Genomic DNA, 70,551 nt, shown 5'->3' with positions numbered 1-70,551 from the left:
ACGCTTGCGCATCAGACGATAATTAGAGTGGGAGTCCCTGTGGTTTTAAGCAAGAGTACAGGTTTTGAGGGGTTTGGGGTAAAAATCACAGAGTTTAGTTACAGCGCAGGGAGGTGAATGGGAGAGAGGAAAGAGAAAGGAAATCACCACCACCAGCTTGAAAAATCTCCACTGATTACTGACTCGGGGATCTGGGGATAGGCCTGGGGTCTGCGTCCTCCCCGAGGAGATTCACACACAGGCGGTCCAGGAACCATACGTGAGAAGCATCAAGCTAGGATATGAAAACCTGCCTCGCTGCCTTGGGAGTTTTCTTTCCCTCCCCTTTATGAAACCCCATAGAACCAAGTATCTTCTTGAATAATATAGCTGCGATTAGAATTATGGTAGTCCTCCTGTTCTTCAAGCTACGTTCCCACAAATATAAAATCACTTTAGTTCTACAATTTGCAAACCTCAACTTTACCAGTATTATAACTGGTAGTCCACAAAAGTTGGGTATGCAGACATATATGAAACTGATATTTCTCTATAATTGAATACAACTCAGTTCACAAGCTCCAGTTTCTACCAGTACTGGAAAATGTAACCCAATCACCGAATCACGGTGATTCGGACATTTCCAGTTTCAAGCTGCCTTATGGGGGGACTTCCCTGGTGGTCCAGTGGGTAAGACTCTGAGCTCCCAATGCAGGGGGCCCGGGTTCGATCCCTGGTCGGGCATCTAGATCCCACACGCATGCCGCAACTAAGAAGTCCGCATACCGCAACCAGAGATCCCACATGCCACAACTAAAGATCCCGTATGCCACAACTATAAGACCCAGCACAGCCAAAATAAATAAATATTTGAAAAAAAAAAAAAAGCTGCCTTTTTGGAGCTCCCTGTCAAACAGGACAGGACGGTCTGACCCGGAGTGGGGCGGCTCAGCTGCCCGCTGTGCTCAGTCCCAGTGGGCCCCACGGGGTGCAGCGTACGCGCCCTGCTCACTGGCAGCGGCTGCGTCTGTGCGGCCACTGTGTCTGGCCATCGCTGGCCCACCGGCGCATGCGTGGTCTCTTCACCTCCCCTTCCCCTCGGCGGCCACTGGACACCGTGCTGCGCGAGCAGGACGGGGCTGAACCGTCCACCCACGCTGGAGGCTCCCCCATCGGCTGTCGCTCCTCTGCTCTCGGGGCCTGTGCTGGGCTTGGGACTTCTCCATGGGGCTGGCTGCCATCTTCCCCGGGGGAGGGCCCTTTGGAGCTAACACATCTTGAGCACTTACTATGACTGGCATATTTCTAAGTAAGCACCAGTGTTAGCTCTACTTCGATGGCTCAGATGGGGGAGTGACTTGCCCGTCACAGCTCTTGAATTTTGCCCGAGTGCCTGCCACTGAGTAAGCAAGCACTTACTTGGGGGGGCGGGGCAGTGGGGATGGGCTCCGGTACCCTTGGCCTTAACCCCTGAATATATGTCCGCTTACTAAGTCAATCAGATAAAAATGGAGTTACAGTATGATACATCAGTCCCACTCCTGGGCGTATATCTGGAAAAGACAGAAACTCTAATTCAAAAAGATACATGCACCCCAGTGTTCACAGCAGCACTAGTTACAATGGCCAAGAAATGGAAGCAACCTAAATGTCCATCAACAGATGAATGGATAAAGAAGATGTGGCATGTATATACAATGGAATATTAGCCATAGAAAAGAATGAAATAATGCCATTTGCAGCACCACAGATGGACCTACAGATGATCATACTAAGTAAAATACTTAGAGAAAGGCAAATATCATAGGATCACATATATGGAATCTAAAATATGACACAAATGAACTTATTTACAAAACAAAAACAGAATCACAGACATAGAAAACAAATTTATGGTTACCACAGGGGAAAGTGGAGGGAGGGACAAATTAGGAATTTGGGATTAACAGATACACACTACTATATATAAAATAGATAAACAACAAGGACCTACTGTATAGCACAGGGAACTGTATTCAATATCTTGTAATAACCTATAATCAAAAAGAATCTGAAAAAGGACATATGTGTGTGTGTGTGTAGCTGAATCACTTTGCTGTACACCTGAAACACTAAATCAACTCTGCTTCAATTTTTAAAAAACTATTAAAAGGAAATAAAATGTGAAAATTACCATGTTTCATTGAAAAATAAAACTGCCTTGAGCACAGCAGGCCCAGGATTGAATCCCCCCTGGGATTTGACCTGGGCGGACTAAGGAAGGAAGGAAGGAATGAAGGAAGGAAGGGACGGAGGGAGGGAGGCAGGAAGGAAAAAAGCTGTAAAGTGCACTGACTGCTTCCCGCCATATACCAGGTAGAAATGCCACCATGTTTTTAGAGGATCTCCCAGAGGTCATCCATTGGGGGACCATATGGATTGGCTTGTAATTTAATGCAACTCTAGAGATTGCCTAAGAATGAACACATTTGTTAAGGCTTATAATCTCAACTAAGACTAACAATTGTCACTGGCTAGCATCAAAATTTAAAATAATACATCTCTGACCAAAAATAGATTCTGAATCAATGAATCTTTCAGTTAGTAAGCTTAGTAGGTCTAGAACAATTTTTACATGCAAATTAAGTCCTAAATTACCATTGTTGTGTAAAAGTCACTCCTGAAGTGAATATAGCATCTTCTGCTTCAGGTAAATATGTGTATGTTAACTATCCATCCCATTTCACAAAGGTTTAAAGTAATGCATAAAAATACATGCAATACAGAAGAATAGTACAAGGGGAGAACCAACAAACCATTAAAATACACACTTCAGGGCTTCCCTGGTGGCGCCCTGGTTAAGAATCCGCCTGCCAGTGCAGGGGACACAGGTTCGATCTCTGGTCCGGGAAGATCCCACATGCTGCAGAGCAACTAAGCCTGTGTGCTACAACTACTGAGCCCGTGCGCCACGGGCCCGTGAGCCATGGCCGCTGAGCCTGTGCATCCAGAGCCTGCGCTCCGCAACGGGAGAGGCCACAACCGTGAGAGGCCCGCGTACCGCAAAAAAAAAAAAAAAAAAAAGAGAAAAATTGAAATACACCCCGTTTTAAGGTACATGCCTTTCAATGCGTCCAGCAGTTTAGAATGTAAAGGGTTCTCAGATTATCTGGTTGAGCTCTTGCAATTTGTAACGGAAGAAACTGGGACATGAAGAGGTGAGTTTCCCAAGTTACACAGGGAGGGCTGACAGGGCTATAAAGGGCACCATCGCTGATTCTACTGCACAAAGCCTCTGACCACTCCCCACTATGGGCCTTCTCCTCTTCAGGCTAAATAGCCCCTTACATTGCTCTTCTCCCTTCCTCTTTAAACTTATACCTCCTCTTCTTACTTCTTAAAATGAAACATTTATAAAAATAACAGTCCAGCTATGGTCTGGCCAGCACAGTGTGTAAAGGACCTATCTTTTTCTTTTAAAAAATCTTTTTGTTGAAGTACAACATAATACGAAAAATGCACGTATGTGTTCACATCGATGAATTGTCACAAACCCAACACACCTTTGTAACCAGCATCTAGATGAAGAAACAGAACATTACCTGAAGCCCAGGAATTTATATATGTATATATGCATGGCAAATATATGTCATAAATTTTATATAAATATAACAAAGACTGCAGTAATTCTGTGAGGCAGTTAATCACACTACTGACCTAAGTCAACCAAAAACCCCTAACCTAACTCTTTCCTAGCTGTGACTATGTTTGTTTAATAAAGCTTTACCATTTGATCTTTTAATCTCCATCAAGGACAATCTTATCAGTATGGATCCATGCTTTCTTATACCTGTTTTCTTTTTTTCACTTCATTACAAAATCTAGTTGTCATTCAATACATAACCTGCCCTTTTAGTTTTGTGTCAGCAATAATTGACTTCCTTTCTTTTTTTTTTAGTGTGTTCACAATGTTTTATTTGTATATGATTTCATCAGCTAATGGATGAGGCAAAATGTACCACTGCAAACCCTGCCCCCTTCACTGCTTTCCAGCAGTTTCTCTCCAGTATGTAATGACACGTATTGAGGGAAAGGAATTCCCACTCTTATATTTTTACCCAGTATAAGCTCACTGATGACCTATGGTGATCGCTGATGATAGGGTCTATCTTCCAAAACACAGCTTTCCTAACCCCTGCATTCATAGGCTTTCTGGTTATACATAAGCATATAATCAGCTATACATTACTGCTCAAGGCTTTTCCACATAGAATGTACTAGGTTTTCCCTATGTGTTTTTTGTGCCATAAAATAAGATGTAATTGGCCACTGCAGGCATAACCACATTCAGTGCATTCATGAGGTTTCTCTCCTGCACAAACTTTGTTACGTCCTGAGGTTGCACTTCTGGCATCTGACTGTTCCATAAGGACTACATTCCTACCTGTGAGGAGCCCACTGATGTGTAATGATGAGTGAGGGGTCGCAGAAGGCATCTGCACAGTTACCATATTAACAGGGCTTTTCCCCTGCAGGAGTTCACTAGTATCTAATAAGCTGTGACCCTTTATGGAAGGATATTCCACCTTCACTGAATCTACTTCTTTCTCTCTTGTGTATGTCCCCTTGTGTTTAACCAGGCATGGTATGTGGGAGAAAGCTTTCCCACACTCGTTGCATCCATAGAGCCTCTCTCCCGTGTGAGTTCTTTGATGGACAATGAGCATTGTCTTTGTAGTGAAGGCTTTCCCACAGTCACTGTATCCATAGGGGTTCTCTCGTGTGAATTCTCTGATGTTTAATGAGTCCTGATTTCTGTGAACAAGATTTTCCAGAGTCAGTACCTATATACAGGGAGTCTTTCCTGTATGAAATCGCTGATGCGTTATGAGGCATGCCTTCTGGCTGAAGGCTTTACCACATTCAGTGCATCCATAGTGTTTCTATCCAGTGTGAGTTTGTTAGTGTATAATAAGACTGCCCTTCTGTATGAAACTTTTTCCATTCACTACATATATGAGATTTCTCTCCTGTATGAACTTTCTGATGCAAAATGAGCTGTGATTTTCTGGAGAAACCTTTCCCACACTCATTGCATACATGGGGTTTTTCTCCTCTTTTGTTTCTCTGATGTATAATGAGCTCTGCCTTCCTGCAGAAGGCTTTGCCACATTCAGTACATTCATAGGGGTTCACTTCTGTACGAGTTCTCCGGTGTTCAGTTAGCTTGAACTTTCTGTAGAATGCTTTCCCACATATACTGCATACATGGGGTTTATTTCCCATATGAGTCTTCTGATGTTCAGTAAGCTGAAATTTCCTGAGGAAGGCTTTTCTGCACTCACTGGACACATAGGGTTTCTCTCCTGGTGTGAGTTCGCTGATGTTCAATGAGCTTGAACTTGTTGGAGAAAGTTTTCCCACACACACTACATCCATGGGGTTTCTTTCCTGTATGAATTCTCTTACGTTCGTTGAGCCAAGACTTCTTGAGGAAGGCTTTCCCACATTCAGTACATTCGTGGGCATTCTCTATTTTGTGTATTTGCTGATGTTTAATTTCAGTATAAGTTTGCTCATGATTAGCATGGAGAAAGGATCTCCCATCTCCATTAAACTCAGCAGGCTCCTTTTTAATCACAGCTTCTACTCTGGTTGATTACATCTGAATATGATTTCAAAGTTTTCCTGTGTAAATCAAATACATCATGATTTGGTCTTAAAGGAAAACAACTTTTGCTCTGACAAATAATATTCCCAAATGCATTCTGTTCATAACACGGTTCCATCCTCTTCAGCATATTTTGGTTTTGCCAGCACGGCTGCACATGATCATCCACTTTCTCAATTTCTGGAAGGGGGTGACTATGAACTTAATCTTCTAAGGTCTGTGGTGGTTCTCTTTGTTCCAGGTTTGCTAACTTGATACCCCACTGACACAGGTGGTTCTCCAGCATCATGTCTCAGTACAGGTCCTTCTGAGCAGGGGTCAGGAGCTCCCACTCCTCCCAGGTGACGTCAACAGCCACATCCTCCAGTGTCAGTGATCCCTGAATTGCTCTTGATCCCACTCCGATCTCCTAGTGGCTATACTTAATTTGTGAATTCTTTCATTTCAGGTCCTCTCAATAAGCAATTTCTTATTAGGATTAATCCAATGAGAAAAACTATATAATATCTCAAGCTTATTCCAGACTTTATGCCTCCAATTTTTTAAAAAAATTCTATCATTATATAATTGGTATTATATGTCTGTTTGTGATTTTAAAACTCTTTGGTCTATGAACATTTGCATCTTAAGAGCCTTTATTGACTAATAAAGTCTTGACTTCTGCAATGCATTCAGTATCAAGAACACCTTCATTAAAATAGTCTTCACCTATCCCCATGTTCTTAACCCCTCTTCTCTCGCTTTCTATATCTCCTTCCTCTCCATCTTTGGATCAACTAAACTATACCCTAATATTGGTGATGCACTTGAGTGGTAGCTGAACACACTGGTTCAGCCTGAGCAGTCCCAAGCTTCCCAATACTCTGGTGGCACAGGATGAAACCAGAAAGTATTGAGATTACACACTGCTACATTTCTCCTAAAATTTTTTGAACACCCACGCATGTGTCATAATGATTAAACTCAGTTGTTTGGGACTTCCCTGGTGGTACAGTGATTAAGAATCTGCCCGCCAATACACGGGACACGGGTTCAATCCCTGGTCTGGGAAGATCCCACATGCCGCGGAGCAACTAAGCCCGTGCGCCACAGCTACTGAAGCCCGCGTGCCTAGATCCCGTGCTCTGCAACAAGAGAAGCCACTGCAATGAGAAGCGCGCGCACCGCAACGAAGAGCAGCCCCCGCTCGCCGCAACTAGGGAAAGCCCATGCACATCAACGAAGACCCAATGCAGCCAGAAATAAATAAAAGTTTTTAAAAACTTATAACTTAAAAAAAACCTCAGGTGTCTTTGGTATTTTGCCAACCTTGGAACATATAAAACCTGTACCCTTACACATATTTTTCCTTTTCTGTTGTTATTATGAAATGTACCAAGATAGGAGGACATAACATATTCTATTTGACAATGGGTTTACAACCTCCAAATATTTAGGCATATGAAATGTGGGCTTCCGTCTCTAGTCTTGCTTCAGGCCCTCAGGATGTTAGGGCCGGGCTGGAAGGTGGCAGTCCCGTGTCTGCTCCTGCTGCTGTCTGCAGACCCTCGGTCCCCATGTGGTAGGCTCAGGGCTACCACAGGACTAGGCTTTGGTCCAGGACCCAAAGACAGGCCATCAGCCTCAGTCCTAGTTCCAGGGTGGTCTCAGGGAAAGGACTCTCATGGGCCAGCTGAGGTCAGGTGACCATTGATGGCGGAAGAACCATCAGCTGTGGCCGTAGGGTAGGGTCCTGTGATGACCTTGTAGTGACGATGAAAAGGGGATGGGCATTGCTGGGCTGACAATCCCCACCTTGTCCAATATGCTTTGATAGAATGTAGTTGTTTTATTTTGTTCAGCAGACCTTTCTTAGCGGTTTCAAGTCGTACATTTACCTGTATTTAGAATAATGTATCTTTTCTAACTGAGCATGATTTCCAGAGGAGAAACTTCCCAAACCTAAGTTACAAGATGGGTGGCCATACAGCCCAGTTTGCTCAGAACAGTCTTGATTTATGCCTGTGTCCCACTGTAATTATTAATAGTGCCCCTTTTCATTCAAAGGTATTCTGGTTTAGATGAGCATTCATACAGTGCCTCTGATTATAAGTGGCCTTTTGTTCGGCGAGCATGAACGTTAACCTATATTCCTAATTGGTCCACGTGGCGCCTTCCTCCCAGACACACTTTGCCATCATTTGGTCCCAGCAACTACTAGAGGCCAAGCAGTGTCCTAGATAATGGAGTTGGAGTTGAGTAAGAAACCCTGTCCCGAAGGAGCCCATGGCCCTCCTAGGAGAGAGAACACAAATTAGGTCGGTATAATACAGCCTACGAAATCTGGTGTGAACAGAGCAGGGAAGAAACTCTGCTGAGGAAACTGGGAAAGACCCAGAAAGGATGAAACATAACCCCATAAAGGATGGACCAGGGGACATGAACCTCAGAATTGCTGACTCTGGCATATTGGCTTGTGCCTCTTCCTTCTATCAGCTGCATAATCCAAAGCTGAGAAGTTCATCATCACACAGATGACTGCTGACAAGAAAGTCACATCAGGATGCCTTTCTGACAGTGAATTTGGGCCACCTCATCCAAGGTCAGTCCTGCGCTGGGTGTCTCAGCGCCTGCAGTTAGAGGAGCAGACCGGGGTGTGCGGTGCCATGTGTGAGGACACCAGCATGTCCTCACGTCCCTGTGAGATTTCACAGTCGGGAATCCCCCCGAGGCTGCTCTAGAACCAAGGCAGCCACATGAGCTGTGCACGGCATCCAGTCAGGAGACCTGGGTTCCAGAACCAGCCCTGCCGCCTACCACCAAGCAAATCACTTAATCCTTCCAGCCTTAATTTATAGGGCAAATGAAAGTGTGAACCTAAACAATCCACAGTGTTTCTTCTGGCCCTAAAACTTTTGTTTGGTGTATGGTCATCCAACTACGAATTCTTAAATCAAATGATCTCTAATTAGCTAATTTGAGAAGATTCTTTCAGAAAAGTCAGAGCTACTTTAAAATAGTTTCTCCTTTTTATATGCATTTGGTGTAACCGCAAAGACTTTTATACCGATAAAACCTCTACCCAAGGCCTCTGCATTTTGAATCCTTCGTGGCAGACGTGGGGGAAACCAACCACCGTTGTAGTTTGTACCGCTTTGTAGACCAGTACAGTTCTGGCTCTCACTGTCCTTAAACCACCCTGTGTGGGGCATGAGGGCCATAGATAGTTTCCTAGTCTAAACTTTGAGTTTTTTCTGCCTCCTCAGACTCACGCTCAGGAAAGCCTTTCAAATCCCTCACTCTGCCCGAATGTCAAGAGTTGGATGGGACTTCCCTGGTGGTCCAGTGGTTAAGAATCCGCCTTCCAATGCGGGGGACACGGGTTCAATCCCTGATCGGGGAGCTAAGATTTCACATGCCGTGCTTCAACTAAGCCGGCGTGCCGCAACTACTGAGCCCACGCCCCGCAACTACTGAGCCTGCCTGCTGCAACTAAGACCCGATGCAGCCAAATAAATAAATAAATATTTTTTAAAAAGAGTAGGAGGCAGAGTGTGTGAGTGCGACTCACTGCCTGTCCTCCTTCACCCTCTCGTTACACAGCTGCTTCTTTCCTCCTCTTGGTAGAGCCTTCTCTGCTCTGTCAGCTAGGCTTTCTTTCTTGATCTCTCTCCCCACTCCCCTCTCTCCCTCCTTCACTCCCTCTCTCTCTGTCTCTGTCTCAATCTCTCTCTCCCTCTCCAGCCCCCAAATTTAACAGCTTTTCTTGTGTTTATTGGCCACTTGTATTTCCTTTTTGAACTGTCTTCATGATCTTTGGCTATTGCTTTCAACTTATTAAACAATAAACACAAGGAGTATAAAAAATGATACACAAACACCTAGGTGCTCACCACCTGGCTTAAGAAAACAGTTGAAGCCCTCCATGTACTCTCCCCCCAGTCTCATCAGCAGCCCTTGTCATCCCTAAGAGGTAACTGTGACCCTGAATTGTGAGATCATATGGTCCATGTATCTCTTCATATTTTATTACACATATATGTTTCTCTTTTTTATAATTAATTAATTAATTTTATTTTATTTATTTTTGGCTGCATTGGGTCTTCGTTGCTGCGCGCAGCCTTTCTCTAGTTGTGGCTCGCGGGGGCTACTCTTCATTGCAGTGCGCAGGCTTATTGTGCTGGCTTCTCTTTTTGCAGAACACCGGCTCTAGGCGCACGGGCTTCAGTAGTTCTGGCACACAGGCTCAGTAGTTGTGGCTCACAGGCTCTAGAGCTCAGGCTCAGTAGTTGTGGCACATGGGCTTAGTTGCTCCGCGGCATGTGGGATCCTCCCGGACCAGGGCTTGAACCCATGTTCCCTGCATTGGCAGGCGGATTCTTAACCACTGCGCCGCCAGAGAAGCCCCTCTGCTATTTCTTTTTGCTTGTGGCTATATCTGCAGCAATTTGCATCATGAGAAAACAGATTCTGTAGAACCATGCTTTTGTTGAGATAGCTAAACCCATCGCTCTTACCTAGTCTACCTTCTTGGTCGTAAGTGTAGGTAGGTAGTTTTTGTCTGGGGAAAAACGTTGGTGACTATAGTGAAAAGATAGGTCTCAGACCATGACACAGTAGACAAGGGACACGATGTCCACCTAACAGGGATGCGGAGGAGCACGTGCTATGAAACCTCTCCCTACACTGATCTCAGCGTTACACGAGTCTTTCCAATGCAAGAAAAGAGAACAAGATGGGACACAGGATGCTGCTTACACTGAACTGTCTGTCTCCAGTTCATACATTCTTTCATTCATCCGTCCAACCAACAGATGTTTACTGAGAACGCACCATAAGTGCTAGGCACTGAGCTAAGTAAGCACTGGGGAACAGAAACGAAAAAGACATGCTCGCTGCCGGCTCACAGTTGAGTTACGGAAAGAGACAAGCAATCATAATAGTCACAGCTGAGAGCTGCTGAGCATTTACTATTTGCCAGGCGCTGTGCTAAGCACTCACTTGCCTCATTTAGTCCTCCTGTGAGACACGTAGAAGCGGAACTAAGATAGCACCCGTGTAAAAATGGAAGAGGAGAAAAAGCAAGTCACTTAAGATCACACGGCCAGCAGATGGTGGAGCTGAGATTTGAGCCTTGGCCATGTGACCCAGAGCCTACATCTTTACCATCTTCGGCAGGTGTCTCTGGAGGACATCAGTAATGACGGCTAAATGAGAGAAGGGCTACGACAGAGGAGTGAGAGGTGGCCTGAGACACTGACATCTGCAACGCAAAATCGAAAAGGGCTTGGGCGTGAGGCCCAGCGAGGCCTCTGTGGGGCAGAGGGCAGCTCTTCTCTCTGCGCAGACCCGCGATTCCGTCCTCCCCCGACAGGCGCTTCAGGTTTCACTTTACTTTCATTAGTTTGGTGTTGGGACATTATAAATAAACTAGTTTTGAGGGTTGGGGAAAAGGCATCCCCCAACTTGCTAACTTTGGGCAATAGCGAGGTTCCCTGTTTGTAAAACGCAGGGGGCGTGGCTCTTGCCTGGTGTCAGTCGGCGGATACCCGAGGGCCTAAGAGCTGCAGGGGAATTTCTCCTTTTTAAAAGGAACTCAGGAAAGCAGGCTGAGCAGTGTGGTCCGGCCAGACCCTCACGAGGCACATGAGGCTCTTTCCCTCACCTTTCTCTACTATGCCTTGGTGTTAAGTCAGAGTGTCCCGCTACTAAACCAACAGACGGTTAGAAGTCACGAGAAGCGGGGCTTCCCTGGTGGTCCAGTGGTGAAGAATCCGCCTGCCAATGCAGGGGACGTGGGTTCGATCCCTGGTCGGGGAATTAAGATCCCACACGCCGCGGGGGCAACGAAGCCCGCGCGCTGAAGAAAGCGAAAAGAAAGAAATCACAAGGAGCAAGAGGTGGCAAGTTAATAAAAGAGCGAGTCATGGAAGGTTTCAGTATGAGGACTCATGAACACCAGGGTGGTGACATCTGTGGGCCATGCCGTGGACATGGCCACCAAACGCTGCCTCACCTTTACTGGGCTTCAGTCCTCCTCTGGAGAGACCCCCCTCCCCAGGAAATGGGGAGCTAACCTTTAGTTGCTAAAATGAGCTTAGATGACAGCAACAGGCCCCCAAGTCTTCTGCCTCTTTGCAAATGGGCTTCGATTACTGCAATTTATAGGAACAGTTCTCTGTTTCACATTAGTCAGGAAAATTACCCCAGCCTCAGCCTCTCACCAGGAAAATTCCACTTGTACTCTGGGTCCTGTACGTACGCACGTCCACTATGATTATAGCATACATCCCTGTAAATGCAAGTTAAGGCTCTGTTGATACCTTGCAAACAGATAAGCTTGCTCCTTTCCCTTTGGTAGCACTTAATGTTAAACAGTGCACTTGATTCCTAGCAAGAACTATATCCAGTAAAGATCCTCTGTGCTTCCCATGCAGGGGGTGCTGGTTCAATCCCTGGTCAGGGGAATTAAGATCCCACATGCCGTGGGGTGTGGCCAAAAAGTTAAAAAAAAAAAAAAAACTTGCGATGTTCTATTTAAACGCTTCTTTTAAAGTCAGGAGTTTGAAAAGTTCCTGGCCTGAAGTCACATTGTTTTAGAAATCAGGTTTTTAAACATCTTAAAAAGCCGTGTCTTTATTTAATGTATAATTTAAATACTGCATGCAAACTAGGAATACCAATAACCCTACTATTAGGAAGAGTAGAGGACAATAGGACAGTAGTAGGAAAAGGTGGACAAGTCAGAGAGAGAAACATATTCAGTGGGAAAATGACAATCACATTGTCCTATATAAACCATTGGTTTTTCTTTCTTTACGGTGAAGTGAGAGAATTGAGGCGCGAGAAACAATTTCTCAGTTGTTTAAGCAGCTATGGTGTGATCAATCTAGGTGGACACTTCTCGCATTACTTAACCAGCATCTAAAGCTTCCAAACGACAATAAAACCACTGAGGGGAGCATCCTATAGGGGATTTTGAAAGAGGTTTTACCAGGAGTCCTGGTGATGTGATCAAATCTGGAATAGTTGGGAAAGGCGTCAAAATGAGTTAGAAAAGTGTGTTATTAAATCTCAGGAGAGATGAGTGTGTCTGGCCTCATTCTGTCCCCAACAGCACGAGTGCAGAGCTCCTGGGAGATCAGGGAGGGCTCCGAGAAGCATTTCCTACCAGCTGCCATCAGTGTAAATCAGATGCTGTCACTCGGCCCAGACTTACCAGTTCTGGACCGTGCTCTGTGCTCCAGCATCCCCTGCAGGTGGTCTCTCGTTTCTACCTTAGCCTCTGATTTGATACCCTTGTCTTACTCTGTCCAGGGCCCTAGCGTTACCCTGGCTTTTGCTATTTTCCAACTGCTTTCTTGTTGGGTGTCTTTTCTTGCTTCCTTCGCTGCCTGGATTGCTTGATCTCGGGCTTGATTCAGAAGGAGGACAAATGATACAAAATGAGGGTGACTGTGGAAGAACAAAGTGCTGTGGGAAAACCAGAAGGACCGATTTATTTCTGCCTAAGTAGATAGCTGGGAGATGGCTACTCAGAGGAGGTGATGAGTGTGTTGGGTCTTGGAGGGTGAAGAAGAGTATGTCAGGTTGGATAGAAGAACCTTCCTAGAAGCGGCAAAATCGGGAGAAAATAATCAGAGATGTGAAAGTGCCCGGCACCTTGAGATGGCTTTGTAGATGGGCCTGGAAAGGTAGTGTGGAGCCTACACTTGTACTTGTACTAAGAGATCTTGCACTTGTACTCAGATCTGCACTGGTACTAAGAACTGTGGACTTCATTCTCTGAGGGAGATGTTAAAGCATGGCAATGACTCGATTAGGTTTGTTCAGAAAGATGGGCTTGCGACTTCCCTGGTGGTCCAGTGGGTAAGACTCCACGCTCCCAATGCAGGGGGCCCGGGTTCCATCCCTGGTCGGGGAACTAGATCCCACACACATGCCGCAACTAAGAAGTCCGCGTGCCGCAACTAAGAGTCCACACGCTGCAACTAAGAGGTCCGCATGCCACAACGAAGATCCCGTGTGCTGCAACTAAGACCCAGCGCAGCCAAAATAAATAAATAAACACATAAATAAATATTTTTTTTTAAATAAGGAAAGATGGGCTTTACCAAGTCTGACTGATTTCTGACAATCTATGCCTCCCGGTCCTACTTGAGACCTCCATGCTGTTATAGGAACAACAGCCCCCGAACTGGTCTCCCAAGTTGCCAGTTGCTCTCCTGGGTCATCTTATTCTGCTATAATTTCTAAAACACTGTTCTGATTATAGAGAATCATGTATAAGGCAAATATTGAGCAGAGTCCAAATTACCCTTGAATGCCATATTGAAGTCCGACAAACCATCTCTCCAGAAGTCCAACAACAACATTAAAACACAATATTTTTTTATTCCAGCATGGGGATAGATTGCACTTTCTTATGTCCAGCTACATAAGGTAGATTTTTTTTTGCATTTAGAAGCCATTTTGGGGGGGAAATGTATTTTTAGACACTTCTTCTATGAAAGACAAACAAGAAAGAATTGAAACTGTGGAAGAGGGAAAAGAATTTTCCCTCTACCCTTCTGAGTTCTTGGCTAAGACCCCTGCAACGAAAGGCAGATTAACAAGAGAAAAGCACACAGAAGTTTATGAACATGTATACCTCAGGTATACCTGGGAGAAACCCAGGGAAAAATGACAAACTCTCCAAGGTGGCTTAGAACTCCAGCTTAAATACCATCTCGAGCTAAAGACAAAAGAAAGAAAGGTGTGGGGTAGAAGAGTTTTGGGAGGTTACCTGGAAAAGCACGAGGCTTGTTATGCAGATCTGAGTCCAAGCTTTCTCCCTGGATAAGGGTCTAAAGTTGTCCAGGGGAATTAGCCTTTGTCTTTTCTGGTAGGGAGGGGAGGAAGGACAACGTTGGAAATATACATACTGCTTTTAGGCAAATAGGGGGAGGGCAGGGAGCTTTTCTGGTATCTTCTTCTTCCAATTGCCTTCAGCTCCAAATAATCCTTAGAACAAAATAGCATGTTTTAGGGTGGCAGGTTCTGCTACCCTTCAAGACTAACAGAGAACACAGCAGATTTGCATCTTCCTCTCTTGTACACACTCCAGGCACATGCTTATGGAAAGGGTGGCACGGAACATCACCCACACCGCCCCCTCCGTTAATTTTTTTTTTTTTTTGCATTTTATTTTTTATTGACATATAGTTGGTTTACAATATTGTAATAGTTTCAGGTATACAACAAAGCGATTCAATACTTTTATACAATATGCTCCATTTAAACTTATTACAAAATAATGGCGATATCACATCTTCTATATCCATTTATTTGTTGATGGGCACTTAGGTTCCTTCCATGTCTTGGCTATTATAAATAATGCTGCTGTGAACGTTGGGGTGCATGTATCTTTTTGAATTAGTGTTTTCATTTTCTTCAGATATATACTCAGGAGTGGAATTGATGGGTCATATGGAGTTCTACTTTTAGTTTTTTTTTTTTTTAACATCTTTATTGGAGTATAACTGTTTTACAATAGTGTGTTAGTTTCTCCTTTACAACTTTCTCCTTTTGCTAAGCACCGATAATTCAACAGGTAGGAATTAAGCACAGATATGATAGCGTTTTGCTGACGTAGCTCAGATGGATGGGTCAAGGTGTCCACATGCCTGCGCTCGAGGCCCTTAGCAGTGCCAGTCAGAGCTGGGAGGGCAAAGAAGGTACCTGGGTGCCACCCTGTGCCACCGATTCAAGTGGAGCTCCAAGGATTCTAAAACTTCTCAATTCAAACATGGTCTTCCAGGTCTTTACGAAGGTACAGTTTTCAAGTTAGGAGGCTATAGCATATACTTTTTAAATAGTTGGTTACTCTGATTTATAACTTTTAGCTTTTGAGACACAGGGCATATGACCCTCTGCCTGCCCTCTTGCTCTGGCCCCTGAATGTCAGGGTGGCTGGCTGTGTATTCAGCACATTTGCCTGAGTCAGAGGGAGGAGAAGCGGCGGGGGCTTTGCCACTCGACCGCACAGCACAAACGTCTTCAAATCACGGTGGGATGCCGTGTGGCTGTTCTCACCATCTCTTCCCCATACCTTCCCGGCTCCTCCATCCCCCCTCTTCTAGATCCCCTTATGCTGCAGGGAAGCCCTAATGCTCATTACGTCATTAGGTAGGGAATTTAGATTTCTGCACGGCATTTTGCTTTTTAGACCTTTGCTACTCAAAATGTGGTCCACAGGTCCTCAGCCTCAGGCCTGGAAGCGGGGTGGAAATGCAGAGTTTCAGCTGCTGAGGGACAGCATTCACTCACCATTCCTTGGAATCCCAAGGAACGCACTTGGAGGAGAGGCAGTCGGTGCTATAGGTAATCCTCAGGCAGGGAAGATGATGAGAGAACAGAAGGCCAGGGCTTGGGCCTTGGAGAAGAATAGGAAAACAGAGAAGGAATGGTGAGAAAAGCAGAAACGAATCCAGGACGGCAGCACAGCGGCGGAAGCCTGAGAGGAGAGAGTTTCCCACCGGGTCCAGAGCCACCAGGCCTGGCTGTCTCGTTCAGCAGGGGGACCCTGAGGCTTGGCAATTAGGGGACAGAGTACAACAGCCAGGTGTGTTCGGAGGGGCTTGTCTCATAGGGCCAGAGGGCAGCGGAAGATGACAAGAATCTGAAAGTGGTGAGAAAAAAGAATGAAATAAATAAGGAAATAGACAGGAATTCAGTCTACTTTTAAGAGGTGAAACAGCCAGGAAATGTCCCACACACATCTGAGTGATGAAGGGACCACGGTGACAGCACAGCAGCCCCAGTGCTTTGGGGGAAGCAGAGAAGGATCTTGGGCAGAGGGTGAGAACCCAGCCAGTGTCAAAGAAAAACCAGAGCTGGACACCAGTTAAAGGGATCAAAACAGATTTTATTCGGGACTCTTGCAACAGGGCAAAAGACACCTCAGTATAGAACAGGGCTCAATTCCAAATACAACACGGGCAAGTGGGAGTTGATAGCCAGGGACCAGAGTAGGGACCAGGGGACGGACAATCATCCATGCATGGAAAATTATTATTACGGCCAAAGGTCCTCTGGGGGGTGTGGAGAGGGAGTGGTGAGGAACCCTATCAGATATGGAGGGTGGGGTTCTGGTTAAACTGACTTAGCAGGGTTCTTGCTGAAACTGGATCTTGCAAAGAGGTCCACAGATGGGCCTAGGAGAAGGTTCAGGAGTCTGACTAAAGTTTGGCCAACAAAGAACCTTTACCCCTGGAGATGGAGGCGCAGCTTTGGTCCCTCGCAAGGTGCATACACCCAGCCGTCCTAGAGTAACCCTGTGCACCCCACACCCCTCTCCACATCAGGCTGCCACGGCCACCGCTCTCATCTGCCTCCCTGGGCCCAGCCCCCTGGCCTTCAGAGGTGCTGCCAGCTAAGCCACAGAGGGCTTCCTCGTTTCTCAGCCTCCTGGGCTAAGTAAGGACGTTCCCGGTCTGGGTGAAGACAGGGGAGGCTCCATGGTAAGAGGCCGCACCATCTAAAAACCCATCTGGGTGCCATCTCCCTTGCCTATGGTTCTGAGACCATGGGAATCCGGCAGTGGTGGCTTTTCCGGGGCACGCCGGGGTCCCCCTTGGACCGCTGAGGCTTCTGCACTCCATGTTTCCTTCCCAGATCTAGCTCCTCCAGGCACCGAGGCTCTGCTCCCCACTCCCTCTCCACAGTGGCAGCCCTCCTCCACGGCCTGGTTTCCACTCTCCCACAGTCACCCTCCCTTCCCTCCCACTCTTTCCCCCCGGGATCCCAATCTCTTCCTGCTCCTCCTCCACCCTTCACAGCCCATTCATATCTTCTCTGAAATCTGGCAGCTCCCAGAACTTCCTCTCTGGTCCTCAAGCGTGGAGGTCTCTCCACACAACGTTCCTTACGAACGCGTGCCATCCAGCCATATCCCACTCTGCTCTGGTGATGGAATTTAACTCTGAGATCCTAATGGCTTTGAGAGCTTAATCTGTGCCAGGCGCTCTTTGAAGTACTTTATAGATGTGGAAATTTGTCCCCGTCACGCTGCACCAACAGTGGTGACAGTACCGGGCTGCGGGCTGCCTTGCTCCACATCCCACACCCTGCCTCCATGAAGACATGCTTTCTCTTCCCAGCCCATGACCTCCTCCACCGGGGCAGACACAGTCTTCCGGCTGGGGAACATTGGCCCCCGTGGAGGAGAACATGCAAAAGCACCCAGCAGAATGAAGGGCCAATCGTCTTTCTCAACACGGAAAAAGCAGGAAAGCTGATATCCAAGATGTTTCTGACTTGTATGTACCAGGCTCCACGTGTATGTAGGAGAAAGAGGGGTTGTTGTTTTTGTGACTTTCAGAAGCTTAGCTTTGACGTGTGGAGCTCAGGCCACAGGGGTGAGAGTAGCCGACAGCATCGTGATGGAGGTGGCAGGCCGGCGGGGCCGAGGGAGGAGAGTGATGGAGTGGACTCCCGGTGTGAGCGGGCCAGGGTGGAGACCGGTGGACCTGCAGGGGATGTGGAAGAGCCCCCTGGTTGCTGTGTGACCCCGCGCAGCTGGCTTATTCTTTGGGTGGGAGTTTGGGAGACCGTCCTGTGGTCTCCTCCAAGGCCATGAAGCCTGTCTTCATGTCTCCGGGACCATTCGCCTGTTCTCCTGGATGAACGAGCAAGGAGAGACTCAAGTGGCATCCAAAGGGCACTTGAGAAAAAGCAGGCACCGTGGCCCAGGCCAGGGCTGGGCTGCCCACGGGAGGCGGGTCCTGTGAGTGGGGGGACATTGGCCGCAGGGTGAACGGGCACCAGGGAAACAGCAGCGGGTCGGGCTCCTGCTCTGCACGTGCCGGTGGGCAGCCTCTGGGCGTCCGTGTCATGGCTGGTAAATCTTTCCTTCACGAGGTGCTGTGACGAGGAATGCCAGGCGTGGTGAGGACTCAGTGGAGACCGCTGGCCGAGGCCCAGCCTGCTTACTTTGTCCACACCTGTTAGATGCGAAGCCGGCTGAGGGCAGGCTGTTGCTCAGGCTGGCTTCCCGTGCCTCGCCCTGGGTCTGGCGCACGGCGCTTGAGTGAACGAATGAACATCAAGGAACAGGCCGCGAGGCCCGCCAGCGTGAGACGCCGTCTCCGCCACTCTGTTCCCTGAGCGCAAGTAAATCACTTTTCTCTGTCTTTTCTAGTTTCCCCACCATTGGGGGAAGGCAATGTAACTTCCCTCTGTTTAAAATGTTTTACTAAAAAGTTTTGTATGAAGGTATAATTGACATATTAGTTCCAGGTGTACAATATAATGATTCAATATCTCTGTACATTGCAGAAGGATCACCATAATACGGCTAGTTACCATCTGTCACTGTTATATAGTTATAAAAACTTTTTTCTTGCGATGGGGACATTTAAGATTTAATCTCTTAGCAACTTTGAAATATGCAATGCAGTATTATTAAGTCGAGTCGCCGGGCTGTACATAGCACGCCCAGGACTTGTTTATCTTGTAACTGGAAGTTGGTACCTTTTGACCAACCAAAGAGGGTGAGGAGGGCTCACCCCCTTTGCCCTCCCCTCACCCCCGCCTCTGGCAGCCACCGATCTGTTCTGTATATTTATGAGCTTGGTGTGTTTTCTTTTGTTTGTCTTTTTCTTAATAGGGGTGTTATCAGGACCTAGGTGCTAACGTGCTTACAGCACGCAGAGCTTCTTAGATGAAAGTTTCTATTAAACAGATGAGCTAAGCTTCGGAAAATTCCTTGACTTTGCCCCCAAATGTATGATACACAGCAAGCTTGGCTTTTGTGTTTCTGACTCTGGTTTAGAGGAGAACGCAGAGCTTGTGCAATAGTTGGTTCCATCTAGCTCTTGGTTATTGATATAAAAACATAACTAATATTTCTGCAATGCAGTTTTCTCGACCTCTCTCTGGCCTCTGTTGTATGATGTTTTCAAAACAGCTTAATCAGAACTCTCCATATTTCTGGGGTTTTAGCCTAACAGTTTTTCCAGGGCCCGAGGGAGGTCACTGAAGGGTGACAGCCTGTAGGCGCTGGACCAGCAGGGAGAGGGGCGGGGCTGGGGGTGGAGGCGGGCAGGGAAGCTCCCAGCGGATGGCTCGCCCGTAGGCGGGCATGCAGCCACCCGTGTAACCACGATGGGCTCCGGGGAGTCACTCAGGTCAATACCCACGGTGTGCTGGTGGGCGTGGATGCTACGGTCACCACACTACAGCAAGAGGGGATGCAGTAAGGGTCAGTGGCATGGCATTTCAACCAAACTTTCAAGAATAGGTAGAATTTGGACATGTGATCGTGAGGAAGAAAGACTTCCTAACCAAACAGACGGCTGGGCACAGAGCTAGGAACGCGGATGAAGGTGATGGCCAGAGAGAGTCTGGGCCTAAAGTGGTAACAAAAAGAATGAAATTGGGTCATTTGTGGAGACGTGGATGGACCTAGAGTCCGTCATACACAGTGAACTAAGTCAGAAAGAGAAAAACAAATACCGTGAATTAACGCATTTATGTGGAATCTACAAAAATGGTATAGATTTACAGGGCAGAAATAGAGACGCAGACGTAGAGAAGGGACGTGTGGACACAGGGTTGGGGGGAAGGGGTGGGTGAGATGAATCGGGAGATTAGGTTTGACTTATGTACATTACCTTGTGTAAAACAGCTGGCTAGTGGGAAGCTGCGGTATAGCACAGGGAGCTCGGCTCGGTGCTCTGGGATGACCCAGATGGGGGCGAGGGGGGGCAGGGAGGGAGGTATAAGAAGGAGGGGATGTATGTATCCGTACAGCTGATTCACTTCGCTCTACAGCAGAAACTGAACATAACAGTGTAGAGCAACTATATCACAAAAAAAAAAAAAAAAAAAAAAAAAGGGAGACACCCAACTGGAGGCGTTGTGAAGGAGGAGGCTGGCAGGGGCAACTTGGAGGAAGTGGCCTGGAGTTGGGAAGGCCGGCCCCGCCAGGACGGATGATGGGACCTGGTGTATGGTGGGGACACTGGGAAAAGGACGAAGAGATACTTCGAAGACCATTACGAATGTGGTACAACTCGTTTTTTGAGTCGACCTCTGGGATGAAGTTGTGAGCTGCATCACAACAGGATGGGGGCCAAGTTGTGGGTGAGATTCCCTTCTCCACCCACCTCTCATCCGTCTGACAAGTATTTATTAAGGGCTCCCCTTGGGCACTGGCCAGTGACTATCATTTACTCAAAGGCGGGGGCTGCTCTCCTTTACTTCCTGTCTTGCAGGTTAGACGGGGTCAGGTTCACTGACAACAGCACATATATTTCATAGTTTCAGTGTTCAGTAGCATCTCACTCTCTGTTTGGAAATGTGAGTGACTCACAGTACTTGACAATTTTAATGTATCAAATGTTTAAACAACACCTTCACGAAAATTAAAAAATGAAATACAATCACAGAAACTTAACAGACAACCGTTTTCATTTTTCCATAGTCATTTTCATTCTCCGTAGCATCTTGGTATTTTGATAATATTTCAAGTTAAAAAGATTCAAGGACATAGATCAAATCCAAACAGGGACCATAGAGTGAAAATACTATGGTCCCCGAAAGTCAGTCTTTTTAACTTCATAAAGTTTTAACCAAGTGCCTGAGCTCTGGCTAACAATGAAAGAGGTAAGGAGCAAGCTGGCTAGTGTCTCCCGTGGAGCAGAGAGGTCCAGGGCGTTCTACTGAACTCCCCCAGGGAGCCTGGACAACCATCTACACATCTCAAAGTGCTGACATCCACAAGCCAAGAGCCAGGAGCCCATCTGACAAATGTCAGGGCAGCTGACATGAAGAGAAGAACAGAAGGGAGAAAAACACATTCCGCACCTGGGAGTGTGTACAAGTTGAGAGCAGATTGTTTAGAGGAACAGAGAGAGAGGAATTCTCTTTACTTCTCAATCAATAAATCATTGCCACATACTTTAAAAAAAAAAAGTATATATATATATATTTATTTTGGCTGCACCGGGTCTTAGTTGCGGCACGTGGACTTCTGAGTTGCAGCATGCAGACTCTTAGTTGCGGCATGCATGCGAGGTCTAGTGCCCCGACCAGGGATCAAACCCGGGCCCCCTGCATTGGGAGCACGGAGTCCTACCCACGGACTGCCAGGGAAGTCCCCATTGCCACATACTTTTATCTCGCCTCTCCATCAGCCATTTTGTATCTCCTTCATCCTCTCTCTAACTACATCTATACACTCTCAGTAAGCCAAAGATTTTATATGAATTTGAAGCCATTTCCACGTTGTCTGAGTTCAGGCTGCTATAAGGATATAAGCAACAAATATTTATTTTTCAGAGTTCTGGAAACCGGGAAGTCCAAGATCTAGGTGCCAGCAGATCCGGTGTCTGCCTGCTTCCTGGTTTGCAGATGGCCTCATGGTGTCCTCACACGGTGGGGAACAGCGAGAGAGGCAAGCTCTCTTGTATCCTCTTATCAGGGTACTATCCCATCACGAGGGCTCCACCCTCAGGACCTAATCAGCCCCCAAAGACCCCACTTCCAAATACCATTCCATTGGGAATTAGGGCTTCAACATGTGAATTTGACCTACAGTCCATAACACACATGTACAATGCCAGAAATGTTGGCATGGTTCTTCCCAGGACACAAAAGTCTATCTGAGGGGGACTTCCCTGGTGGTCCAGTGGTTAAGAATCTGCCTTCCGATGCGGGGGACGCAGGTTTGATCTCTGGTTGGGGAACTAAGATCCCACACACCGAGGGGCAACTAAGTCCGCGTGCTGCAACTACTGAGCCCGTGTGCTCTGGAGCCCTCACGCCGCAACTAGAGAAGCCCTCACGTCACAACTGAAGACCAGACGTAGCCAAAAATAAATAAATAAATATTAAAATCAAAAGGTCTACCTGAGATCAAATTGTAAAGGAGACAAACTGCCTCTTTGGTGCCTACCTACCTTCTTTTCGGCGTGGGTGAGATCATAAGGACTTCATCTGGCCTAGGTCTTAAGGATGGAATTTCTGTAGTTGGCGACAGTGGGGTGGGAACTCCAGGTGAGGAAAAAGTGAACAATTGCTTCTGGACTTATTTGTATTCTTACGAAGGACTAAAAATTGCAGAGGCTTTTCTAAATGGAAAATTTTGGACAGGTAGGGCCTTCTGGCTGTTTTCAAGAGGTCTTTCTTTCAGCATTTTTCAGAGCAGTTAAGCCGGTTGTCTTTGCTAGGTAAAGCACGGTGTTGACAGGGAAGGACCCCGTTCTGAGCCTCACGAGGATCACGCGGCCTTACCCAGAGAAGGTGACTCGGTTCCTATGGGCACAGGCAGGGCCTCACACCTGCCCGGACGTGGTGACGGACCATGGCTGTGACAGTGAAAACTCTCCCTACAATTGCAAAAATAACCCAACCCTTCAAAATACTCAAAGCACATTTCCTGCCTGTAGTAGATTTGTAAGATCATCTCCTTGTCTTTTCTTTCTTGCTGCATCTCTTTTTTGTCTTGGTCAAGAACACGGCCCTCCAATCATACAGGGAAGTCGGGCTTCTAAATACACCAGGCCGACTCTCTTCCATCTCCTGTTCTTTCTGGGTGTGGGAGTGAAGAACAGGGAACAGTCCTCTTTCAGGGCAGCATCTGGAATAACCAGTACCAGGTGCAGGAATGAATTGTCGTCCTCAGGGAGCCTGCCTGCATCCAAGCTGAAAGCGTCAGTAAGGAAGGCTGGCTTTATCTACCAGCCGACTGCCTGCCGTGTCACCAACAGATTCCCTCCCCCAAACTGTCATCTGTTTGCCACAGTGCCTGGAATTTCACCATGAGCTTCAATAACCGGCTTGCAAAATGTCACAGCTGGTCACTTGGCTCTTAGCGGCAGGGCTAGAACGCGTGCCCTATGGTTTTCCATGAGCTGGCAGTGTCTTCATGGGTGGAGTGGGCTCACAAATGATTTGTCTGGGACAAGAAATTTTCTTTTAGTTACCCCTTGTCACCCCTTATCATTCAACAGACATTTGTACTAACTGGCTGAGGAAGGGCCTTTCGCACGTGTCACCCACCCCTCACTTGACATGCTACCCTTGAAGGCTGGTATAGTTGTCCCTGTATCAAAAATGAAGGGATTGAGGCTTCAACAGGTTTTGAGCACCTCTGTGGTGGCCAGGTGCCTGACCACGGCGCCCCACTTCAGGTGCACCCGACTTCATTGCCTCTGGCCTTTTCCCCAAAGCCATTGAATCCTGGCAGCCCCCGGGTCTCTCCCACAGGTGCCTGCAGGGCAGCCTCCAACCCTGGGGGATGGCCTTGCTGTTTGCGTCTCTGTCAATAGGTTTTTTAAGAAAGGTGCTGGCTCACCTGGGGAGAGGAGTTCCAGGCCGGCAACTGTTAGCTGAGATGTCAGACGTATAATGGAAATGTTGGTGATCGTCTCGGGTATTCAGTTATTCTACTGAAAAAATTAGTGCTGTGTTTTACTAGTGAGTAATTTGGAAGCTTTAATAAACTGTAGCCATAAACCCAGTTTATTATTAATAATCCAGTAATTAACCTTAGATGCATTAATCTAATGTTAGAAATTTAACAAAAGGCAAAGGAACCTCTGTTTTGTGACTCTCCGTTCCATCACATGAGGGGCGATGGGGGATGATCTCAGGTGAATGTTTTTCCTTTGATGGCTCAGTGTCTTTATCTGTAAAGAGGAGATAAAAATGTAAACTATGCAACATTCATTCATTTCTTCATTCATAATTCATTCAGCAAACAGTCACTGAACCCTTAACTCTGAATCAGGCATGCTTGTTCCCAAGAGTAAACAAGACAGATAAGGATCTCCCTACTGTGGAGTTTACATTCTGGTGGGGACTCAAGAACTCTTCTGAGAAAAAGAGCTGAAATGACACTGGCCAAGAAAGAGCTCCACAGTTCAAGACACCGAGACAGTTTAAACCTTAGTTAAAGCACTCTTTGCTATGTCTCGCTAGTTCCTAAGAAAAGCCTTCTAGGAACAAACACCAAATGCCTCAATAAAATGTTGATGAATAAAGGAATGCTCTTTGGAACAGTGCAAGGTTTTAAAGCATTTCAGAGGGTCAGTGACCACGTGCTTGTCTCTTCATTTTGTGAAGAGCCCACTGGCTAAACCAAATCCACAGAGGACAAGGCAGCCTGCCTCTATCCAAACTCTTGCCTAAGACGATGCTGAGCACTAGAATCATCCCACTATTTTACTTTACTACATATTTGGAGTTGGACTATCTTTATTTCTTCTCTGGAGTGAATATCTATCTATCTATCTATCTGCCCATTTATCTCCTAATTTCAGCAAAGTCATCTGTCAGAGCCATTTAATTCCCCTGAGTGTCTTCTTTTAACCTGGAAGAAATTTTCTTTTAGTTACCCCTTATCACCGAGATCATGGATTTTACATACTTTGGCTGATGTCCCTGATTTATTTCATACTATATTTATATTATGGCTTCTCTAGTAATAAATTATATTTGATCTGAAACACGTAATCGGGTTGTGCTTTTTTGCAACATTTATTTTTGCAATTGCTGTGAAAACCACATGCAACCAAGTTTCTAACAGCACAGAACCCTTTCTATGTGACTTTCACACCAACCTTGAAGATGTTAATTAAATTTCAAGAATACATCTTTAAACATCACCCACCTTATTAAACAAGTCTTAGAGGTGAGAAAGTAGGATTCAGGCTGGTGTATTGAGCCTATATAAAATAGACTTATCTAGAGGAAGAATAGTACCAAAAAACTCAACCTCCTGGCCTCATAAATAGACCTTCAAATACTGTGCAACCCAGGCTATTATTTGGTGCCTTTTCCCACTGCTTTTCAATATGGTGTGCTGATAACACTGTTGAGAGCAATATGTTTTATTGCAGAGCTTGTCACATTTATGGCATTCTAAAAATATTTTCTAAGGAATTCTGGGCCAGAAGATAAGGCCATCTCACATTTAAAACAGAACCCTGCAAGTTATTTCTGTGACTGTGTTCAAATGATCCAAGTGCTTTATTGTTATTATTTGAGGTAACACTGGTTTATAACACTGTATAAGTTTCAGAATTATCCAAGTGTTACTTCAGAGGCAATGACCCTAAGTAACAGCTGAAATGCAGTTTTTTGTTTTAAATGTGGACATTTAATTCTCACCTGAGACCTGTTACAGTCAAACCAGCCAGAAAGTAAAGCGGATGAGGGCTCCGTATAATTTTAAACGTTGTGCTCTGGGACACACTTCAAAATGGCCCGGCTGACCTGCCTATGAAAACTTTCTGCCGCTATTCAGTTGGTTTGCAAACGTCAAGCCGCCTAGAGTTCTCGTGATTTCTGAGATTTCCAAAAGAAAGCAAAGGCCCCGCGGCCGGCTCGGGGAAAACGTCTTCACCTGCAAAAGCAAAACGAAGTGCAGGTGCACCAGCCCGCCGGCCCCAGATGCCTGCCGGCAGCTCCGCACTCCCGTTCAGGGAAAGGCACCGAGAGCTACCCGGCACTTCATTTTACTCCTCTCTTTAGGAGGCACGGAAACTGATTTTCTTTCGCCACTCCAGACACCAGTCCAGTCTCCCCAGCTCGTACCTTCGGCGCCCTCGCTGCCCCGAACCCCCACTCCCCTTCCATCAGCTCACCGCGCCAGGACCCTGGCCCAGGTTTGGGACACAGCTCAAAGAAAGCGAAAAAGATGGCTCGGCAGGGAAAGGGAATACAATAGGCATAAGGCGGCCGGTGGCTCGGACCAGAAATGCCGCACTTGGGAGAGAGAAAAAAGTTTCCTTTGTCAAACAAGTGACCACGTGGCGCTATGGCGGTCACCCCCAAGAGTCCCGTCAGGCTGCCAGGCGCGGACCTGGGGACGCGCCAGCCACCTCCGGCGCTGGCCGAGGGGAGCCCCGAAAAGCGGGAGCCCCGCGGTAAGCCCTGCGAGAGCGGATCCGGAGGACGCAAGGAGGCGCGAGACGGCGGCTCAGGGAGCTGCGCGGAGGGCGGGGCTCCCGGGGGGAGAGGGGCGAGGAGCGCAAGGTTCCCGGAAGCAGCGGGGCACGGGGGCGGGACCCTCGGGGGCGGTGGCGCGGAGGGCGGGGTCCCCGGCGTTGGGCGGGCGCGGGGGGCGCGGCTTCAGGGACTGGGCGGGAGGCGGGGTCGCTGGGGCTTTGGGCGCCGGGCTCCGGGCCGCTGAGGGGAGCCGTTCGCGGGGCGGGGCGGGGTGGGGCGGGGCGGGGAGCGGCGGGCTGGCCGGGTATGGCGTCCATGGCGGCGGCGATCGCGGCCTCGCGCTCGGTCGTCATGAGCGGGAACCGGCCTCTGGACGACAGGGAGCGGAAGCGCTTCACCTACTTCTCGTCGCTGAGCCCCATGGCCAGGAAGATCATGCAGGACAAGGAGAAGATCCGGGAGAAGTACGGGCCCGAGTGGGCGCGGCTGCCGCCCGCGCAGCAGGACGAGATCATCGACCGGTGCCTGGTGGCGCCGAGCGCCCCGTTGCCCCGCGACCCCGGGGACCCCGAGGAGCTGGCGCGCTTCCCCGGCCTGCGCGGGCCCACGGGCCAGAAGGTGGTGCGCTTCGGGGACGAGGTAGGTGCGGAGCGGGCCGGGTTCCCCCGCCCCCTGAGGCGCCCCCGCCCGGGCGGACCCCTGCCCGCTAGCAGCCGCCCCCGCCAGGCGCGCGGTCAGGGGCTGGAGAGGAGAAGGCGCAGGAACCGGGGTGGGTGGGACGGGCGGCCCGGAGCCGGAGGTCTGGGGCTGGGGGGCTCCCCGGGGGAGTTCGTGGAGGACCGCCGAGAGAAGGAAGGAGGTCATTCCAGACCCTCCATCTGGAGCTGCCCCTCCGGGCCGCAGGGGACCCGAGACTTGCCAGACCAAAGTGCCAACAGCAACGGATTTTAAGCCAGCCAGGCCTGGGTTCTGATCCATTCTGCCATTTAGCTCTCTGGCCGTGGGTGACCTAACCTTTTAGAGCCTCAGTTCCCCCCGGGAATAATAATACCCACCCCAGGCCTGCAAGGTAAGGCAGTCAGCCTTTTATACGTAATAATATTAATATTTGTGATGAGCTGTGTGCGGAGAGTGAAATTGTCCAGCAAGGTAACAAGAAGGAAGAGGTGCCTTCCAAGATTAGGAGGCAAAAAGCCCTAAGATGTTTCCGAGTGAGCCCGAGGTGCTGCTTAGTTTTGGGAATGAGTACGGTGGCCTCCTTTTTCCAGTGAAAAACGAGGGATACGTTCAAATGAGCTGTCGCAAGCCTTTGGTACATATAAGGGCATGCCTGGGCCTCTGACCTAGACACTCGGCTGGGACTTCTAGAGGGCTGGACATTGTGGAGGAAGAAGCACTCAAACTAGAAAAAACTCAGGGGTGACCCATACTAAGTCACAAAGGCCTGAGTGTTCCGTGCTTCTCCGAAAGTCGGCCTTTTCCTGGAAATGTGTTTAACTAAAACCTGTTTGGTGCCAAACCTGCGGCTCTTTGGCCTTTCAGACTCAACTTTTGTGGTGAGGGTCAAAGTCCGAAGGAGCCAGCAGTATACAGGGAAATCCGCTGCCCTGAGAGCTCTGAGGCTGCAGGCAGGAGGGGCTGGGCTTGGAGAGGTTTTCCAAGGAAGTCGTAGACTGTGGAAGGAATTCTAGTTGAGGATGAGGTTTTAATCTGATTTTCAGGCGTGGGTGTGCTGAGACAGTTATTAATACAAAATGTTTGTGGTCATAAACCCGCTTTCACGTGGGGGAAGTGTGAGAGAGCACAGCTATGCTTCCAACATTGCCTTATACTGACAATTAAAAGAAGAGTCTTCCATGGATTTTAAACTCCGAAGGCTTCGCCAGGAAAAAACGAGGGTGTGGTAACGGAAGAGATGAGAATATAGGTTTAAAGTGTAAGCCCAGAACTGAAGCATTTTTAGTGTGAAAATATGCATCTCTCTAAAGACATTTTCAGGGTTGGGGCTCCGATTTGGGTGATGGAAAAGCAGGCAGCCCCTCTTTGGAAAAGTCACGAATAAATAAACTGTGAGAAGAAATAAACCTGCAGGTACTTACAGATGTTGCAGGGTGCCTGTCATTTTCCCTTAGCTTGCTGTCTGGCTAAGAATATCCACATGCCCGTTCACCATCCAAAAGCCCGTGCCATATAAGGGTCCGGTGTGGCTGATAAGGAAAGATGTGGCCAAGTGAATTTTGTGCTCCGATTCCTTAACTGGGTGCTGGACTGAGCTGTTTGCGAATTTGTAAACGCAAAGCCCTTTAACGGCCAACAGAACTTTTCGCTGTGGGACCTGCACGTCCTTCCAGGAGCACGGGAGCCCTGGTTTTCAGAATTGAACTCAGCTTTGCAAAACGGGTTGCGAGTGTGTCCTGCAATGCCTCCGACCAACCTCTCAGCATGGATGGCGGAGAGACAGTGAGTTTGAGGACAGGTACAGAGGTACCTTGCCCAGAGCTTTTGTTGTTGTTGTTGTCTCCCCCTGTCTTCCTGCAGCGGCTGTGTGATTTCATCCCACTAGGGAGTTTAAAATGTGTTACCTGGACTTGGCAAGAGGTTGGCACCGAAGTGGAGTTGGTGGTCTCGTGCCCAAGAGGAGGGTTGTACTTGGAGGAGGGTTGGCTCCTGCGCACAAGGGGCGATGATAAGGACAGGGTGGCGGGTGACCCCTCGGTAGGCTGCTGGACAGAGTGGCCTGAATAGGTGGCCCCAGGTTTGTCCAGAAGGGCCCTGAACCAGACTGAGTCAGGCACTCTGTCCCTTCCTGTTTGGTCTGTCCTCAGATGTAGTCCCCAGGGCCTCCACGGCCGATCTGGCAACAGAGGATGCCTCTCCCAGCTCTGCCCCTGCCAGCATCCACCGCGGGACCACTGAAGGACGGGTGCTCAGTTGCCCCCCAGCTCTTGCTTTAGCCAGCATCTGACCTTGGATGATAAGCAGGGTGGGCCCCGTAGATACTTGGGAAAGACCACCTGGGATACTGGCTTCTGAGGGCCTTGCCTAAGGCTGTAATAGAAAACGCCTGGGCTTGGTTGTGAGTCTTGGGTTTGTTTTGGCTTCCATCTACTAACCTTTGGACTGTGGTGAACCCCTAACCTCTCTGAGCTCCTACAACGGGAAGAACGTTCACAGGGTGATAGTAGAGACAGTGTCTAGGAAAGGCCTGTGGGATTAAAACATGGTTGCTGCTGGTGAGACTATGAAGGTTGTTAGCTGTTGTCTCTCCATGTCCACTTTTGAAAATCACTGTCGTGAAATCAATAAATTCCTCCTGTAGCTCAGCCTGGAGCTGGCCGCATAGAGTCCCCCCGTGAGAAGGAGCTCTGCCCTGCTGAGCTCTAGGGATGGGCCTCGGGGCATGAAAGCTGGGCTTGCTCTGTCCACAGTGTGGCCATGATGTGCCCTGTTTCCTGATCAGCGTCACACCCGCCTCAGATTGGGCCCCCCTTTCGGCTACCCCGAAGGACCAGGACGTCGCCCGTCGCTTTGAGTACTCTCCCTCATTGCCAGTAGCATTTCTGTGTCCCACGCAGCAGCATTTGACGTCAGATCATGCCCATATGGCCTTCAAATGGGACTGCCATCCAGTCATTGTTACGCGTTGAGGGAACAAACAAGTGGAAGCGTGCTTGGGCTCAGGGCTCAGCTCACACGTCCAAGTTGCCCAGCTGGGGCCGCTCTGTGTAGGACAGGTGTGGCAGCGTGCCATCCGCGTGTTCGTTTTTACCTTCGCTCTCTGTAAAGTGAGGAGACCATCGTCCAGGCCCAGATCCACCCTTGCTTGGAGGACGCGCCTGCCGTCGAAGCCGTGAAGGGGCCTGTCGGTTTCCTGGTTCTTACCACCTTGGCAGTCAGCTGAGTGCCTATTTCCCAAAGCCCAGTGTGTTAGACACGAGAGCCATTCATGCTTTAGGGACGCTTAGTCTTCCCCGGATCTTCACCAGCTTTTTTAGAAATCCCTCCACTTGAACATATGATCTCAGTACAGCTTCAGCGCAAGGCCGCCAGCCCCTCCTGCCCCCTGGTCATCTCCCCAGGCCCCTCCCGTGCAGAGAATCTAGAGCTGCTGCCAGTGGAACAGTTACCTCTCAGCAACAGGAGAGGAGCACCTGGCGTCCCCATACCTGGTTCTGGTCCTGCCGTAGCCTGGCTGCCCTCTGAGGGCGGGGTTCTCCCTCCACCAGGGAGCAGCTCCCTGGACTTCTCTCGGGTTCATAGGCCTTGCTTGGAACAGACATGGGCGTTGAGGCTTGCCCTTTGGCTCAAGTACTTGGTCTGAACATTGACGCCTGTTTGCGAATGGATGCTCTTAGCAGTCGGACTTTCCCTGTGCTTCTCAATTACGGTGTTCTTCTTCCAGCAGCAAAAGTTTTGGGAATGGCTTGCTTTGGGAGATGAAGGGTTTTCATTTTAGAGGGATTTAGCCATCACCCCAGTCTGCTTCTGCCTCTTCCTGTTATCAAATAGCAAAAAAAAAACCCCCAAAACGAAGAAACCAAAAAACCCGAAAAACGAAAACCCTGACTTCGCAGGCATGCGTCGCTCTCTGCCCCTTGCCCCTGCTCCCAGCCTCTTCCACTGATCTGAGCACGTCAGTGAGAGTCACAGGGTTCTGCACCCTAGGCCACATTCTTGGCTCCCAACAGGCCATAAGCAAGTGAACTCAGAAGTTTGGGCAGCCGGAGTATTGGCTTCTCAGGGGCCTGCTTGCCTGTTTCACTTCTCTGTAAAGTAGGTGGGGCTGGGCAGGAAGGGTGTTTCTGTCTGCCGGCCCCGGGGACCCTGATCTGGATTTCGCGTGCTGTAGAGCACAGGTTTCAAGCCCTGGAGCGAGGCAGTTCCGTGCCCTGTTCAGCAGCTTAGCGTGACCCGCTGCACTCAGAGGAGTTGTTCTCTAGCACCTGCATCCCTCCCCCTCCTGCAGGAACCCGGAGCCTTGCTGGCTGCCCTTTTACTCCACCGGGCCTTCACCTCCTTTTCTGGGGCTGAGTCTTGGCCCCCCTGGCCCCTGGATACCTTCTGCAGGCCTCTGAGGGCCCCGCGGCTTTTCCCATGCCCACCGTCCATATCCAGCTTCTGCTTCCAGCGGGCTGGCGGAGCACCTCTCCCTGAAGCGCTCAGGAGGCTGGGGGTCAGTATGGAAGCCCCCAGTGCAGCAGACCTCGCTGAGCCGCTGTCATCCAGTCCGTGCCCTTGGGGCTGCCTGCCAAGGGCCACCTTGCCCTGGCTCCTTAGGGTCCAGGCTGGCCAGCTGTTTGTGTTTGAAAATGAACTAATTAAATGGGCATACAATTTCTAAAATAACGACCCTGTACGTTACTGTTAAAAGTTTCAAGCAATGCAGAAAGAAGCAGCATTATGAAGCAGAAATTGGTAGTGTCCTTCCAGAACTTTCCTCACTTATTCAGTCTTCGTTAGATTTGAGTTTGGTTGGATATGTGTCTTCCTGATGCAGGACCTGTGACATGTGAGGTCACCTCTTCCCCGTTCACTTCAGCAGCTTGGCTTCTATTTTTCAGCCTTTGGCACAAACAATGAGAAATTGGAGAGTTCCTTTCTCAGCGTTTGGACTTGTTTTTTAAGGAAGGCAGAATGTGTAATTATGATTCCCACCTTCTGTCTGGCAGATGCATGCATTTTTTAGGAAAGGTGACAGGGCGGACCTGGCTTTTCGTGTCCCTGCGCCTGGCGTCTGTGCCCGGCCTCCAGGTAGGAGTTGAGAACACGGCCATCCTCAGCCATCCAGTTGAGATGGTCAGATGGCCCTCTGCCCAGAGTAGCACCTGGCCTGGGACTCTGCATAGCTGGGGCTCCTCGGGTGGGGGAGGTGTATTGAACAGGTGGCCTTGGGAGCTGAGGCAGCAACACAGGCTCCCCCTGGCCCCTGTGGGTGTATGGCCCAGTGGCTACCAGGGAACTGGTTTTGCAAAGAAATGACTCGCTCCTTGTCTTGCAGGGAGGGAGGGGGCAGACCTGGGAAGCCTGTTGGCAGGTCTGGAGTCATCTTATAATTGACGGGAGTTACTTTTGCACTCTAAAATGAGAGATTTCCTTAGTACCAGAGAAAGTACCCATTTCTCAGAAAAAGAAATCAAGGCCAGACCTGTCTGTTAAACTTCTGGCTCGTTCTCCTCTTCATTTCCTTAGACCTGTCCCCCACCCGTCCTCCCATCACTACCTTGGCATGTTTCTGCTGAGGTCTGAGGAGGCCTGAGTTTCTGTATTTGTATTCATGGTGGAACCTGCCCAGGAGTTAAATCATAACTGCTTTTCTGTTGTTGGAACTGCCCTTTTGTACTTCTGGTGATGGCCACCCTCTGATCTCAGCAGAATTAAATATATTACCAGTCAAAGGGGAAAACATCGATTCCATAAACCTATAAACAATAGTCCCTAAGAATAACCGGTTGGTAAAAAAAAAAAAAGAGCATATTCTTCTTCCTCACTTCTCCCTTTTTTTAAGTAGGCTTTATTTTTTAGAGCAGCTTTAGGTTCCCCAAAATCGAGCAGGAAGTACAGAGAGTTCCCATATACCCCTGCGCCCCGTGCACAGACTCCCCCAGGATCAACACCCGCACCAGAGCCGTGCATTTGTGAACCACCAGTGAACTGACACTGACACATCATGATCACCCAGGGCCCAGAGTTTACACTTCACTCTTGATGTTGGACATTCAGTGGTTTGGAGGACACAATTATGAGCACACAATTCCATCGTTACAGTACTGTACAGAGTATCTTCACTGCCCTAAAAATCCTCTGCGCGCCTCCTGTTCACCCCTCCCTCCCCTCCAGCCCCAGCAACGACTTATCTTTTTACTGTCTCCACAGTTTTGCCTTTTCCGTATGTCGGAGTATAGCTGAATCATGGAGCCTTTTCAGACTGGCTTGTGTCACTTAGTAATATGCATTGAAGGTTCCTCAGTGTCTTTTCATGGCTTGACGGCTCATTCTTCCTAGTGCTGAAGAGTATGCCACTGCCTGGATGGACCACAGTTTACTTAGCCATTCATAGCCGTTCGCCTACCGAAGGACATCTTGGTTGCTTCTAAGTTTTGGCATTTATGACTGAAGCTGCTGTAAGCATCCGTGTGTAGGTTTTTGTGTGGACCTAAGTTTTCAACTCGTTTGGCAAAATACCAAGGAGCGTGATTGCCTCCCTTCTGTTTTTAATATGCTCCTGTGAATTTGAGGTACAGACCAACACTAACCAGATGCCCAGGAAGAAGGTGCTCCACGCAGGATGTGCCAGGGGGCCCCGGCCAGCCGACAGCACTGGAGGGGTGAGACAGTCAGCAACAGAGGGTAGCGTCTGTCCTGCTCCCGCGGGCCCTGCCGTCTGAGCTTCATTTCTCTAGCTTAGGGTATTTCAGAGTTTACATTTCTTATTTTTTTTTTTTGTATTTTATTTTATTTTTTACACAGCAGGTTCTTATTAGTTATCTGTTTCATACAAATTAGTGTATACAGGTCAATTCCGATCTCCCAGTTTATCCTCCCCCTACCCCCCCCGCCCCCCTCCTTTTCCTGCTTTGTGTCCGTACGTTTGTCCTCTACATCTGTGTCTCTATTTCTGCCTTGCAAACTGGTTCATCTATACCATTTTTCTAGATTCCACATATATGCGTTAAATTACGATATTTGTTTTTCTCTTTCTGACTTACTTCACTCTGTATGACAGTCTCTAGGTCCATCCATGTCCCTACAAATGACCCAATTTCGTTCCTTTTTATGGGTGAGTAATATTCCATTGTGTATGTACCACATCTTCTTTATCCATTCGTCTGTCGATGGGCATTTAGGTCGCTTCCATGACCTGGCTATTGTAAATAGTGCTGCAGTGAACCTTGGGGTGCATGCGTCTTTTTGAATTATGGCTTTCTCTGGGTATATGCCCAGTACATTTCTTACTTTTAAGCCAAGATGCCACCGTCTATCAACCAGAAACTCCCCTCATTTATGGACTTCAGGAGGACAGTGACAATATATGGTTCCAGTGAGCACTGTTTCTGAATCACTCGAGAAAAATCAGATATATTTCTGGGGCACTTAATGGTTGGGATTCTAACTTTTAGAGACTCAGCGCTCTAGGTGACAGGAGAAATTTAACAAACAGTGCAGCATATTCTGACTACCACCTAAGAGTGTTTATTGTTTATGGTTACATATTAAGGGCATGATTAGAAATGCTGTTGCAGTAGTTTTATGTAATCTTTGAACTCTGGGAAGAATGAAATGAAAGCGGCCTTTAAACATGATTTGCTGGGCCCTCGCTGTGTATTAGGAGACCGCTTGTGTGCCTTGGTTGATTATACTGATGTGCAGAACGTGATTCTGCCTGCTCCAAAGTTGGGTGGGTGAGAGCCAGCCCAGAAAACCTTGGGCTCCTCGTGAGAGCAGCCTGAACCCAGGTAGGTTTAGTAGAAGTCCTTATTTGGGGATGATGAGAGTCACCTAGCAGTATTCATTGAGGCCACCTTGGCAGGTGGGGTGGCCTGGGAAGACAGAGGTGGGTCCCTGACCCTGGGAGGTCAGCAAGTGCAGCCTGTGTGGCCAGGTGTCCCCAGTGTGAAGAAGCAGTCAGGTGTCCTGTGGAGGACTGAAGTAGGTAAGCTGCCCAAGGGGAAGGATGCATTAGAATTACCTAGGGAGTTGTTGGTTTTCTAGAACTAAGTCAGGTGGGACCCACAGATTCTGCCTATTAAAACAGCACTCTAGATGATTCTTTTTTTTTTAATGTGGGAGTTCTTGTCCTTCTAAATGAACTTGTTAATTCATTTGGTGGAATCTTTTTTTTTTAAATTAATTTATTTTTGGCTGCGTTGGGTCTTCGTTGCTGCGCATGGGCTTTCTCTGGTTGCAGAGAGCGGGGGCTACTCTTCGTTGTGGTGTGCGGGCTTCTCCCTGCGGTGGTTTCTCTTGTTGCGGAGCGCGGGCTCTAGGCATGCGGGCCTCAGTAGTTGTGGCACACGGACTCAGTAGTTGTGGCTCGTGGGCTCTAGAGCGCAGGCTCAGTAGTTGTGGCGCACAGGGTTAGTTGCTCCTCAGCATGTGGGATCTTCCCGGACCAGGGCTTGAACCCGTGTCCCCTGCATTGGCAGGCGGCTTCTTAACCACTGCGCCACCCGGGAAGTCCCTAGGTGATTCTGATTTACAGCCAGACCTAGAGCCTGTAGGCTGGGGTGCTCTTCAGAGAGTCTTGAGTCTGGTGCCTGTGAATGGCGCCAGCGTGGACCCAAGACCAGTAAGGACTCGGGAGGTGGCCATCCCCTCTGGCTACCTGGGACAGGTATGCCGGAGAGAGGGCATCTGCAGGAAGGTGCAGTTTGTTCAGGTTGCAGAATGGTCCCCAGCCCGTCCCTCAGAGAGGCCCAGAGTGGAAGCGAGACTTTCAGAGCGCTGCAGGGGTCTCAGAAGCAGTTCTTTTGACTGTTGGAGGAAAGGTGCCGCTCCCCGTCTGCGGGCTGCTAGTGGCCTGGCTTTGTGTAGGGGGAGCTCAGAGCTGCTCTGTAACGCCCGTGCTCCTTGCCCCACTTGCTCAGGCTGACCTATGGCCTCACTAAGGGACACCCGCTGTGGACAGTGCCACTTACAGGTGCTGTCCACCTCACACGCTTGAGACACGATGAAATTCACCGGCCCCAAAATTGGAAAGAAAGTTATAAAAGAATAAATGGCCCATTAGTCTCCAACTTCATGAAGAGGAAAGGCTAATATTTATAATATTTCACGTTTGAAATGAATTCTAAGTCCAGAATTTTTCATTTTAGAATAATTTTGGAACAGTCCTGACTTTTCCAGAGGAATCAGCCAATTATAGATGAGTTACTTGTCACCAAATAATTTCCAAAGCAAAATTACCAAAATCCTTAAACAATTTAAGAGTAGCAGTTACATTTAGTGTAGAATGTAGTGAATTTCAGCGTGTTTGATATTGGTTGCAGCTTGTGGTGTGTTCGGAAATGTTTAACATCTGGCTCCAGGGTGTGAGGGGAGCAGCCCTGATGTGGAACACTGCTGGTTGCCATGGAGATGCTCCCCCAGGGGCTGTCCAAGCCCCCAGGTAGCTCACTGCATCAGAGCCAGCCAGGGAGGTGCAGTGACCCCATTGTGTGTTGTTGTAGATGCACTTTCCATCTTGCAGGGGCAACCGATGGAAGTAACCTCAAGAGCACAGATAATAGCAAGAGGGCCTAGAGTAATTAGGAAATGATGTTTTCAGCATTTGTTACCTTTGTCAGGTTTTTTTTGGGGGGGGGACACTTTTTTGAAGAATAGATTTTAATTTTTGGAGCAGTCTTAGATTCCCAGCAAAAGTGAGTAGAAAGTACAGATTTCTGACCTACCGCCTACTGTCACACGTGTGCACCCTCTGCTAGTACCAACACGCCCACCAGAGAGGAAGATTTGTTACAATGGATGAACCTACACAGCATCGTTGCCCAACATCCGTAGTTTCCACTGGGGTTTAGTCTTGCTGTGGTACATTCCATGGGTTTTGAGGAAAGTATCCGTCGTTACGGTACGGTACAGAGTATTTCACTGTCCTGAAAGTCCTCTGTGCTGTGCCTAGTCAGCCCTTCTTCTGTTCAAGCCTGCTGACCACTGATCTTTTTATTGTCTCCATAGTTTTACCTTTTCCAGAATGTTATATAGTTGGAATCATATAATATATATAGCCTTTTCAGATTTTTTTCTTGTGGTACAATATTCATAACATAAAATTGACCGCGCTAACCGTTTTTAGGTGTACAGTTAGTACACAGTGTTGTACAGCCATCACCACTATCCATTGCTAGAACTGTGCAGTCCTGAGGCCGTTTGGCATCGAACTGCCTGGAAAGCCTGTGCTTTTGCCCCCAGCGCTCTTTGTGGCTGGAGTGTGCAGCCAGTGGCTGACATCAGAGCTTCAATCACATTTTTGTTTGGCATGTTTATTTTTGTTAAGTGCTTTATTATTATTATTTTTTTATGAGCTCAGAATTGCAGAAATCTAAGGAATTTGCCCCTTGACTCGTTTCTTGCTGGAGCAAACAAAAGATTATTGACTTGACACCAGGTTGGGGAGAAATCACAGTGCACCCCTCTGTCTGCAGCCCCCTTGGAATTTCAGCCTATCTGGGCTGCAGCCGCTGGAGCCTGCCGGCTCACCGAGCTCCAGGCTACATCTTCGTTCCTCAGTCTTGCACTCATTCATCTTCCAAAGCCAAAAACCTTCTTCCTGTGTTCTTTGCAGATTTCAAAGGGACTCAAGCTGCATGATTAATATTCAGAGGAGCGATCATATCACATGAGAAGGGGTGTCCAGCTCCGGTGCGCCCTGCTTTTGGCCAGTGGCCTCTATCTGCCCACTGAATCTCCACATGCCTCCTCTGTCCCCTGAGGTGACCACTGGGCTTGTTCCCCCCGCCCCACCTCCCCATAGAGGGAGCACATTTACCAGTTGGTTTCCCTTTGCCCTTTTCCACAGGTCCGAATCTAGAACAAAGGGAACATGCATTCCATCAGCCTCCTTTATTTTTCCCATGTGAAAACAAAGTCCTTCTTGTTTTATTGCTTCTAAGAGGAACGTAGAGGGTCCTGAGATCACAGAATTTTAAGGACTTTCAGGTCATTGAGCTCAACTGCGCTCTTCTCCCACGCCCTGACCACACACACAGAGACCTGGATGCAGGAGCCCCCTCAGCCGAGACTTGTTAACTCACATTTCTACTTTTGGAGGGACACAGTCTGTAAGTTGAGGAGTACGCCTGGACTTAACTGAGATTCCCAATGGGAGTGTAGCGGCCCACGTTCCCTCTCATTTTTAAAGTTTTGCCTGACAGCCAGCAGTGATAGGAGACAAGGCTTAGAGGCCAAGGCTGGGGATGGAGTCGGTACTGCAGGAAGTGGACCCTCTGCAGAACTGGTCCCCCTCCTGGAGGAGGGCGAGGGGAGCCAGGTAACCTAGCTCTGGGGCGAGGGAGTGCCTCTGGGCGCGAAGACATCATGTACCTGGGGTGCTTTATGCAAGGACAGTCTCAATTCAAAATATTTTATCCCATTTTCAGGCTGTATCGCCCAGGATGTCCCAGTTTTTGGTTCAGAAAATATGATTCCCCAGCAGAAGCTGGGCACACATGAGACATTCGCTAGTATAGGAATACAGCTGGAGAGTTGGAGGGGTGGCCTAGGAAAGGCGATCTTACAAACCTTTGTTCAGGTCAGTGGATCCAAGGTCAGGTTCTCAGTGACTGTTTTGCAGGGCTCCTTCTCTGCTGTTCCGCTGTGAGGCTCAGGAGGATTTCAGCGTTTTCACTGTAATCAGGTAGTTGCATTCAGTTGGCATTCTCTCCATCGCTAGGCTGATCGCTGCCTTCCAGATCTCTGGCAGGCACTTAGGGGGCTGGGGGAGGATGCTCAGACGGTACAGGTGTTGACTGGCAGATCATCACCCGACCTCCTTTTCCTTGGTTCCCTCATTTTATCCTCGCAACAACCCCGCAGGGGAAGCGCAGGTCTCCCTTTACAGATGAGGAAACTGAGGCTCAAAAGGCTAAGTCATCTTCCCCTGGCCGACGCGCTACAGATCTCTGGCAGGCACTTAGGGGGCTGGGGGAGGATGCTCAGACGGTACAGGTGTTGACTGGCAGATCATCACCCGACCTCCTTTTCCTTGGTTCCCTCATTTTATCCTCGCAACAACCCCGCAGGGGAAGCGCAGGTCTCCCTTTACAGATGAGGAAACTGAGGCTCAAAAGGCTAAGTCATCTTCCCCTGGCCGAGTGGCTAGTCGCTCGCAGGGCCGAGACCTGAGCCCGGAAGCCCTGTTTCCTTTCTCCTCAGCCTCCCCGTCATCGAGTCCGTGCTGGGGCTCCCAGGCATTCGTCGAATGTCTGTTTGGCAGGGGACGGGTGTGCCTGGCGGCCGCGGCCAGCAAGGTGAGCAGGGAGCCAGACCGAGAAGGTCAGCACATTCTCTGCAGAGCGCGACGACTTCAGGCTTGTTCTGAGCCAGGACTTGGGATTCTTCGTGCCGAAGTTTGGTTCCCCCACGGCCTCGGGTGGTTGTCTGCGCGCGGTCCCTTTGGGTTTGGATTTCAGATTTATTCTTGCATTTTTATTTCAGGACATAACTTGGCAAGATGAGCACTCTGCCCCTTTCTCCTGGGAAACGAGGGTAAGTTGGGTTAAATTTAGATTTGTTTGCCTTCTTAAAAAGCGTGCCGTCCTTAGGTATTTTCCGTTCAGCCCTTGGTGGGCTCAGAAGGCGGCGGGCTGCAGGTGATGCGCCCCCGCCGGTGGGAGGGGAGAGGCGGAGGGGCGGGGCCTGCGCTGCGCTGGGCGTGGTGAGGGATGGAAGCCTGGCAGTGGGCGCGCTGGGCACGCTCGGCGCCCCTGTCCTGGGACAGCAGGGCAGCCCCTCGGGGGGCTTTCTCGGCTCACACTTTTGCCCACCAGCACTCAGTGCCTTGTTGGGGGCTCCATAAGGCAAAGCTTTGAGGGAAGCTTTTTTTGGCGGGGTCGGGGGGCGGGGGGGTTAAGAGCTGCTTTTATTAAAGTGAAATCCGAAGGGCAGCCGAGACAGGAAGGTGGGTGGATGTGGAGACAAGGTTGCAGATGCATCAGAACTGCCTGCAAGAGTCACCTCAAAGGCAGCGTCCTGAGGGAGGAAGGGAGGAGGGGAAGCGTGCCCTTTGTACCCTTTGAAGCTGGGGTAGCCAGTGGATACAGATGTGCAACCCAGCCTGGATCCCTAATGCTGGTCCCCAGTCATTCGTTTGCTGCTGTTAGTGTTATTGTTGCCAAAGTTGCTTAAGAGTATCAAGCTTAACGGGTTTTATCCATTTCCCCATTCTCCCTAGTTGTCCCGGTACAAGTGCATTAATAAGTAGTACAAAATGACCGAAAGGCAGGCGTCTCAAACCCAAGGAAAAGAAGGAAAAAGACCAGGATTCTCTGAATTCTAGAACATTCTCTGCTGTGTGTTAGAGGGTCCTTTCCCTAATGGGGGTGACCAGGACGGCTGTGTACCTGCAATAGGGCGTAGGCTTGAGGTTGGATCAGGGCTTTCAAGCCCTGACACTTGAAGGGGCCCGTTTCTTGGTTTTTCACTTGTCCCCACGGTTGCTCATCCTGGTAGAAATGGCGTCCAGGGGGCTGTAGGGAGGGTGGGTCAGAGCGGGGTGCGGCAGTGGCGGGGGCCTGCAAGCCACCTGAGAGGCCCTCGGGTGGGGGTCTGTGTCTTAAAATGAAGGACTTGACGAGGGCTCAGATGGATCAGGACAGCCGGTGGTGTTGCCCACAGGCTGCGCGGTTGGTTGGCTGATTGACTGCCCCAAGTGACGCGAGCTGCCTTAGGATGAGGAAGCCTGTGAAAGTTGAGGGGACCCTCACGTGAGAGTTGAGAGGTGGCTTTTGCGAATACGTGGCATTAATGCAGATGACCACGCTCATCCCGCAAGCACAGACTCCTCCCTTTGGGGATCCAGAGCGTCAGGTCCTAAACATCCTAAAAAGAAAGATGCAAATACCTGCATCCTGCGTGCGTGATTTTTTTTAATTTCCTTGGCAGATTAATAACCTAGGTCTGCGCGGAGGGCAGGGTGAGCGAGGACGTTGTGCCTGGAATTGGAGTCTCCTTCAGGATCTGGACACTGGTTGAGGGGTGGCTGAACCAGCGAGGGTGTCTGGGAGGCAGCCAGGTAGGGTGAGGAGCTGCCTGGGATTGCAGCTTACGAGCTCCGAGGCCCACCCGTAAATCCCTGTCCAGTGACAGGGCAAAGGGAGTTGGAGGTGGGTAGAAAGGACCTCGCCACACTGACGTTCAGCCAGTGCCATCAATATTCCTTGTATGTGGGTTCCCCAGATGGGTAACTGAGAAACACTACATAAGAACCTTCAAGTTGCAAACTTTCAAAGATGGGAACGTGCGTTCCATCAACGTAAGGCGTGAGGGAAACTGCAGCTGGCCCTCCGTCTCCTGTTACTGACGATCCTTCAGATCTACCGTCTCCCCCCCGCCCCCCACCACTCCAGTCAGTACCTCTTCTTGCCTGTTCACTCGATGCCCGCCCCAGTATGCCAGCTGTTGTCCTGGACTACTGTCCTTTTCAAGGGACTGCACTGTAAGATTAAACATGTTTTATTTTTTTGTTTGTTTTTTATGCGTTATTTGTGCGAAAGGTATTTTAAACCTGTTACAGTACGGTACTAGATAGCCCATCGTGTTAGTTGGGTACCTACATACAACTCGTTCGTATGTAGGGGCCTTACTGTAATCCTAGGCAGATGGGTAGTCTGCAGGGGGGAGTGGACAGCCTCGGGGACAGTGGCCCAGAAGGCAGCACAGATGTTACTGGCCTGGGCCCTGTGTTTGATGATGTCTCAGTGATGAAGACAGAGAAGTCGAATTAGTTAAAATGCCCCGAGCCCTAAGTCCATCGTGCCCCCCACGATGTAGAGGATATCTACTCTCTAAGAATTTACCTTGTTAAATGTTCCTGAGTCCGCCGTTTGTGGGATGGGATGTTTCACCTGTTATTACCTTCATGCAGATGACATTCTGGGGCAAGGATGGGGCAGCCGCTCGGGCGGCTGCTGAGAATGAGGCTCAGTGTGGGAGCAGGTGCCGGGGAAAGGTCTCTAGAACAAGGTGTGCTGACACAGCCCAGCACGGGCCACGCTCGTGCTGGTGTTAATTGTCCACAGATACCATCCAGGTCCCTTAGGAACCTGCATAAATTGAGAAGGCTTGATGAAGTTAAGTCAATATGTGTTGCTCATTTTAATTAACTTGTTTTTTTTGGGTTTTTTTGGGTTTTTTTTTTAGCAAAAGGTGTAGTCTTTGTAGCTCAGGGTTCTCAGTTTCATTTTTTTTTCCGTTGGAGTATAGTTACTTTACAATGTTGTGTTAGTTTCGGCTGTACAATGAAGTGAACCAGCTGTGTGTATACCTGTGTCCCCTCCCTCTTGGACCTCCCTCCCACCGCGCCCTTCCCCCCACCCCCCCATCTAGGTCATCACAGAGCACCGAGCTGAGCTTCCCGTGCTATGCAGCAGGTTCCCACTAGCTAGCTATTTTACACATGGTGGTGTATTTATGTCAAACCGTGTTAGTTTCGGCTGTACAATGAAGTGAACCAGCTGTGTGTATACCTGTGTCCCCTCCCTCTTGGACCTCCCTCCCACCGCGCCCTTCCCCCCACCCCCCCATCTAGGTCATCACAGAGCACCGAGCTGAGCTTCCCGTGCTATGCAGCAGGTTCCCACTAGCTAGCTATTTTACACATGGTGGTGTATTTATGTCAAACCTAATCTCCCAATTCGTTTCACGTTCCCTTTCAATGAGGGAACCAGCTTATTTCATGAACAGATGGGCTGTGTCCTCACCTTTTGATTTGAGCTCTCAAAATCACACTTACGTGATTTAAAGTCAGAACTTTGTAGAGGCAGAATAGAGAGCGTTCCAGAGAGCAAAGGGCCTTAGCCCTGCTCTGTCATCAAGAGCCGGAGTTCCACCACTCGCCTCTCCCCAGCTGAAGTGCGAGTGCCCACCTCTCTGCATTGTCACGCTCTTCCTTAGGACTGAAGGACGGATGAGAACTTCTTTGGAGAGCTGCATGCAAGAGGTGGGTTAGCCAGGGCAGGGTGGCCCTGACCTCCAACTGCAAGGCTGGAGACTCTTTGTCATTTGACGTCTTGGATGCATGGCAGGCACCTCACCCCTTCACGGCTTGAAGCAGCCATTTCTTTGCTCCTGATTCTGGGGGCCAGTGGTCTGGGCAGGGCTCAGCCGGGCTGTTCTTCTGTGGGCCTGCCCGGGGACTGCTCTCGTGTCATCTGACGGCCTGTGGGAGCTGGTTGCTCTAGGGTACCCTCTCTTCCATGTCCGGTTGGGGCCACATGTGTCCAGCGAGCTACGTGTTGGTGGAAGAGCTCCCTCGGGTGAGAGTGGAAGCCGACAGGGTCTTCCGAGGCTGAGGCTTGGGAACCAAAGTATCCCCTCTGCTTTGTTCTGCTGGTCAAATCGAGGCACAGTCCACCCGGATTTGGGGTGTGAGGACATGGATCGCATCTCCTGATGGACAGTTGCAGAGGATCTGTGCCATTTCGAATCACAGACTCCACACTCTGACGGCCCCGACAGCGGGTCGTTTCATTTGATGGTCTGTCATCCACTGATTTTTTTTTTGAATCTTAAATTGCGGTAAAATGCACATCCCGTAAAACGTACCCTCTTAGCCATTTGTAAGTGTGCAGTTCGGTGGCCTTAAGTGCATTCACGCTGTTGTGCAGCTGTCGCCACCATCCATCTCCAGAACGTTATCATCTTCCCAAACTGCAACTCTCTTCCTTTTAAGCCGAAACCCCCCTTTCCCCCTCCCCCAGCCCCTGGCAACCACCCTTCTACTTCCTGTCTCTATGACATCATTCACTGATTTTTTTCAAAAAGCCGGCGGACATTGATTATCCTTCCACTCTGGGTCAGACATTATGCTTAAGGGTCAGAGGTGAGTAAACGCTTGCTCTCGGCAAAGAGCCCAGCGTGGGGATGGCCGCGCCTGGGGCAGAGATCACACAGGAGGACCACTTTAGCCACGTGATCATTCCTCCAGCCATTTTCCTTCATTCACATGGCACATATTTACATACACGTTGGTGGATACGGTCTCATGGCTTCTGCGGCTATTCACTTCAGCAGAGTTTTTTTTTTCCTTTTTTTTGGCCGTGCTGCACGGCATGTGGGATCTTAGTTCCCTGACTAGGGATCGAACCTGCACCCCCTGCACTGGAAGCGCGGAGTCTTAACCACTGGACCACCAGGGAGGTCCCCTCTTCTGCAGACATTTAATGATAGCCAGCTAAGTGCCTAGCTCTTTCTCAGCTCTGACTTCTCAGCCAGCAGTCGGTCAGCTAAAGCCAGGGGTCAGTCTGACCCAAGGTGATGCTTGTCGGACGCAGAGCCGAGAATCTCAGGGATTTGGGATTTCTTCCCAATTTTTGCACCTCTGTCTGGGCTCCTTCCTTCGGGCCAGCCCGTGGCCGGGGACCCCTGCAGAGACCTGCAGAGCGTGGACGAGCGGGTGCCGTCCGTGCCTGAAAGGCGGCTCTGACCAGGAGAGGCCTCGATGCCGGGCAAGCGCTGCCCGTTTCCTCGGATCCTGCTGGGCCTTCCGGCCTGCCCTCCCCTCCCGGGTCGCCTCCTGCCGAGGCCGCGCCAGGCCTGACGCCTCTGTCGCTCTGACCTCTTCCCGGCGGAAGGGAGGCTCTGAGGCAGAAGCGCCCGCCCTGGCCGGGCGAGGTGCCCTTGTCGCCATCTTTCCCCCCATCCTTCAGCTTGGCAGGTGTGCCGGGGGCCAGGGTGCCTGCAGGGCCCCGCGGCGGATTCCTCTCTCCTGCTGCTGAGGTTCCACGAGGAAAGCTCCAGAGAGGGGAGTCGGCAGGGGAGGATTCTTCCTCTGGGCTGGGGGTTTGCAGGAGACTCCTGCAGAGGCAGGTCAGGCCCTAGCGAGGGGCGGCTGGACTCGGGGGGCGCCGCGCCCACAGTGCTTGCCTCCTCCCAGGCTGTCTGCATTTTCCCCTTCTGTCTACCCGAGTCCTTCACCCGAGGTTCGGCTGCCTATTTGGGGATCGTGAGTAAGCTGGGGGGGCGGTCAGCTCCTTGATCTCCGAGGATCGACACAGACCACTCCTGGAGTAGGGGGGCCTCTCAGCCCCTCCTCAGGAGGAGAAGTAAGCGCCTGGGAGCAAGGGCATCTGCACGGGCTGAGGTCCACACCAGGGGTCTGCAGCCACGTCACGTTCTTTCACCCAGGAGCTCAGTGTCGCTGCCCCCGCTGGGGGCTGGGGTGCCGGGGCTCAGGGGCGGCGGTAACGCGCAGGCGGGTTGAATCGATGAAGAGAGATTGGAGCTTGGGTCTGTCTGTGGCTAAGAGGCGTCTCTTGCCCAAGCGGGACAGACGGGTGTTCCGTCAGGATGTCCGTACATGGAGCGTTCCCTGGGTTCCCAGTTATGGCCCAGCCTGGCTGTCCCTCCTCACCGCCAGCCAGAAGTTTCTGAGAAATGCAGGGCCGTGGAGCCACGCCATGCTCCCATCACAGCATCACTCCTGCTTGGGGGCCCTCACGGAGACCCCCGTCTCTGCCCAGCAGTGAAGTCCCCCTCCCCCTCCCCGTGCTGTCTCTAGCTCACCTTCCTGAGATCCAGAGCAGGCCTGTGGCCCCCTGCTCTGGACCTTTCCCGGCTTTTGTAGGTGCAGTGACCTGCCAGCTCCTCAGCCCAGGGCCCATCCTGCTGCTCTGGCCCCAAGGGTCCTTCCTGCCGGTCTCTTCTCCAGCCCCGCAGCCCTGCCCCGTGGCACCCATCTCGCCTGCCTCGGTGCCTTGCCCAGCCCCCTGGCCCCCAGCCACCCGTGCAGGTCCCACCTGCCCCCAGACCCGGAGCAGATTCCGTTCCTGTGGTTCTCCCAGTTACTGTGACAGCCGGGCAGCTCCCACAGGCCCCTGATCTGTGCTGAGCACCTTGGGGGCATTTCCTCGGCTAATCCCCCCGACGCGCCCTTTGCCAGATGAGGAAACAGAGGCCCAGAGTGAGGGCTGTGAGCTAGACGTCCCAGCCCGGGGCCGTGTGCTGCACCCCTTGCCGCAGTGTCTGCAACTGTCCGCCTTCTGTGTCCCCTCTGAGAAGCTCTGTGCTAGACGGACACACGTTAATGTCACCGGTGGCGTTCTTTGTGGGTGCATCTTGTCCCTGTGAGACGACAGGCACCTGGAGGGCAGAGGCTCCTGTTCTTCCCTTGGCCTTATAACCGCAGGCTCCTTCACACCCACTGTCTGTTGGGTGTCTGTTGGGTTTTCCCCCGGCTCGGTGCCATGGGGCCCAGCAGCTGGGCCCTGGCCATTGTCCGCCCGGCTCCCTGGTGAAAATACAGGAGTGTTCTCTAGCCCCTGGGGCCTCGGGGTTAGGGGCAGGGGTCCCCAGACCCTGTCCCCCGTGCGCCGCTGGCCTGGAGGGTCTGACACCCCCAGTCTCAGTGGCTAGGCCGTGCTGTCTCTTCCCCACCAGACTGTCGTCCTACTGATTCTGAGATTCTAAAAATTTTTCCTATCTTCCCCTCTTCTTCCTTTTCCTCCTTTGGCGGGGGAGGTGGAGGAGGATAAATGTTAAATGGTTTGTGAATTTATTAGGATTTGCTCCAGTAAGCTATTATATTTTCTGACAATGTTTCTGCAGCCTTCATCTCAACAATTTAGATCTGCCAGAGGCCGCCAAGCCAAACAGTTAGTTTTGGCCGCCTGCACCCTCCTTTACTGAAATATTACACATTCCTCTCCAGTGAGTGGGACGTAAAAATAGACACTGGGCTCAGTTGTGGGCTTTCTGTTTTTAGAACGGACGTGGCCAGCTAAGACCCAGCTCCCCACATGGGGTGGCTGACACCCAGGCCTGGCTCAGCGCATAGCCCTGGGGCTCCAACCGGGGCGCCTGGGACGTAGAGGGAAGCGCCGTCAGCATCTCTGTGAGGATGGGAGAGGGCTTGCTGAGTGCCCCTCAGTCTTCCGTCCCAGCCGTCTCGTGTAAGACCACGGGCTTGCATCCCCCTCCGACCTGCTGTCCGAGCTGGGGGCTGCTCTTCACGTGGACTAGCATCCTGTTGCTGGGCCCAGCTCGGCGCAGGGGACCGGGTTCCCGAGAGCTCTTTGTCCACACCTGGAAAAACTGACTTTTTCCAGAAATCAGAAGGCTGCATGGGAACTTCCTGACTTTCTAGCGTTCATCACAGGCTCCAGACGCAGTCCCCCTGCTGGCCTGTCAGGTCGCGAGGCAGGGCTGTCCCCTCCTGTTCACAGATCTGCTCCAGTGTCAGAGGGCCCCCTTGCATTGCCTCAGGGCCACGGGGGAAGGTGAGGTCAGAGACCCCGGTCGGAAGCACAGGCTCTGGCGGGGGGTGGTCCAGGGACAGCACGGTGGCTGCACTCCATCCCTGTGGGGAGTGTCTCAGCTCAGATTCCACGCCAGACACTGGGCCGGGATGGGGCTTCAGAGTCGCGCTTACTTCTGGACGCAGACACGGCCCGCGTGTCCCAGCCACGGGTACCACGCCCCTGGTGACCAGAGGAAGGCGGGGAGGGGCCAGCACCCCGAGGGGATCCAGTGGGTTCCAGTGGGAATACTCCCCGGGGAGCTTAGATGCCTCTGACCAAGCAGAACAGGAGCAGAGCCCAGTAGCCTGCGTTTACTGAGCACTTACTATGTGCCGGGCCTCGTTCTAAAACAACAGCCCGGGGAGTAAGAATACTCCGTTTTTACTAGAGAAGAAAAGAGTCCAGGTTCAGGTTGGGTCGTTGGTGGGTTTGTCCTTTACTGAGAGGAGCTGGTTCAGGGAAGAAGGTAGCTGTGGCTTCGGGCCGGTGAGCAGGAGGCGCCTCTAAAGGGGACCTGGGGCTTAGGGGACCTCCCGGGAGAAAGCACTGGTCTGGGAGGGGAGGGGGCGGCCCAGGGCCGGTGGAGTCACCGAGCAAAAGCAATGAAACCTCTCCTAAAGCACAGAGGGAGCTGCAGTGCAGGTGCCACTTCTGTGTGACCTGGACCACAGCAATGACCAGGAGCCCCTCTCACCATGTCCTGGTCCAGTTTTGCTGGCGTTCTGGGGTCCTGGAGCCAAGTAAGATGAACTCTGGTCAGGAAAAAGGACCCTTTGGTCCTCTTCTTCTTTCTTGGCCCGGCCCTTCCCAACAGGCATGTGTTTTAAACACAAACCACAAACCTTTGTCCTTTGGGGCGAGGAGTGGGAAGGAAAGAGACCCTCACCAGTGCAGCTGATCAAGGAGGACCGTTTCTTAAAAGGGGGATGTAGTCATATTTTATCTGCAGAATGGAAAACAACAAATGCCTGGGCAAAAAGGCTTAGAAGCCGATACACTAGAACGTTTTTTCTTCTGTAAGTTCTTGTTTTCCCCATTTTCACCCCAGAGCGCCCCAAACCAAGTAGCCACCCCCGTCAGCCTGGCCCTCTCCTCTACCAAGACGTCACCCTCCCCGAGGGGCTCTCACGAGGGTTCCGGTGGCCCAAGGAGCCCTGAAAGCCTCCGTGGTTCTCTTGCAGGTTGTCACTCCAGCTAAGTGCTGCTCGGTGCCCTGATCGAGGGCCTGAAGCAGTCCTGGAACCACTGTGGCTGACCTCTGTCCCCAGCATCCTTGGCTCGGCCCAGTGCCGTCCTGTGCCTAGACTCATGTTCAGCCCAGCTTTCCGGGAGCTTCTCCCCACTGGAGAGATGGCTGATCCTAAAAGAGCCTACTGTTTGACGAACTGCTCAAAGTGTTTTCTTTACCCCACAATTTCCAGATCAATCTCAACTCTGTTCTCTCAGGCTCAGTCCCCACTTCCAAGCTATTTCTAGCACTTTGCTTATTTAAAGAACTCATCAGCTCTGTGCCCACATTCTCCCTGTATTTTATTGTGGAGTTTGGAAATATGCGGAGTATTGAGAATGACTCACTCAGAAACAGCCCTTTAAAAATCAGATCAGGTCACTGACATACAGAAATTCTGCCACGTATGGGGATCGCTGGTGTTCACATGGACATCGTCCCTGGCGGCCACTGGCTTTTTAAATGTGGTGTGATGCCCAGCACAGCTGCAGGCCTCGGAATCACTTGCTCCAGATTGAAATCCCAGCTGCTCTTAATGGACTAGTGACCTAGGACAATTCACTCATTTGCTCCAGACCTCCATTGTCTCCGTTGTAGAATAAAAACTTTTTAGAAGAAAAGCCCAACAACAAAGAAAACTGTCCCTGGTGCACTGGATACACTCAGAGTCTGCATTTGCTCGGAGCCCCAGCACCTGAGCTCTGATGGTTTTTTTTTTTTAATGTCTAGATTAAAAAAAATTTTTTTTATTTAAGTGTAGTTGATTTACAATGTTATCCCACTCTCTGATGTACAGCAGTGACTCAGTTATACACGTACATACATTCTTCTTTTATATTCTTTTCCATTATGGGTTATCACAGGATATTCAATATAGTTCCCTGTGCTCTACAGTAGGATCTTGTTGTTTATCCATCCTGTATGTAATAGTTTACATCTGCTAACCCCAAACTCCCAGTCTATCCCTCTCCCTCCCCCGTGGCAACCACAAGTCTGTTCTCTATGTCTGTGAGTCTGTTTCTGTTTTGTAGATAGGTTCATCTGTGCCATATTTTAGATTCCACATATAAGTGATATCATATGATATTTGTCTTTCTCTTTCTGACTTACTTCAATTAGTATAATAATCCCTAGTTGCATCCATGTTGCTGCAAATGGCATTTTTTCATTCTTTTTTTATGGCTGAGTAGTATTCCATTGTTTATATGTACCACATCTTTATCCATTCATCTGTCGATGGACATTTAGGTTGTTTCCTAAGCATGTTTCCATGTTTTGGCTATCGTGAACAGTGCTGCTGTGAACATAGGGGTGCATGTTTCTTTTTGAATTATAGTTTCGTCCGGGTATATTCCCAGGAGTGGGATTGCTGGATCATATGGCAATTCTATTTTTAGTTTTCTGAGGAACCTCCATACTGTTTTCCATAGTGGCTGGACCAACTTACATTCTCGCCAACAGTGTAGGAGGGTTCCCTTTTCTACACATCGTCTCCAGCATTTGTTATTTGTAGACTTTTTAGTGATGGCCATTCTGACCGGTGTGAGGTGGTACCGCATTGTAGTTCTGATTTGCATTTCTCTAATAATTAGTGATGTTGAGCATCTTTTCATGTGCCTACTGGCGTCCTATATGTCTTCTTTGGAGAAATGTTTGTTAAGGTCTTCTGCCCATTTTTGGATTGGGTTATTTGTCTTTTTGTTGTTGAGTTGTATGAGTTGTTTGTATATTTTGGAGATTAAGCCCTTGTCAGTCGCATCGTTTGCAAATATTTTCTCCCATTCTGTAGGTTGCCTTTTCAGGTTTTTTTATGGTTTTCTTTGCTGCACAAAAGCTTGTAAGTTTGATTAGGTCCCATTTGTTTACTTTTGTTTCTATTTTTAGTTTTCTGAGGAACCTCCATACTGTTTTCCATAGTGGCTGGACCAACTTACATTCTCGCCAACAGTGTAGGAGGGTTCCCTTTTCTCCACATCGTCTCCAGCATTTGTTATTTGTAGACTTTTTAGTGATGGCCATTCTGACCGGTGTGAGGTGGTACCGCATTGTAGTTCTGATTTGCATTTCTCTAATAATTAGTGATGTTGAGCATCTTTTCATGTGCCTACTGGCGTCCTATATGTCTTCTTTGGAGAAATGTTTGTTAAGGTCTTCTGCCCATTTTTGGATTGGGTTATTTGTCTTTTTGTTGTTGAGTTGTATGAGTTGTTTGTATATTTTGGAGATTAAGCCCTTGTCAGTCGCATCATTTGCAAATATTTTCTCCCATTCTGTAGGTTGCCTTTTCAGGTTTTTTTATGGTTTTCTTTGCTGCACAAAAGCTTGTAAGTTTGATTAGGTCCCATTTGTTTACTTTTGTTTTTATTTCTATTGCCTTGGGAGACTGACCTAAGGAAACATTGGTACGATTTATGTCAGAGAATGTTTTGCCTGTGTTCTCTTCTAGGAGTTTTATGGTGTCTTGTCTCATGTTTAAGTCTTTAAGCCATTTTGAGTTTATTTTTGTGTATGGTGTGAGGGTGTGTTCGAACGTCATTGATTTACATGCAGCTGTCCAACTTTCCCAACACCACTTGCTGAAGAGACTGTCTTTTTCCCATTTTATATTCTTGCCTCCTTTGTTGAAGATTAATTGACTGTAGGTGTGTGGGTTTATTTCTGGGTTCTTTATTCTGTTCCATTGATCCGTATGCCTGTTTTTGTACCGATACCACACGGTTTTGATTACTGTAGCTTTGTAGTATTGTCTGAAGTCCAGGAGAGTTATGCCTCCTGCTTTGTTTTTTTTTTTTCCTCAGGATTGCTCTAGCAATTCTGGGTCTTTTATGGTTCCATATACATTTTTGGATTATTTGTTCTAGTTCCGTGAAAAATGTCATGGGTAATTTGATAGGGATCGCATTAAATCTGTAAATTGCTTTGGGTAGTATTGCCATTTTAGCAATGTTCATTCTTCCAATCCAAGAGCATGGGATATATTTCCATTTCTTTGAATCCTCTTTGATTTCCTTTATTAATATTTTATAGTTCTCAGTGTATAAATCGCCTCCTTGGTCAGGTTTATTCCTAGGGTTTTTTTTTTTTTTTTTTTTTACATTCCCTTTCTGACATTTCACTGTTAGTGTAAAGGAATGCAGCTGATTTCTGAATGTTAATCTTGTATCCTGCTACTTTGCTGCATTCATTTATTAGATCTAGTAGTTTTTGTGTGGAGTCCTTAAGGTTTTCTATATATAGTATCATGTCATCTGCATATAGTAACAATTTTACTTCTTCCCTTCCAACTTGGATGCCTTTTATTTCTTTTTCTTGTCTGATTGCTGTGGCTAGGACTTCCAATACTATGTTAAAGAGAAGTGGAGAGAGTGGACATCCTTGTCTTATTCCAGATTTTAGTGGGAAGGCTTTCAGCTTTTCACCGTTAAGTATTGTATTGGCTGTGGGTTTGTCATAAATGGCTTTTATTATGTTGAGATATGTTCCCTCTTTTCCCACTTTGGTAAGAGTTTTTAATCATGAATGGATGTTGAATTTTGTCAAATGCTTTTTCTGCATCTATTGAGATGATCATGTGGTTTTGGACTTTTCTTTTGTTAATGTGGTGTGCATTGATTGATTTGTGTATGTTGAACCATCCTTGTGAACCTGGGATGAATCCCACTCGGTTGTGGTGTGTGATCTTTTTTATGTGTTGTTGGATTCGGTTTGCTAATATTTTGTTGAGAATTTTTGCATCTATATTCATGAAATATATTGGCCTGTAATTTTATTTTTTAGTGGTGTCTTTGTCTGGTTTTGGTATCAGGGTGATGGTGGCTTCGTAGAATGTCTTTGGGAGTGTTCCCTCCTCTTAATCTTTTGGAAGAGTTTGAGAAGAATCAGTATAAATTCTTCTTTGTATGTTTGGTAGAATTCATCTGTGAAGCCATCTGGTCCTGGACTTTGGTTTGTAGAAATTTTTTTTATTACAGATTCTACTTCACTTCTAGTGATCAGTCTGTTCAAATTATCTATTTCTTCTTGATTCAATTTTGGTGGTCTGTAAGTTTCTAGAAAGTTGTCCATTTCTTCTAGGTTGTCAAATTTGTTGGCATGTAATTGTTCATAGCATTCTCTTATGGTTTTTTGTATTTCTGCAGTATCAGTTTAGATTTCTCCTTTTTCATTTCTTATTTTATTTGGGTTCTTTCTCTTTTCTTCTTGGTGGGCCTGGCTAGAGGTTTGTCAATTTTGTTTACCCTTTCAAAGAACCAGCTCTTGGTTTTGTTGATTTTTTTCTATTGTTTTTTCACCTCTGTTTTATTTATTTCTTCACTGATATTTATTATTTTCTTCCTTCTATTTTTAGTTTTCTGAGGAACCTCCATACTGTTTTCCATAGTGGCTGGACCAACTTACATTCTCGCCAACAGTGTAGGAGGGTTCCCTTTTCTCCACATCGTCTCCAGCATTTGTTATTTGTAGACTTTTTAGTGATGGCCATTCTGACCGGTGTGAGGTGGTACCGCATTGTAGTTCTGATTTGCATTTCTCTAATAATTAGTGATGTTGAGCATCTTTTCATGTGCCTACTGGCGTCCTATATGTCTTCTTTGGAGAAATGTTTGTTAAGGTCTTCTGCCCATTTTTGGATTGGGTTATTTGTCTTTTTGTTGTTGAGTTGTATGAGTTGTTTGTATATTTTGGAGATTAAGCCCTTGTCAGTCGCATCATTTGCAAATATTTTCTCCCATTCTGTAGGTTGCCTTTTCAGGTTTTTTTATGGTTTTCTTTGCTGCACAAAAGCTTGTAAGTTTGATTAGGTCCCATTTGTTTACTTTTGTTTTTATTTCTATTGCCTTGGGAGACTGACCTAAGGAAACATTGGTACGATTTATGTCAGAGAATGTTTTGCCTGTGTTCTCTTCTAGGAGTTTTATGGTGTCTTGTCTCATGTTTAAGTCTTTAAGCCATTTTGAGTTTATTTTTGTGTATGGTGTGAGGGTGTGTTCGAACGTCATTGATTTACATGCAGCTGTCCAACTTTCCCAACACCACTTGCTGAAGAGACTGTCTTTTTCCCATTTTATATTCTTGCCTCCTTTGTTGAAGATTAATTGACTGTAGGTGTGTGGGTTTATTTCTGGGTTCTTTATTCTGTTCCATTGATCCGTATGCCTGTTTTTGTACCGATACCACACGGTTTTGATTACTGTAGCTTTGTAGTATTGTCTGAAGTCCAGGAGAGTTATGCCTCCTGCTTTGTTTTTTTTTTTTCCTCAGGATTGCTCTAGCAATTCTGGGTCTTTTATGGTTCCATATACATTTTTGGATTATTTGTTCTAGTTCCGTGAAAAATGTCATGGGTAATTTGATAGGGATCGCATTAAATCTGTAAATTGCTTTGGGTAGTATTGCCATTTTAGCAATGTTCATTCTTCCAATCCAAGAGCATGGGATATATTTCCATTTCTTTGAATCCTCTTTGATTTCCTTTATTAATATTTTATAGTTCTCAGTGTATAAATCGCCTCCTTGGTCAGGTTTATTCCTAGGTTTTTTTTTTTTTTTTTTTTTACATTCCCTTTCTGACATTTCACTGTTAGTGTAAAGGAATGCAGCTGATTTCTGAATGTTAATCTTGTATCCTGCTACTTTGCTGCATTCATTTATTAGATCTAGTAGTTTTTGTGTGGAGTCCTTAAGGTTTTCTATATATAGTATCATGTCATCTGCATATAGTAACAATTTTACTTCTTCCCTTCCAACTTGGATGCCTTTTATTTCTTTTTCTTGTCTGATTGCTGTGGCTAGGACTTCCAATACTATGTTAAAGAGAAGTGGAGAGAGTGGACATCCTTGTCTTATTCCAGATTTTAGTGGGAAGGCTTTCAGCTTTTCACCGTTAAGTATTGTATTGGCTGTGGGTTTGTCATAAATGGCTTTTATTATGTTGAGATATGTTCCCTCTTTTCCCACTTTGGTAAGAGTTTTTAATCATGAATGGATGTTGAATTTTGTCAAATGCTTTTTCTGCATCTATTGAGATGATCATGTGGTTTTGGACTTTTCTTTTGTTAATGTGGTGTGCATTGATTGATTTGTGTATGTTGAACCATCCTTGTGAACCTGGGATGAATCCCACTCGGTTGTGGTGTGTGATCTTTTTTATGTGTTGTTGGATTCGGTTTGCTAATATTTTGTTGAGAATTTTTGCATCTATATTCATGAAATATATTGGCCTGTAATTTTATTTTTTAGTGGTGTCTTTGTCTGGTTTTGGTATCAGGGTGATGGTGGCTTCGTAGAATGTCTTTGGGAGTGTTCCCTCCTCTTAATCTTTTGGAAGAGTTTGAGAAGAATCAGTATAAATTCTTCTTTGTATGTTTGGTAGAATTCATCTGTGAAGCCATCTGGTCCTGGACTTTGGTTTGTAGAAATTTTTTTTATTACAGATTCTACTTCACTTCTAGTGATCAGTCTGTTCAAATTATCTATTTCTTCTTGATTCAATTTTGGTGGTCTGTAAGTTTCTAGAAAGTTGTCCATTTCTTCTAGGTTGTCAAATTTGTTGGCATGTAATTGTTCATAGCATTCTCTTATGGTTTTTTGTATTTCTGCAGTATCAGTTTAGATTTCTCCTTTTTCATTTCTTATTTTATTTGGGTTCTTTCTCTTTTCTTCTTGGTGGGCCTGGCTAGAGGTTTGTCAATTTTGTTTACCCTTTCAAAGAACCAGCTCTTGGTTTTGTTGATTTTTTTCTATTGTTTTTTCACCTCTGTTTTATTTATTTCTTCACTGATATTTATTATTTTCTTCCTTCTGCTGACTTTAGGTTTTTGTTCTTTTTCTAATCCTTTTAGGTGATAGGTTAGGTTGTTTACTTGAGATTTTTCTTGTTTTCTGAGGAAGGCCCAGTCCTCTCCCCAGGGTCTGACCCCCGAAGCCTGAGCCTCAGCACCCAGCGCCCATCTGCTCCAGCGGGCGAGCAGACAAGCGCCTCAGGCTGGGGAGTGCCGGTCTGCACAGACCCTCTGTGCAGGTCTCTCTCCGCTTTGCCCTCTGCACACCTGTTGCTGCGCTATGCTCTGAGGCTCTGAATGGGCTTTGATGTTTTTTTCTTGGGTTCTATTTCTTATAACCCTGAGCTTCAAGGCAGCCTGTGCTTGTGTTTGGAGCTGGAGTTCCTTGTGGCCTCATCATCTTGAGGAGAGACCTGTGGCCATCAGAATCTGGGCTTTTAGGAAAAGTCTCAGCCAGAGAGAAGTGAAGGCGTATGCATTAAAGTAATAGAGAACCACATTAGCACAGTTTTAAATTATACTGTGACAACATGGAAGCAGTGGCTGCAACTGCTACTCTGATATATAGCTGGCAGAATTAGAAATCAGGGCAGCCCCTGGCAAACAAATTTGGTATGCACCCAAAACCATAGTAAAAGAAAGGTTTAAACCGGTTGTAGTTTGGTACTTCCCTTCTGGAACTCTGTCCGAAGAAATTAACTCCAAATGGGGGAGAGCTGTATGCATGAAGATGTTCTCACAGCCTTAATTATAACAACAGAAATTAAAAGCAGCAAACCGATAAAAAGAAAATGAGAAAGTAGATGGTGGGACAGCCACACAATGAAATATCTTGTGCCCATTAAAACTAATGATTACAAAGACCACATAGCACCATTGATGATGCTTCTGGTTAAGTGAAGAAACAATACCCAAAATTATATGCATAACAGAACTGCAACGTCATAAAATACGTATCTGAGAAAGATTACACGAAACTACACAAACTAATAGAGATTATGGGAAGAGGGAAAGGTTATGAATGATTTTTTTCTAATTCCCCAAATTTTAGTATGTGCTTTTAATACTTTTATTTTAAAAAGAAGAAGAGGAAGGGAATGTATGAGGGAGCAGAAGTGGAGAGGAAGAGAGGAATGTTCCAGTTTGATCTGAGAAATGCCTGAGGCGGCAGATTGCTCGCTCTGCAGGGCTTGGGGACGCACCCCTCCAGGGTGCTCCACTGTAAAGAGGCGTTAGGTTTCCACTCAGTGGTTTGTTGGTCAGAACAGCTGGCTGAGCTGCTACCACTTTTAGAGGTCACAGTGGTTAGCAGCATCAGATCAAGGAAAGTGTTTCTGGGGCACTTGGATGTGGGGTGTGGGCCCTGCCCTGCCCTCGGGGGTTCCCCACCTAACAGGGCCAGGACCAGCTGAGAGCAGCAGGGTAGCACCGAGGAGAGCACGGGAGAGGAAGACTGTCTTGTCAGCTCGGGCAGCTGTGACAGATACCACAGACTGGGGGCATCCAGTAACAGACGTCTGCTTCTCACAGTTCTGGGGCTGGGAGTCCGAGATCACAGTTCCAGCAGGGTTGGTCCTGGGGAGACCCTCTTCCTGATTTGCAGACAGCCGCCTTCTCACTGTGTCCTTACATGGTGGAGAAAGAGAGCATCTCTCAGGGCACTAATCCTGTCCTGGGGGCTCCACCCTCACGACCTCACGTAAACCTCCTAAAGGCCCTGCCTCCAAATACTAACTTTGGGAGTTAGGCCTTCAACATGTGAATTTGGGGCACACACATATGCAGTGTGTAGCGGGCATGCAGGCGGAGTGTGGGATGGAGGCGTGGGAGGGGGATCACATCTTTGCAGCCACACACAGACCTGCCCTTGACTTTCTTGGTTTAGTCCAGGGAGGCAGGGTCTGGCTGTTGGTTTTTCTTTCACCCTTGCTGGCTGCCATCGGTCAGGAAGGCAGAGGCCCGTGAGGTGGGGACTTGGTTCTGGGTTTTGACCGTCACTGCAGTGCTGTCATGCTGACGGGGCACCCTTCCTTGTCACCCCCGGGGGGGCAGTCACCCTCCTGAGAAAGGGGCGGGAATCCCTCCTGAAGAGGCGGGCGGGTGACCTGCTCACCGAGCAGAGGTCTTAGTTGTCAGTCAGATTCAGGAGTCTGAGCTGTTCGTAGCCTCCAGTGTGACAGGATGTGACAGCTCTCAAAGCCTGTGCCGTGTTTCAGGGCTGTGATGGCGGCCCTGAAAATAACCACTGAGGACAGACAGTGCCAGCAAATGGACAACAGGCAGTGCTGTTGCTACCGGGGGGGACGTGTGGGCTGGCACGCCTGTCCCGTTGGCTGAACGTGTTACTCTCTTTTCTCCCTCCCTCCCCGCATCCTGCTAGAGTCAGATGGAGTTCAGCGTCTCCTCCTTATCCATCCAAGAACCGAGCTGCAGCACTGCCACCGAGCCCAGGCCACTGTCCAAAGCTCCTCAGGGCTCGCAGGCCCTCCGACCCTCCCAGGGCAGCAAGTCCTCCAGCCTGGATGCTCTGGGTCCTGCCGCCCGGAAGGAAGAGGAAGCGTCCTTCTGGAAGATCAATGCAGAGCGGTCCCGGGGGGAGGGCCCTGAGGCCGAGTTCCAGTCGCTGACCCCCAGCCAGATCAAGTCTATGGAGAAAGGGGAAAAGGTCTTGCCTGTGTGTTACCGGCAGGAGCCCGCCCCGAAGGCCAGGGAGGCCAAGGTGGAAAAGCCCAGCAGCCTCCGCCAGGACCAGTGGGTCCTGCCCAGCATCAGCATGGAGCGAGAGAGACCCCAGCCCGCCCAGGCCTGCACCAGCCCGCCGAGCGAAGCCGCCGCCTCCGAGCCCGTGGGGAAGCTGCCCTCTCCCGAGGCCGTGGAGGACACGGAGGGTGCTCTGTTCTCGGAACCCGTGCCTGTACAGGTGGGTGCCTTGCTTCAGGCCAGGGGCTCCTTCCTCCCGAGTGACCAGGGCCACCTCACGTGGGTGGGTGGACCACAGATGCCCCCATTTTCTCCTTCCTCTGCCATCCCTCGGAGGACTTCTGGGTTCAGGTCTGCTGGGTTGTCACTCAGCTTGGCGACCGACACACAGGCAGGAGACGTGTTCTGTGGAGCCGTCTGGCGCCGTGACCCGTTTGCCTGTTCCGTGGTTGTGTCCCAGATGCCCACTGGCCTTCCCAGTTGTGTGAGGGCAGGTGTGGAAGGGACGCGGAGGGTGGTGAGCAGAGGACTCGCGGGGGAAGGCGGCAGCGTGTGCGTGGGATTTGGATGCCGGCTCCTCGCAGGGGCCTGGGAGGCTGGGCGGCAGTGTCGGTGAGGAAGGGACCCGCCGATGTCCTGAGGGACACGGGGGAGGCGGCTGGGACCCCAAGCCTCTGCCAGGAGAGCAGCCGTGCTTGTTTGGGGACCACGGGAGACTTGCTTCAGGAATGATGGGCCGCTTCTCGTTTCCACGCAAAACAGGGTTAGGTGTCCAGGGAGGAGTCCTGAAGAAAGGACTTTTTCTGGGAACGGAGGGAAAGGAAAAGAAAGATGTGAGACGTTCACTGGCTGAGGTGCAGTGTGTCGTGAAGAAAGGGTCCTACAAGAGAATAAGCAGCGTGGGTGGCTTCTCCATGTTTTCCCAGTTTTGTGGAGCACCAACTGTTGTCTTTACCAGCTGTTCTGCATTGCTTGAGAAAACTCAGCAAAGAGAAGAGAAAATGTTTGGTTAAGGGTCACCCAAAACCAAAATAAATAAATAAATAGGTAGGTGTATTTCAGAGGGAGGCTGTGGGTTTTTTTGTGTTTTTTAAAAAATAAATTTATTTATTTTTGGCTGCATTGGGTCTTCATTGCTGCATGCAGGCTTTCTCTAGTTGCGGCGAGTGGGGGCTACTCTTCGTTGCGGTGCGTGGGCTTCTCATTGCGATGGCTTCTCTTGTTGCAGAGCACGGGCTCTAGGTGCATGTGGGCTTCAGTAGTTGTGGCGCGTGGGCTCAGTAGTTGTGGCTCACAGGCTCTAGAGCACAGGCTCAGTAGTTGTGGCGCACTGGCTTCTCATTGCGGTGGCTTCTCTTGTTGCGGAGCACGGGCTCTAGGTGCGCGGGCTTCAGCGGTTGCAGCACGCGGGCTCAGTAGTTGTGGCTCGTGGGCTCTAGAGCGCAGGCTCAGTAGTTGTGGCGCACGGGCTTAGTTGCTCCGCGGCATGTGGGATCCTCCCGAACCAGGGCTCGAACCCGTGTTCCCTGCAGTGGCAGGTGGATTCTTAACCACTGCGCCACCAGGGCAGCCCCTGGCTGTGGGTTTTGTTGTTGAGCTGTGGTCGTCCTCTGGGTGTTTCCTGGATTGGGGTTCCGGGCATGTCCACGCCTCTCTAGGCAGATGACCTAGTCAGTTGTCCTCCCGAAGAAGGCTTCCATCGTCTCCACATCAACTTTCCAGCCTGTCCCTCCTTTCAGGGTCTCCCGCCATCTTAGGCCGGCACTTTGGGCCCCTCCCTTGCCGCTCTGGTGCCTGGCTCCATCTCCTCCCTAATCTTCCTGCCTGGTGCTCTCTCTCCGACACTCTGCAGTGGGGTCTTCCTCCGAAGGAAGCATCTATATAAGTTACGTGAGGGTCTTCATTGTAAAGAGACGCAGGAAAGCGCGTGTGTGGGGTTGGGGGCTGTGAGTAGGACAGAGCACCCGAAACCCGTTGAAAGAACAGATTTCTGAGTGCACAGCACAGCGTGAAGTGCTGCTGCACGTAAGACACTGGTAGGAAACCAGAAAAAGGAACGTGTGCCTGAACGCCTTTGGCTTTCCGAGCTCTGGCTCAATCTGAGAGGCGGCAAATCTGGGCCTGGGACGTGCTTCAGAGGGAGCCGCTCAGCTCCGTGGCCTCCGTGTCAGCATCTTCTGTTTGCCGGTGTGTGTGGAGAGCACAGGGTCAAGGCTCCCTCGCTCGGGAAGACCGCGGCCACCAGGGAAACACGCACTCGTGTTAGACCCAGGAGACGGGCCCCTCAGCTCAGGCGGCTGGCGGAAGCCTGTGCACATGTGTCTGAATCAGAGGCCTGTGCTCGCAGGCGGCCCTTTAAACCAGCCCCATGTCTTGTAAGTGGGCAGTCTGTGACCTGAAGAATGGCCCTGGGTTAGGGAAGATCACTCCAGAACCTTCTGCATCATCTAAAAAGAATAAACTTTACATCCTTTCTCCATATTTTTCAATCCCTCAGCTTGGTAATTTATTTTGTTTCGTCTGTCAGTGTGTGTGTGTGTGTGTGTGTGTTTCATATTAGGCTCATGCGAAACTTGTAACTTGTTCTCTCACTCCACAGTGACTAAATTTAAACATGCCCAGCATTCAAAAATAGAAAAGCTACGTTTTTCTCCTTTTCTCTGTGGGTAGGTTCCACAGGCTGCCCTCAGACATGCCTGGGGACGGAGAGGGGTACGTGTTGGGTCCTGGCGGAGTGTGGCTTGCCTTGAGCTTTCTTTAATTTTCTCGTTCCCAGCACTGAGGCAAATTGAGGTCAGGGAGCCTCTGAGACGGAAGCAGACTATTTCATTTGGGTCATTTTAAATGAGATGCTGTTTTTAGATTATGCTAACTTAGTCTCATGCCTTATTTTCGTGTTTTTGTCCCTTCTACAGGTCAGCTCAAGTAATGTCATCTTGAAGACAGGATTTGATTTTCTGGACAATTGGTAAAATGTGCTAGACAGAACAAACCAATAATCCCAAATGTTTTCCAAAGTGGTGTGGCGAAGGAGGAGAAGAAGGGCAGCATCCCCCTGTGTCTTTTGCTAGTTTCTGTACGCGCTTTTCTTAACCGTTTGGAAACTGGTAAATATTGCCTTGTCCAGCTTTCCAGATTTTCCCCTTTTTGGTAAGACCAGATACCTGTGCTATTTTCAACGATTTGATTAATAGAAGTTTTACATTTGGAATTTTTAAAAACTCTTAGGAATTCAGTAAACCTTGTAAATAAAAGTTCTGTTCTAGCTCCACCCAATTTTCCCCCTCCTCAGAGAAAGATTTTTCTCAACCCTGTCACAAAAATCGTAAAGTGATTTCCATCTCCTCTCCTGTATCCCCTCCCTTTTAGAAATGCACGGGGCTCCTTTCCGTGGGTGGCTGTCCTCAGCAATAATGGTGCCGGGTGCTGGCGGTGCCCATGGGGAGACCTGCCCCGCGTGGCGGGAGTCCTCAGCCCCACACTCCAGCTGTCCAGGCTTCCCTTGCTGAAGCCACACTTCTGCATCACGTGCCACCCTTCATTCTCACGTCATTTCCAGGAAACAGATCGTTGGCACATGATGGAGGTCGTCTTTAAGCTGCCGTGGTACTTATTCAAACTATTCATCATTGTTTATTAACGAGTTGCATGTTTAAAAGTTTTGTATTAACTTTACATTATTTTGTACCTAGATGTAGCAGTTGTAGGGCTACCACTTTTCTTGGGTTTGTACCAGTTGTTTCCCTTTGGAAGTTCTTTGCTACTTCTGGGGCCTGTTGGGTGTTTCCTGTCCTGGGCACCTGCGGGCGTTGCTGGCAGACCAGGCTCTTCTGATTAGTTGTGTTAGAACCTTCCAGCATGAAGCTGGCAGGGGCGCTGGATGTCCTTCATCCCAAGGACTGGTCAAGCTGCGTCACGGTGGACCCTCCCTCAACCCTGACCGCCAGCGGAAGCGGAGTCGAGTTTCTGCATGGCCCGAGCGGCGCCCCCTGGAGACCTTCGTGGTCATGACAACAGCATCTCCTGGAGGTGGACTCGGCTGCCCGCTTGACCTGTGGTCCCTGCTGCTGGGGAGGGGCGTTAGGGCAGCTCCGAGGCTGCCCGGGAGGACGGGGCGGGGTCGGGCGGGCGGGGAGCCGCTACCCAGTGGCCCCGGGTGGCGCGAGCCTGCAGTACGTGCCCGAGCGTGGTCTCCACGTTGCCTCTCACTGTGTTCTCCTCACCTGACGCCTTAATCCCCGCGAGTCCTGCCAGTGAGCACCTAGTTTCAGTATCAAAGTGTGTCTTTTTAAGATGCCTTTCTGTTTCATAGGACCTTCTGAAATGATTTTTAGAATATTTTGTCTGGCTCCAAGGTAAAGCACATGGCGACTTGTTTTTTCCAGGAAATTTTCTGCCAAAGCTGTGGCCTAGCCAACTTCTGGTGTGGTTTCTGCCAATTGCATTCTGTCCCTAAACCTCGTTTGGGCCCTTGGGGTCTTGCATTTGACCTTCCTCCTTTGGTGGTATTGTGGTGAATACATGTCCCTTCTGTACTGTTTAAGTATAGTTGAAACATTCAAGAGAAAACATTCCTAGCACAGCGATGAGGGGAAAGCGAAAACCCAGCTGGAAACGCATGGCCGGGTGGCAGCCCTGCAGGTCAGCCGCTGAGCCTCGGAGCCGGGCTCGACACCTGCCCTCACTTCCAGCTTTGAGGGCAGTGACCTTAGAACCCATGCTTGCCAGCAGGGTCCCTGTAAGAAAAAAAGGTGTCTAGAAGGGAGTTTGCATTCCTTGGTGTTGGTGTAGCAGGGAAGAAAGATCTGCATCCCGGGACAGTTAGCCCAAGGTGATCTGTCTGTTCTTTCGGGAGATGACTCTGATTTCTTTTCCACTTTCTCATAAGACCCAGTATTCCCTTCAGGTTCTCCTGGGAGCTGAGGGGCACGGGGTCTATTGAGAGCTTCTACCTTCTTTAACACCATCTGGGGTCCAGTACCCAATAGTATTCAGTTATCTGTAACAGTGTTTAAAGTTTCATAGAGGTACAGCCTCCTGAGATTAAATGTAAAAACCACAACTTGCGAAATCCTAGAGGGAGTTCTAAAGTTGTGTTGCTTTGCTTTGCTTTCGGAAGTACAGAAACGTGAGAGGGAGAGGTGGAGGCCTGGAGGACACGTGCTCATGGGTCTCCATCCTGCCTGACCCTGCAGATTCTCCTCTTAACCCCGGGCAGCCTATGCAAAGATGATTCCTTTCACTGTCCTCCTGGGAATCTATGTTTAGTGCGTCCAAGTAAAGGAAAAATTAAACTCTTATACGTTTTGCCCCCTTTTTTGCCATGTATCAAGAGGGCGTTTCTAAAACCAGAAGTTTATAGTTATGATTTTAAAAACACACACTTTTCAGCTGAAGCTGAATGTGGTTTTGCATCCCCTCCCTCTGGCACCCTCTTGTCTGCCCCTGGGTTCAGCTCAAGGATTCAGTGTCTGGCTTTGGGTGACCGTCATTGGAAAATCTCCACCAGGAGGCTAGAGACCAGTCTCAGCTCTTTCACCTGGGACCCCTCCCCCGCCCCCCGCTGCCCCTGCCCTCTGGGTTTGGGAGTGCCACCCACCCGCTCTGGGAACAGCAGGGCATGGCACCCAGCCGCACCCGCCCCGTGGGTGTCACAGCAGTCTCCCTTTCTTTGATATATGTTTTCAAAAATGAAAACTTCTTACTGACTACTCATAACTTGGTTGTATTTTATATTAACAGCCTTTAATAAAGCCATTTAACATTTGCTCGACGTGTCTATTTGGGACCTCTGCCGGGGTCAGGAAGCCTGCTAGGATGATTGCTGATGAACACAGAGGAGGAGAAAAGGACTCGTACTAGTGAAAGCCAGCTTGAAACCCCTTCAGCAAGCCCGCTTGGCACAGTCCTGCCTTGGGCCCCCTGCACCCTGGTGGGAAGCGGTAGCCGAGGTGTACGGGGCCCCTAGCAGAAGAGGTGGGCTTTACCCCGGAGAGCTCTCTACAGCCTTCCGGTGACATGGACAGCACGGCATGTCTTTCCAGGGCCAGCTGATTGCATCAGGTGACCGACTCAGAAGAGCAGGTGCAGTCTCCCCGAATGCTCTCACCTCCGATGTGGTTGAACCTGATTTTTCTTGGAAGACGTGCAAATTTAAGCATGGCCCGTCCATCTCTTCTGCTCATTAAGGTGCCGGTGGTAAGTTACCAGCTGTAGATTGATGAGAATTTTTAGATGTCAATTTTTAAAACTAACATCCCCTCAAGAAAAATGGGGATTCAGGCTGTCAGACTTCTCCTGAGTTATCGTGCACAGTGGGGCCTTGCTGCCTTAGGGACCACAGATTTCTGGGTGAGCAAGTGATTGTACTTGCTGCCTCTTTGGGCGAGGGTGATTTGATGAAGTTTGTGGGCCAGCAAGCACTGGGTCACTGTGTGCACATGTCACGAGAGGAAAGTAGCTCCTTGGGAGTTACTTGACAGAGTAGCTCCCAAGCCCATAGGTTTGGCAACTTTTATGGCAGCTCAGTATGTGGTACCAACATAGCTACCAAAGGAAAACAAGTGTTTCTATGCAAGAGGGACCTATCAGCGTAGACGCAAGATATATCTGGGTGTATTCAACACTTTGCAACCCGGAGGGAAGATGTTGAATCTGGGGGACGAGAATGCTCTCGGTCGTGGGTTGGGGGGTATTCGTGGGGCTTTTCTAGAAATTTCTTTGGTCTGATCCTCTGCTTCTATACAATCTTCTAATGAGCTTAGAAGCCTTCTGGGTGCCTTGATCCCAAAGAGAGGGGCACCCCAGGAGGAAATCAGTGATTCTGAGCCCCACCCAAACTCAGGCAGAAAGCAAGTGAGCAATTCTGAATGTAAGATTAACATAACAAAAATCAAGAGCAGCAATACCAGCTAGAAGCATAAATAAAAAGAAATCAACTCATAATGGCAGTCAAAAGTATAAAGTACCCAGGAATCAACTTCAACAAGTATACAAAGACGTCTTTAATGAAAACTATAAAAAAAGGAAATAGAAGATGTAGAAGAAAAGCTGAATAATCCTAGGTGGGATAACTTAATATTACAAAAATGTTCATTTTCCTCAAATCATTTTATAAAGTTAGTGCAACCTCAACAAAAATGGCAGTTGGATATTTTGATAAATTTGATAAATTTACACTAAATTTTAGGTGGAAAAATAATAGTTCACTGAAGAATGAGGGGGGCCTTGCCTGTCAGTTATGAAAACACATTTATGGGTATTGGTGCAGGACTAGATTATTAGATCAATGCAGAGCTTGGGGACAAACCCACACATATAAGGAGACTTAGTTTACAATCAAAGTGGCATCACAAATTGGCAGGGGAAAGGTGGATTCACTGTAGGAGAGATAAAAGTGGTTTCCTACACAATTCCACATAGAAGGTTGGGCTCCATATGGATTCAAGACCAAATTATAAAAGGTAAATGTGTAAAGCGAATAGAGGGAAATATCTTGTGACCTAGGGCCAGGAAGGACTTCTTTAATAAAAGTTCCAAAGGACAAACCATACAGCAGACTACTGATGACTCTCATAGATGAAAATTTAGGATTTCTGTCAGTGAGGTGCACTGTGGATAGAGTTAATTAGTGGAAAGGATGGGAGAAGATACTTGCTATGTCAACTCCAATAAAGGACAAATATCAAGAATACAGAGGGCACTCCTGCAAATCAACAAAAAGAGGCCAGCAACCTTAACAGAATTAACATTACAGAAAATCCTTAAAAACTGTCAAGCATATGAGAAGGTGCTTAAAATAATTGGTAATCAGAGAAGAAATTAGCTGGATAATGCCAAGTGTGGCAGAAAGGGGATAGAGCACTGGTTTTCAACTGGGGGTGATTTTGCCCCTCTTGGGGACCTTTGGTAGTGTTGGGAGACATTTTTTTTTTGTCACCGCCACTGAGGGAGAGTATGCCGTTTCGTCTAGGGGGTGGAGGCCAGAGATCCTCCCAAATATCCTACAGTGCACAGGACAGCCCCAGAACAAAGGATAATCTGGTCCAAAATGTCAATAGTGCTAAGGTTGAGAAACCCTGGGATAGAGGAGCTGTACAGCCATGTGTCAGGAGTAATCTGGTGCTATTTTGCTAAGCTAAGTGTTCGTATGTCCTGGGACCCTGCAGTTCTCCAGAACGTGTCTTATGGAAATTCTCACACAGGTACTTAAGGGACTATGTACAGGGCTGTTCACTGCTGCACTGTTTGTGGGAGTTGGAGGCTAGGTAGCTGCTATCATTGGGAAGATGGTTTGATGAAATGTGATGGACCCACACCATGGGTCATTATTAAAAGCAGAAAATTGGATGTGCACGTGGCAACGTGGGTGGATCTGAACAACTAAACTACTGAGAAAAAGCAAGAACAATGGGATACAGAATAATCCCTTTTGCATAAATTAGAAACATGCACACAAAATAAGACATTTAACAGTGGAGTGATTGCCTGTGGGAGGAACAGAGGTGGAAATAAGGGTAGCAGGGAAGAAATGTAACAGAGCTCTAGAGTGGACCGGTGGTGGTCATGTTTCAGTAGACGCCTTTGGGCAAACAAGTTTGCCATCTTTTGTCATCTAGGTCTGTTACTGCTCTCTCACATCAGACAGGATGTGAGACACTCTTTTGTTTAATTGGTGTGTTAGGTCGGAGGTGGCCCTTGGCCAGCACTGGTTAGATCTTCTGTGGCTTGGCTCCGTTTGCTTTTAATTTGTGTGACTCTGCAGTTGCAAATCAGCCAACATCTCTAAACCCTGAATCAATCCAGGCGCTTCTCTAATAGCTGGTGGGGCAACTAAGCAGATTGGGAGGAGAGTCGGGGTGGGAATTAGTGACACCTGATGCCCTGTGCCTTAGGGCACAGAGATGACACAGGCTGTGTGAGACTGGGCAGGGCCCTCTGCTGAGGAGAAGATGATTTCATCAGTTGGCCAGTGCCTTTGCCACAACAACCTGAAGTTTACCCCAACTAAGAATCTGCAGTAAAATTATACACAGTAATATGTGCAAGGATCTTTAAAAATTATTCTAAATGTTCTAACTACACTACAGAAAGTGTAGAAAACATAGTCTCCTGCTTTAACACAATACTGGCATCTTGAAGCATTTACTGCCAATCTTTTATTGTGAAAGTGTCCAAGTCCAAGCATGGAAAGCATGTGTCACAGGGACAGCCCAGACTGGAAATGAGGTCCAAATGCAAGTCTGGCAACCACATGGGCCCTGGTCATTCTCTTTGTGCTGTGTGCTCCATTGCTCTCCCTCCATCCCCTCATCTGGTCTCTCTCCACGGATTCATGTCAACATCTAGCTCCAGGATTGCAATAATATATATTTTTCTTCATAGTTCTTAGTGTCTTGCAGCCTGGCGCTAGGCACTGGCAATTTCATAGTGTATAATACAGACAGAGTTGCTACCCTTACGCAGGTTACATTCTAGTAGAGGAGGTGGACTATGCATATGACCACACAGTTTCATAGTTGGAAATTGTTAGAAGTAAACAAGATTTCTCCTTCTGGCAATGATAGAGTAATCAGGACTAGACTCAACCCTCTTGTTATAAACAACTAGAAAACTGGAGAAAATATATGTAACAGCAACTTGTATAGCCTTTGGACAACAGTCAGTGCAAGACTCTGATCTCGAGAGAAGGGAAACAAGTGAAGTAGAAGTCTTATAATCTTGGTTTTCTGACTTGAGGCATTTTTTAGACTGTGTTGCAAGGAGTCTCACTGAGCTGAGGAGAATGAGTTCGGGGATGAAAAAGATAGTTGGAATTTACAGGGGGGAATTGTGTAGAGAAGGAGCTCCAGATAAGTGCCTAGGATTCCCCTTGAGTATGTTGGAGACAATTTCTAGACTGCAGCACAGGGAGGGGACAATCCAAACAGAGCCTGGCAGTCTTCCTGAGGTGAAGAGAATGAATTTGGAGTTGGGGAGGCAAAGGGGACTAGAATGAAAAAGGCAGAGTTCCGGAAAGGAACTCTGCATAGGAACTCCTTAAGTCTTTGGCCCAAAACAAATCTGTACATGTGTTGGGTGACTCTTAATGTGCTGGGCAAGAACAACTTCCAAGGAAGAATAACCTCCAGTTATCAGGGAGCTGTAAGATAAGCAATTCTTAGAGTTCACACAAGGCCAGGAATCATTCACGTTCTCTCCAGTAAGGGTGCAGACCATGTTGAATATGTGGCCTCTCATCAGAGATTGTAGAAGGACCATGCACTAGAAGTGGGGTTAAATTAGTCTAAAAACAAAGGGTACGCTAGGTCTGCCCTAAAATAGTTTTAAAACAAGACATGAAAAGATCAAACCAATTCACAAATAACTTTGCTGCCTGCCAGAATATGTCCAACATGCTTTACAGGAATACTACAAAATCCAGCATTAAACATAAAAATCACAATGTTCAGCAACCAATCAAAAATTACTAGACATACAAATGAGCAGAGAAATATGACTCAAATAGGAGAAAATAGACCAACCTAGATATGACAGAATAGGTAGAATTGACAGATAGGAATTTTAAAACAGCTATTATAAATATGGTCCATATGCTCAAGGATGTTAAAGTAAAATGTGAAGAAGAGAGAAAGGGAACTTACAGAGATAAAACAATCTCTTAAATGAAAAGTTCATCAGAGTAGATTAAAATTAAATGACACACTGCAGAGATAAGTGAATGTGAAGGTAGCACTAGAATCTATCCAAAGTGAAGCAAAAAGATTAGGGAAAAAAATGAACAGAGCCTCAGTGTCATGTGGGAAAATATTAACTGATCCAGTAATAAAAATCCCAAAGGGCAAAAAGAGAGGGAGGGATGGAAAATAATATTTGAAGAAATAATGGCCAAATTTCCCCCAATTCAATAAAAACTATAGATACACGGATACAAGAATTTAATGAATCCCAAGTAGGACAAGCATACACACAGAGACACCCCAAACCATGCTGCAAATGGCCGAAAATCAGTAATAAAGAGAAAAACTACAAAACAGTCAGAGAAAAAGAGACATATTAAGTACAGACAGGGGAATAGAAAGAATTACCACAGAATTATCATCCCAAAATATACAAGCTTGAAGTAAATGGAATCACATCTTTTACAGTGCTAAAAAGAAAAATAGGGCTATCAAGCTAGAAGTTAATATACAACAATAACAAAAATCCTTCAGAACCAAAGGCAAAATTAAAACATATATACACACACACAGAGACACACATATAACAACCACAGAATACACAGTTTTTTCAAGTGTACGTGAAAAATTTACCAAGATACAATATGTGTTGGGCCATACAATAAGTCCCAGTAAAATGAGAAGAATTGAAATCATCCAGAGTATGATCTCTCATACCGGCATTGGTGATATAGTGGTGAGGACAGCTGCCTTCCAGACTATGACCTCTGATTGTAAAGTAATTAAATCAGAGATTAATAACTGGAAGATACATGGACGATCCTAATGTATTTAAATACTAAATATTACATTTGAAAATAACCCATTGGTCAAAAAAGTAATCACAAAAAAAATTAGAAAATATTTTGAACTGAAAGTACAGCATATCAAAATTAGTGATAGGCAACTAAAGCAGTGTTTAGAGGGAAATTTACAGCTTTAAACGCTTATATTAGAAAAGAAGAAAATTGTTCTGAAAAACCAATTATCTAAACTTCCACCATAAGAAACTAGAAGAACAAATTAAGCGGAAGGAAGGAAATAATAAAGAGTGGAAATCAGTTAAACAGAAAATGGGCCAAAAATAGTAAAATAGATGATTTTTTAAACGTTAGAACTTTGAAAAGATCAATAAAATTGATAAATTGCTAGCTAGGCTAATGAAAAACAAAGATATATCATTTACATGCACACACACAAAGAGACACAAATTACTAATATCAGGAATGAAATAGGGACATAACTACAGATACTTCAGATGTTAAAATGATAATAAAAGATTATTATAAACAATTTTATTCCAAATAGTATAAGTTAGATGGAATGGACCACTTCACTGAAAGTTACAACCTATTAAAAGTGATTCAAAGGAAATAGAAACCCTGAATTTCCCTACAAAGAAATTTATCTTTATTTGAAATCTTCCTCCCCAAAATCTCTAGGTTCCGATGATTTCACTGGTGAGTTCTACTAAAATATGTAATAATACCAATTTTACACAAACTTTTTAAAATAGAGAAAGGAAGAATTCTACCCATCTCATGTTATGAGGTCAACATTAATTACCCTGGCACCAAAATCAGATAAGGACATTACAAAACAATAAAGAAAAAAAAGCAAAAACCTATAG

The 70,551-nt window shown here is 48.2% G+C and overlaps 1 protein-coding gene and 1 long non-coding RNA gene across 6 annotated transcripts; one reads left to right on the top strand and one right to left on the bottom strand.

Moving 5' to 3' along the window:
- Positions 1-16,032: 16,032 nt before the first annotated feature.
- On the bottom strand, positions 16,033-26,599 carry LOC102988790 (uncharacterized). Of its 4 annotated transcripts, none has more exons than XR_002890763.3 (5): positions 26,242-26,599; positions 24,191-24,282; positions 23,949-24,042; positions 22,552-23,231; positions 16,033-16,268 (listed from the first exon to the last, which is right to left on the bottom strand). It is a non-coding gene; the product is annotated as an uncharacterized lncRNA (long non-coding RNA). The 4 variants fall into 4 exon arrangements; XR_003677786.2 differs by lacking the exon at positions 26,242-26,599 and adding an exon at positions 25,766-26,211; XR_003677787.2 differs by lacking the exon at positions 22,552-23,231.
- Positions 26,600-26,808: 209 nt separating this feature from the next.
- C20H1orf198 (chromosome 20 C1orf198 homolog) lies at positions 26,809-63,510 on the top strand. Of its 2 annotated transcripts, XM_024117075.2 has the most exons (4): positions 26,809-27,184; positions 39,695-39,745; positions 57,884-58,423; positions 61,119-63,510. In XM_024117075.2, exons 1-4 carry the CDS (start codon positions 26,852-26,854, stop codon positions 61,173-61,175), a joined length of 981 nt encoding a protein of 326 aa, XP_023972843.1. In that variant the 5' UTR covers positions 26,809-26,851; the 3' UTR covers positions 61,176-63,510. The 2 variants fall into 2 exon arrangements, with proteins under 2 accessions (XP_023972843.1, XP_023972844.1); XM_024117076.3 differs by lacking the exon at positions 39,695-39,745 and having other exon boundaries at positions 26,830-27,184.
- The last annotated feature ends 7,041 nt before the right edge of the window (positions 63,511-70,551 follow it).

The sequence above is a fragment of the Physeter macrocephalus genome, chromosome 20, assembly GCF_002837175.3.
Source record: "Physeter macrocephalus isolate SW-GA chromosome 20, ASM283717v5, whole genome shotgun sequence".
NCBI lineage: Eukaryota > Metazoa > Chordata > Mammalia > Artiodactyla > Physeteridae > Physeter > Physeter macrocephalus.
This window is presented reverse-complemented; position numbering and strand designations above follow the sequence as displayed.

Coding starts and splice junctions, on each gene's coding strand:
- C20H1orf198 (XM_024117075.2), top strand. CDS start 26,852: ATGGCGTCCATGGCGGCGGCGATCGCGGCCTCGCGCTCGGTCGTCATG. Junction 27,185..39,694: donor TGGTGCGCTTCGGGGACGAG/GTAGGTGCGGAG, acceptor TTTTTATTTCAG/GACATAACTTGGCAAGATGA. Junction 39,746..57,883: donor CTTTCTCCTGGGAAACGAGG/GTAAGTTGGGTT, acceptor GCATCCTGCTAG/AGTCAGATGGAGTTCAGCGT.